The sequence below is a fragment of the Uloborus diversus genome, unplaced genomic scaffold (genome assembly GCF_026930045.1).
Source record: "Uloborus diversus isolate 005 unplaced genomic scaffold, Udiv.v.3.1 scaffold_422, whole genome shotgun sequence".
In the NCBI taxonomy this organism is placed as follows: domain Eukaryota; kingdom Metazoa; phylum Arthropoda; class Arachnida; order Araneae; family Uloboridae; genus Uloborus; species Uloborus diversus.
In genome coordinates, this window is record NW_026558596.1 from 20,890 (window position 1) to 92,978 (window position 72,089).

Genomic DNA, 72,089 nt, shown 5'->3' on the forward strand with positions numbered 1-72,089 from the left:
TAGTACTGGGAGAAAAGTAGAAGAAAGGACACTAATATATTCTAAGATATGGTTCATAGAAATTGAAAAGAGGATAAAGAGATTTAAAAGTGGGGAAACCTCTAATTAAAATTAAAAGGTAGGGATGTCTGACGACAACTACCCCACTGAATAAACATGATTTGAGATTTTACATAATAATTCTAAATGTTTTCAAAAAAGACTGTTCAAAAAGATGATGAAAAAATTGATGTTCAGCACTGTATTTATAATAATAAAAACGATTTTATGATAATATTTTACTAAAAAATTAAGTTAAAAATCATTTTAAAAATAAATAATTGATTGAAAAATGTTGTTTTTGGCATGATTTTTAGATTTATAACATCAAATTGTATAGGAGAAAATTCATTGAATTAAAATGTAAGCAAATTATTCTCTACTATCTATCACTAGAAAATCGACCATCAAAATATGATGGGTGAAATATGCTTCTACATTTGAACGAAGCCATTGCCTGTTTGGTGATATTTTGATTGTTAAAATTTTAAGCCTAACTCCAGTGGATGAGCCCTAAACTCCAGTAGATAGCTTTCATTGTTGACCACTTTTTTGTTTCTTCATTCCCCTTAAATGACACAGTCTTACCAGTAAAACAGTTAAGTGACCAGATCCAGTTCAGCCTTGTCACAATAAAGCTTTTCCCTGCATTTTAAATATTACCAAAACATATTATCAAATTATCATGCCGTGGCGTGAGTTTCATTGTTGATGATGTCAGGAGCGTTACTCAATCATTGGCTATACATATGTCGATTCTAGTCCCACAAAATAATCAGTCAAAAGCACTGTGTATTAGAAAGAGTTGACTTGACTGCATATTTATTAGTTAATCAAGCTGGATTAGATGGATAAGATTTCTCAAGGAAGCATTTACATACTGCAGTGAGATGTTTCATTTGCTGGAAATTTTGAGTTTTAGTTTTATTTTTGAAGGAGTTAAATTAGTGCCATCTGAACTACACACACAAACTGGCGCAGCCTACTAAAGAGAAACTCTAACGCAACATGGTAATCAAAACTCAAAGTACAACTTTAGCACATTTTTAAAGTTTAACGGTTCAATGTGCATCCTTTCATAACAGCATCAGAATTGTATGCTCCACTGCTGATTACACACTGAATACATAGAGGGACATTCTCTTTTATTCCTTACCTAGAACAAATCAAAAACTACTACCCTCACTTTCAGGGTTGGCTTTCTGCCGGCAGAAACTAGTTTTTGCTGTGCCAGTGGCAGAAACTGGTTATAACCGGTTAAAACCGGCAGAAACTGGCAAAAACTTAAAATCGTTTTAAAAAACTAAAGTAATTACTAAAAGATATTTGTTTAAACTAAAAAATCAAACTTCATTTCATCATTGTAAAAAATAAAATGTTATGCTAGTGCCCTTGATTTAGTTCAGAAAGGGAACTTTTCAATTGCTGATGCTCGTAATATTTGGATAAATCTAACAAATTACGAAAATCATATGGGTTCTTAGGAAAGAAGAATGAGATACAGAATTTAACTGGCATTACTGTTTGTAATTTGCTCGCAAATAAGCTTCATCTAAGTTGCATGTGATTGAAATTATCATGTGCTTCAAAAAGAAAGTGTCAAATTTTACTTGCCAATATTAATCTAGATTTTGTACCTAATATCACAGCTTTGCAAAACAAATTGGCCCCACTTCTCGAAACTCATTTTTCCAGTCGAATTTTTACAACTACCCTAATTACTACATGATGTACCAGTTTTAAAAAATATACGATTTGAAAATTTTATGAATATTGCTTGTTCCTTGATGCATTGCCTGCTAGCTCTTCTGTTGCAAGAATATTCTCAAGTTTCTCATTTGTGCATATTAAATTGAGAAACTATTTACATTTTTGGAACCACTTTTTCCAAGAAGCAACTGCAGGGTCCAAACAATGTAACATTTGATTCTGAATTGTTATAATATTGTAAATTAAACTGTGCTTTGGTTAACAATTAATTATTTTTTCCATGCATTTTCTACTGTCTGTCAATAGTTTTTTTTTTTTTTTTTGGTCATTTTGAGAGTTTTTGCCAGTTTCTGCCGAAAATGTGGCAGAAAGTGGTTTTTGCCATGCCGGTTTTAACCGGTTTCTACCAGTGGTTTTAACCACTCTGGCAGAATCTTGCCAGCCCTGCTCACCTTATTAAACACTGTACTTATTTTCAACAGAGTTCTGTAGCAATACCATTGTATAGCAGTAATGCCATTGATTACTCAACAGTTATCCGTCAATTAAATTTTTTCGATAATAGTATTAATAAAGTTTTGTAATAAATTAGAAAGAATTCATAGGGATTATAGAAGAAACATTTTATCTTTACAGTAGTAATAACTGATCCTTTGCTGTTACAGCCATATTAGTTAGTCAGCAATAGTTTGGTTAGTTAAGCACATATTGTTTTTTGTTCATATTGTACCCAAAAGTCAGCACATTTTTTTATAAACAATTGTTTGTTCAAATTAATCTCATTAACTCAAATCTGGAGCCAAACTGTTTCAAGTTATATATTTATGATTTTTTTTTTTTTTTTTAATTTTTAGTTATGGCATCTTTACTTAGATGAATCTTGTTTCATTTACCTCAAAACTAATTTATTAGCTTGTCATTCAGTACTTTACTGGAATACTAAAAAAATAACAATCAATTGAATAGTGTGAACTAAAAAAAGATAAAACTCGTGACAAACCAACAGAATGCCATGGAAAAATATTTTACCTGAGGAGCATTCGAGAAAATAAGAAAAAGACCGGTTTGAGATGCTCGATTATGATAAAAAACAACAAGGTTTTATAAAATTATTATTAAACAATTTTTTGAAGGTTCTTTTAATATTCTACTGCTGTTAAAAATTACAGCAGAAAGTTGTTAAAATATTATTTTTTTTAAGTATGTTTCTTAAATACACTTCAAAGCTTTATTCTACATAAATTACGTGCCAATTATTTTCAGCAAAACAAATCTTGCATAATTTTCATGTCAGAGTAACATTTAAAAACTGATTTGTCATAATTTCAGATGTTTCACTTCATTTCAGAGCTCTATTTTGAAGTGACTGGTGAAATGCTCTTTTGGTAGCAGGTTGCAGTTTTACCTGGGGGCAATGTATTTTCAAAAAACAATGTCACATGTTTTATAGCATTAAAAAGCTTTTTTGAAAAGCACATAAAAAGTGCAACTTAAAAGTTCATATAAAACATGTATTTGTTCCTCATACAAAATGTACAGAATTCTCATTGTTTGTTTTTTTATATTGAATAAAATAGGGCATGCTGCTTTATTTCATGACAAAAAAGAAAACGTGTTGTTTGTTTGTTTTGAAACAGTAAATGTATTATAAATAAATAATTTTATTTTCAATTGTAGTTTCATGTTTGAAATTTTGTGCAATTTCTTATATTTTTATTAGAGAAAACATCAGTTCTACATTAACTTATTTTTATCTGGAGAGAAGAGCAGCCATTCCCTATTCATATGGATTTATAACGCCTAACAATTTAAAATAAAATATTTAAAAAAAAATTTAAATCTAAAGACTTTTTTATCAGCTTGATTCGCACTAAAAAGTAAGAAATAAAAGAAGTATTTAATTTCTTGATTATAATGCTCAAAAATTACAGTTCATCTTAATATACTTATATTTACAATAATGCTAAAGCATTCAAGAAAATAATGATAGTAGAAACAGGCGGTATATTGTTTAGTATGAACAGCTTTTACTATACCGCCTATTTCTTCTATCATATTTTTAATTTAAACTTTACTGGCTGCTTTAGCATTAACGTAAATATAAATATATTAAGATGAACTGAAATTTTTTGGCCATTATTATCTAGAAATCAATTACTTTTTTTCTTGGATGCTTTAGAATTATCGTAAATATAGGTATATTAAGATGAACTGTAATTTTTGAGCATTATTATCAAGAAATTAATTACTTATTTTATTTCATAACTTTTAGTGCGAATCAAGCTGATGAAAAAGTCTTTAGATTTTAAATCTTTTTTTAATATTCTATTTCAAAGTTTATTTTTTTTTAAAAATTGGTTTGAAGCTTTTAAAACGAAAAACCTTTTTGTTGCCTTGCTTTTTTATGTTTCCATTTTGGTAAAGCAAGTACGTTTTAAATATTTGACTAACAAACTAATGCTATCTTTCTTTTTAAAGACTTTTTCTGTACTTGCTTTCTCCTTCTATCGTCCTGTTGCCACACGTCTCATCCAAAAGTCTATTCCAAACTCCTTTTCAGTGGAGCGGTCTAACGCTTTGTTCCGTTAGCACACGAGGATCCTCACATAAGTAAAAAACATTTGTATTAAAGGCTTATATTCAGCTTATATAATAATTTAATGACCAAAATCCACAACGCACTCCCCTTTCTTCCGCTGGGCACTCCCATTATCTTCGTCTCTCGCCCTGTTACTACACGTCCCTTCCAAAAGTCCATTCTAAACTTCTTTTCAGCAGAGCGGCCTGACGCATTGTGCCGTTAGCATATGCGGAATCTCACATAAGTAAAAATATTTATTTTAAAGGCTTATATTTAGCTTATATAATAATTTAATTGCCAGAATCCACAAATGTATGCTTGCTTAGGTTTAGCCTTGAAACTTATGCGCGAAATTTATTAACAAAACTTTAGTTTTATGATTACTATTATTTCACTGTTTCTGGCAACAATTGAAAAGCGGAAGTGTGTTAAGTTTCACTGAGCTAAATTTAACCCGGCAACTAGAAGCAAAGTGTGAAAATTATGATGGAGAAAGCAAGTACAGAAAGTCTTTAAAAATACAACTCAATACAGACCTTTTTTTTTTCCTTTTAAGTACTGACTTGGGAACCCGATCGGTAGAGTGTCGGATTCGGGGCCGGAGGGTCCTGAGTTCGAACCTCGATGGTCGAAGATCCACCGTCGTCATTAAAGGGGACTGGGCGACGTTAAATATGCTCGTGGTCTCAATGTCCTCCAAGTGAAACGATACCTCTGGGGGTGCTAGCACCAGGTAGCTATTAGCTCCTGGACTAGTTCAAAATTCTCATTAACTGTTCGATCCGGTGATGGTGCTGTCATCTATCGGTATATAAAATAATGGAGGCAAGGCACTTAGTATGCAGTCCTCGACATAATACAGTTGTAGTCAGTTGTGACTCTGAATAGGAATAGGAAGTACTGACTTGTAATATTGGAATTTCAGACAAAATAGCTCAGAAGAATGCAGGGTAAATTAGCTGGTCTAACCAAATCTTGTTCTGCACGCAAACCTGTCATTTCTGTCAGCTTCAGTATTGTTAGCACTTGGCGAACTACCAAAACCAATTTTTTTAATATACACTGCTTACAAAATTAAACAACAAACGGGTCATTCCACAAAAAATAGCAACTTTGACCCGCACGAAACGGTTTATGTATTTCATTAAAAAGAAATAATTTCAAAAATCAATGACGAAAAAAATTGCTTAAAAAATCACACATACGTTTGTAATTTGTTAGGCAACAAAAATTTGTTCATTTCCATATTAAAGTGTATTTTTAATAAAATATATGAGGTGTCATGTGTGGGACAAAATCACCGTTTTCTGTGGAATGGCCCAAGCAATGTTTCACAAAGAAAACTTCTTTCGCTAACGCTTGATTTTATCAAACCTGGCTTCTCTTGTTTTCAATGGGCTTTGGTATAAAGGCGTCCAAAGACAAATGCCAACAATGGTTAGACTATACATATCAAGCCCATCATAACAAATTTATAAAACAAAATTCAAATAATTCTGGGTAGGACCCACCCACCTTAGCATGTCAGTGATGGACACCACCCGATTTGCTATAACATGGGCCACAAGTTGAAAAGAGAAGCTGTCCCAAACTTACCTGGAGGCAAATACCTATTAAAGAAAGGAATTTTTGAGAATAGTCGTATAGAGGGTAATGTACAGACAGCACTTGAATGATGGGGATGATCTGCAAGAATTGTGGTCTCATGCATAAAAAGAATCAAGTCAGAAACGCGACAACAAAAATATTTCAATAGAAAATACAATGATGTATATTAAATTCAAACTTAACAAAACTATATACAAATGTACATTAATTATGCTTGCATAACTGCTTTGAAATGATCAGCTTTTGTCATTTGAATGACTTCTTTTATGCTTAAGAGTTTCTGCTATGGTAAAAGAAAATTCTTCTTGACAAACTGCACAAAAATATGGCTTTTGAAGAGGGTTTCTTACATTAGTCTCAGTGCTTTCAGGATTCTTTTCTTTATCTAAATATTACAAAAAAATTGGCATTAGTTCCTTTAAATTACTAAGCTATAAAAAAGAAATATTTAAAGATTAACTCAGAGCATGATTTCTCAAACGTTTTACTGAACCTCAAACTAGTAAAGATAGTGAAAAAAAATTGAGGACTTTTGTTAGGGCAAATCTAACCTTGCAGCTTCTTAAAGCTGTGATTGGGATCTGTGTAGCCTTCACAATGCTTCCAGGTTAGGTTTGCCCAACTAGTAATGTTTTTCACAAATAAAACCCTCAAATAGGAATTTAAAAAAAAAAAAAACAGACCCCTCAACTGGTTCTTTCTTTTCCTAAAAGTCCTTTCTTTTTTTAGCTTCAAACTCCTAAAAGTAAGTTTTTAAAAATCTGGTACCTCCTTCCCCAATTTCCTTTAAAATTTCAGTTTCATTTTGAATGTTCAATGTAACTTCTTTTATCTATTAGTATTTTTATTCTGAAAAAAAAAATGAATATGTTGTTCAATCCCCTACTATGATAATTTGCAAATTTGGAATCAAATGGGAGCACAACAGATAGAGTTTGAAACTATTAGTTTAGTGTAACAAATCCAGTCGAGGCAATTTCTTGTTCCAAGGCAAAAGAAATTATAATAAAAAATTAATTTTTCAGCCGATTAATCGGTTCAAATTGGTTGATTATAAATAATCAGCAAAAGGCTGATCATTAAATACTGCAAATTAATTGGTGCACCCCTAACTTGAAATTTAAGATTAAGGTCCCTTTTCTCCCTAGGAGCAAACTAAAAATCTGTTGAGAGCCATCAAAGCTATTGTATCAGTTAATTTTTGCATTCATATATTTTCAGAACTATTTAAATTGAAAGACAAGCAGTTTTATTAATTATCTGTAAATTAAAGCGTCTTTGAAAACAAATACAAAATATTATAAAAACTTACAAAATCCAGTTTTTAAAAAAAGTAAAATTTTATAAGTATCAAACGTGAATCCACTTGAGTTTTACCAACTTTCAAAGGCAAAATTTTAGATTTTTAGTTTTTAGAATTATGGCACTAATGCAAATACTACACATTTTTTTAAAATTATTTTATTTATTTATTTTGAATCAAAAAATATTTTAAATGTGGACAGGTAAAAATTTGAGAACTGGTCAAAGTTTTCTGTGGACTAGTGGTAGAAAATCCCTGGCTTAAAGTATTATAAAGATTCAACATTTTAAAACTTTCATCAAAGATATATTTGGCCTTCTTTTTTCAAGTACAAACATTTTTAGCTATAAAAATAACACTAAATCAAGTAGTGTATTTGATTATTTGAAATCAAAAGCTACTCAAATGTTTAAAAATCAAATAATAATACTACTAATAATAATAATAAATAAATAAAATAAATAAATAAACAAAAATAAACAAATAAAAGTAATTTTAACAAAGACAGAGATGACAGGTGTCTTTTACGAAATTTCAAACAATAAAATGAACTTACAAGAAACTGCTATCAATGATGTTTGTTTTGAAAATAAAAGGGGGAAATTTTTTAATGATAGGAGTTTGCTTGTTCTTGATTGTATTACTCTGTTTGCAATAATTCTTTCAGTACACTATGGTTAAATAGGCTTTTCTTACACTAATACATTTGTCCAGAATTTTACTTACATCTCAAATTTATCAGATTTTTGTAACTCAATTTTACGGATTGATTAAAAAAAAAAGTCCCTTGCGAACCCTCAAACAGTTGTATGAAAATTTGTTGCACTGATTTCATTGATTTTTCATTCAATATTTGTAAAACAATGAATGCTTTTTAGTTCCCAGATGTTTTAAATATAAAACTGTCTTTAATTTTATTTTTCCAGTTTATCATTTGGGGGGGGGGGGGACTTGCAAAAGAGACACTCGCATCGTTCAAAATTTCCTAGACATGGAAGGGAGAGGCAAATGGTATACACTGACTATATACTACATAAAAACCAAAGAAAGCATGCACACGTTTATACATTATACTGTTTGACCGCGAATTGTATGTAATTTGGCAATCTGCCAAGCAAAAACTATTCCATCTGAATGAATCTAGCAGAGGAGAAGGGAGAATAACAATGGAATATTAATGAACGCGTTTTATAATGTCACTAGTGCCTTGATCATTTATTGCATTCTTTAAAATAAAATAAGGGAAGACAAAAATAGTTACCATTGAAACAACAAAAAGAAAATATATATTTTCATTTCGTTCAGGAACCTAAAAGTAAAATGGTAAGCTCAAAACTTTGTTGTGAATAAATAAATTATTTAATTTTTGCCGTGAGAATATAGATAGAATAGACTTCAGATTAAAAAAAATGTTGCTGAGAGCAAATTTTCATTTTTATAAAAGTAAGGCTAAATAATAGAGAGGCAAAAGTGCACATCTGTAACAAACCAACACCCCTATAAACTAATAGATATGTCCATTTCCGCCTATAAACCGGATATTAGCCTTTCCATGTAATCGATGGTCAGACAGTACTCGTATTTCTCAAAATCAAAGCAAGGCAACTTCTCCCGCCTGACTAGAAATGCATAGACATATTTAAAGCACATCAAAAACTTTTGTATAGGAAATGGATGTATAGATTGCAAAAAATACAAAAATAAATAAGAATAAGATAAAATATACTTACTAAGCTCTTCACATTGCTCCTTATGTCGCACTTGATCTAACACAGTTGCAACAAATTCTTTGTCACAAACAGGGCAAGTCCAATGCTTTTGTATGTATTGCAAGTGGGTATCATTCTTGTCTACAAGACTAAAATGAAGAAAAATTGTTAATTAACTGATATCATTATCAGTGTAAATAAAATTTATTGAGTTCTGAAAGCTTATACTGATTGAAATTTTTCTTATTCAAACAATACGCAAAAATAATTCTAAAGATTTGCCCCAAAAGCTAACTATGAAGAGTTAAGGTCAGAGAGAACATAAATTGAATCTTCTTCATCAGTGGCTATAAAAAATTCAAAAAAAAACTGTTAAAAGTTAAACAAATGAAAAGCTGTTAGTGATATACAGTTTTAAAAAATTCTTATGTATTCACTTTTGTTTATTTACACTCTTCTACACTAATAGAATTGAAAAGTTTTTAACAATACAAAATTAAATATTTGCCTTCTCAAAATAAAAAGACAACATGAGAAATTTAAATAAAAACGTTTGTAGTTATGCTGCATTGAATGGGAAATTCTATGAATAATACTGACTTCTTGATAGTTTCAAACTTTTTTTTAAAATCATGCTTTATTTTTTGAAATTTTTTGAAAAAAAAAAAAAAAAAAAACGAGCTTTAGACAAGCTGCAACCACTGGTTTAACTAATGAGGAGAAACAGTGAATCTTACAATACAATGTCGATTTCTCACCCAGTAACCTTATAAGAGTTTTCTGTTTTCTTTTTACACAATACAGAAATATAAGGCAGCCACCTGTAGAAGTATTATAGGAAAGAAATTTCCTTCCCAATGTGCTCTACACACAAAAAAAAAAAAAATAAATAAATAAATAGATAAATAAAATTATGAAGAAATTTGTCTGGTATAGCCAGTAACCAGTGCATTAAATGCAAAAAGAAACAAACAAATCACTTAGAAGTCCACCCACTGCCCCCAGTTTTGCTACAGTCCTACATTTGGCATTTTCTCCTTAAATTTAATATTCAAATTTAAAATATTATGCATAAAATATACCTAAAATACTATAAATTATAATATTATGTTTAATCATGGGTGGATACAAGAGAGGGAGCATGGGGCAATCACCCCTCCCTTGCGGGACTATGCACATAAGCAATATTTAAGAATTGAAGTGCTAAAACCGCAAGTATAGACCATCTTTGATGATGTTGGGGGGTGACCAATTTACTTTGCATTTTTTAAAGAGAGGGAAGAGGATATTTCAAGTAGTAAGCACAAAGTCAATAATATCTTGATGTAGCAATGTTTCACATAAAAAGTCACAAAGTCATTGGATAATACAGTCAAAACCCGTTAACACAAACTTGCTTAACGCGAAATTTTGCTTAGCGAGAAATAAATTCCATTCCCCATCAGATAAAGCTACAAATTAGTGTTAAATCAATCACTCAACATGAAGAAGACTTAGACAAAATCTCGCATAAGAAGAAGAAAATTTTATGGTCTAAACAAGGGAAAAAAAAAAAATGAAAACAAAAAAGAAAATCCCCATACTTTTACATGAAATTACATTCAAAAGTCCAAAGATCTGCACCTGAATGCAAGCGACATGGATGGCAGCAAGAAAATTCCTCACCTTGCGTAGTAAAATCGGGAAAACCACGTTGCTTCAAGAAAGTACAAACTTTAGCTGTAGACTATGCTTACAGTAAAAAAGCTTGAATGAACTATGAAATCTTCATCCCTCATATGTATGATCTCATATTAAACATTTTTTTCAATAGTGTTATATTTCTAATCATAGATGGCAGGACATACATCCAAATATAACAGTTACAATTTTTTAAGCTAAAAATATTAAAAATTACTTAAAGAAACAATCAAAACATAATTACCAATTGTAGGTCAAATAGTTTTTTATTTTAAGACCACCCTTCACTGGATCTTCAACAGCATCACTCGATTCAGACAAAAGGCCCACAGCAACAGCTACATTTCCTAAGGGGAGAAAAAGATATTTAAAAAATAGATAGAGAATTGCATACACTAAAACTCATTAGTATTAACAGCATAAAATTAAAAAATAATGAACAATTGTGAATGAAAAAGTTAACACGAATTTTTGTGAGAAAACTAATATGCTTTACCGTACATCAAACTATCTCACCAAAGTCTAAGCCAACAAGTTCGAGTTTGATACAGACCATAATTTAAAAACATATATATTAAGAACTTTAGAACACTTTTTGTTATAATGATTACTTTAGAAATATTCTTAACAAAAAAACTCATATCAACTTTTGGCATTAGGGTCTTTTGCATAGGGAGACAGAAATTTCTGCCCTAACAGTCAGAAATCTTCTGCTAGATACATTTTGAATACACAGAATTTTTAAATTGTTATTGAAAAGGTAACTTAGAGGTAAGGTTTTCAAAAATATTATTGAACTGATAATTTGCCGCATCAAATAAAATGTTTTATTTATTTGAAAATTTTTAGGTTGAAATATTCTGTAGCATGAATGCTGAACAAGTTTTGAAAGTTACATCATGGAAATAGGATAAACTTCAAGAGATTAAATATTTCAAGTGCAAAAAAGAAATGAGCAAACAACAAGAATACTGATAAGCTAAGCGTACTTAATATAATGTGAGTTTGGAATAAAAATTGCATCCCTGTCTTAATGGTACATATATATTGCATACATGTCTTAAATGTCCTTCATAAAAAGAACAATTTCGCCAGCAAGAGAAAATGGAGCTCTATAACAAAAAAAAAGTTTTCCTTATAATAATAAACTCCCATATTTCTATCTAACTGTATTAGTTTTTACCAAGCAAAAGACTATATAGAACAGATAAAACAAAGTTAGCATTAAATAAGCAAATTGAAAATTCACAAAAAATAAATTAAACTACTGAAAGAGCACTTATTTTCAGGAGCTGTAATTTTCGCAAAAAATAAAGGTATCAGTGATTTTGCAAATTTTATTTGAACAGAATTGAAAGTTGAAGGAAAAAAGATTTCATAAGGCTTCAATTTTCGCGATAAGGATGGACTCGCAAAAAGTCTTTTTACAGTAATCATTATTGACCAATTTTGACATATTTACCATCTTGAGGTCCTACATATATGTTTTTGACATCAGCAGCAAGCAATCTTCGAACAGAAAAAATTACTTCTGTGTGAAAAAAATCAGCAATAAGATTGTAAATTTTCTGCCCCATTTTTTGAATTTCAGCACTCTTTTCTTCTTTATCCATAGTGTATTCTGAAAGAAAGAAAGAATGAAATCCTATGCACCTTAAATGATTCAAATACACTACAATGCAGAAATATTTTCTATTGCAATAATATTATGAAAAAAAAATAGTCAAATATCTTGAAGAGAAAGCAAAAAAAAAAAAAAAAACATTTTAATGTGATATGCTTTTTTATTAGCATAGTAATCCTAAATTTTTGCAAAGATAAGATTTACCAAGAAAAAAGGCTAAAAATTATGTTTGCAAAAATATTTTGATCCAAAATATTCAGGCAGAAAGGGAACAATTTTTGCAGTTAAAAAGTAAAAGCATTCAATTAAACAAAATGCCTTAAAATCAATCAAAAGATCCATGAAAATATTTCATTTTGATAAAATGTGCATGCACATTTTGTTTTGATTTATAGTGAATGAAAAAAAAAACATTTTTAACAATTAAAATACTCATTAACAATGATGATAAAGAGACAAACAAAAACTTTTTTTTTTACAGTGGGACATCTATAAACTCTAGTCATACCCATAATATGATGCACAAGTCAGAAACCTCTTATAGCAAACCCAATATGCTCGGAGAGACAATTTTGTTCTCAAAAAGAGTTTTGAGCAACTTATCTTCCATGTAGTGCTGTTAAGCAACAAAGTCTAAGCGTCTAATGTTTTCAAATATAAACAAAGGTAACGCTAATTTTAAAAAGTTAAGTCTCATACAGTATTATTTAGAATACTAAATCATTTTTCAAAAAAATATGTCTCAAAATTATAGCTATAACTTTCATATAAATCTATGGATAGTTCAAACTGAAATAATGCTAATTTCAATCTTACATAAAAGTACATTAAGTGTTTTGCTACCTTCAAAAGCTTTCTGTAATAATTTCTGCCAAGAATCTCTTATATTAAATGCTTTGCCAATGAAGCCTTGTATTGATTCAGGCTGTGGGAAGCATAATTCAATCCATCCATCACAGATAATTCTAAAAGAGAATAAGAATCAATAGAAAGCTATAAAGAGATTCAATACAAATAAATTCAAAAATTAAATGATAATGCAGTTGTTTTAAACAAAAAGTTTAACATGTTCAAAATTTGAACATTTCTTTAATAATTTAAATGTGACTTAAATCAGGGGCGGCGATTCGTGGGGGAGGCAAGGAGGCAACCCCCCCCCCCCCATTATAGTTTATTTATTTTATTTTTCAATTTATAACCCACAACTAGAAATTATTTTTAAAAAAAGCAGAACTGTCAAAATTTTCAGAACATAATTATTTGTTTTACTTAGTATATCTGTTTTCGAAACATTTAGCACAAGCAGTAACTTTTAGTTTATGTATTCATTGTTTAGATATTAGTAAATCAATTGTTTTACTTAAACAAGCCATACTTGTTCAATGAAATTATGCCAACTGTTTGTGACATCACAAAATACTTTGAGCTAAATAATGTAAGTCTTAATTCATGTCTAAGTGTTTCCTACAGGGAAAGTTATTGTATACAAAATTCATCAAAATCTGAATAAAAATGTGAGTTAAGTTGTTAGATATTTACATTAATTACCACTTATTTGCTCTCAAAACCAACCCTATTAAAATTTTGTACTATTTTTTTCCCCTCTCTTTTTTTTTTCTTTTTCTTTTCTTTTCTTTTTTTTTTTTTTTTTTTTTTTTTGCAGTCACTAAAAGTCTTATGGCTTGTAGTTTTTTTTTTTTTCCTATGAGAAAGCTTGACTCCCCCCCCCCTGTAAAAACTCTTCAAATATACATACAAAATCATTAAAATCATTAATAAAAATCATTTTAAAAGTTTTTTTTTCTAATATATTTTTTTAGAAAAAAAAATCTGTTGCGTTTAGCATATGTTGTCAGCCAAAAAGTTTTGGAAATGGCAAAACAAAATTTTCGAATTACATACACCTCTGGATCTTCCTTTTGCAATATGTAAAGAACACTTTTAAGTATTTGGTATATTTAGATTTTCTCACTTGCAGCAAGGTTTAATTAACATAAAGCGAACTATTTGAACAAAATAACGGATGTTTGAACCATTGAAAACTTAATCTAAGTATTGATAAAAAGTAAATAAAATAGGAATTTACCTTGTAAAATCCTGATTGGTATCCAAGATTTGAGACAAAAGTAAGAGAGAGTGAGCAGCAGGTATTCTCAAACAATTCACTAAGAAAGGCTTTGTAGTTTCCAATAAAGACCTAAACATATGAATATTTTATTCAGAAAAAATATATAGAGAGAGAAAATAGTTACAAAAATTCATGAGCTCATGCACTGATGAAGCCTTACTTTATAACAATCACTTGATTATGCATATATACTACTAGCTGTACCCACACAGCGATGCCTGTGCTAAGAATTTAAAGGAAGTCCGTTGAATAAAAAAATCCATGCACTTCCCCCCTGTTTGTACGCCAAGTTCACGGCCTATGGTGGTTGTTTAAATAAATTTGGCAGCGATATTAATTAATCAATATCTATCTTTTTCGCATTTTCTATACCAATTTCCAGTTGCGTTTTGTGTCATTCAACTTTTTACGTCAAAATTGCCACCTTCGGCTACTATCTGCCTATATAAGATCTATCTCTATTTTTTTTATGTGTCTCTATTTATTTTAACCTCTTTGCCCATTTCCTAATTTGATCAAAGATCATTCAAAAAACTGTGCTTTATTCATTTAATTAAATAGTGCAAAAAAAAAAGCTCTCTCCTTGTTTCCCATAGTTAGCAAAAAGTAGCATTTGCAAAAAAAAAAAAAAAAAAACACCTCACTATTTTAATTAATTTAAGCATGCAAATATGTAACATAAAATAGATACAGAGAAACGTCTGGCGGAAATGACCGCGTGAGAGTAACCCACCCAATTAGTGCGCAAAACGAACTCGGGCCGATAAGCAACTGCGATTAAAAAGCACGGTACATCTAGGACGAAAAGGAAATACCGTATCCCGTACGAAAAAGGATTCAACTCTCTAGTAGAAAAATAACACAATTAAAAAACACAGTACATCTAGGACAAAAAGGAAATCCTGCACCTGATTATTTGACATCAGAAGAGGCGGGGGGCATTTTTTTTTAATTCTAGAGGGTTTTTTTTTCCTTTTCTCAAGCAATAGCTTTTCTATAGCTAAATTTTTCATACAGGGTTTTTCCAATAACATATAATATTAGGGGATGAGGGGATTTTTTACCCAGTAATTAGGCGAAAAAAGTGAAATTTTAGCTTAATTAGTTAATTATGAAAAAATTAATTAGATATTTAGAATTTCGGGTTCGAGGTGCACCCCCGTGGGGTACGTTCAAATTTTGTGCCAAGTTTCAGGGCTGTAGGTGCTATGGGGTCTTGAAACAAAGAAGCACCGTCACTCTTATATATGTAGAAGAACAGTTTATAAATTTTTGCTTTAGTCAGCTATGAACATGATGACACCAGATGTCTACCAAATATTACTTGCAAAGGGCATAAATGTAATACCAAGTGAGATTTATATTGAAAAGAACTTTACATGATTTTGGACAACATGTATCTAATTTTCTAAAACTATAAGATTTGGTAGACATTTAAAATATCTCTTAGTTTAAAAATACTTTTTTAAGCATTTGGGAATGCTAGTTTCAAAGGAAACAGACTAATTCAAAGAGCTTTAATGTTTGATATGTAACAAAAACAAATCAATGAATATCTTTATAGTTAATGTCTTTAGCTTTACATTTCAAAATTTAGAAGGAAAAAAACATAACTTGAATCACTCATATAAGCAATAAACTATGCTGGACAAATATTCAAGTTTTTTTTTTTTTTAATGCTTTATTAAACGGAAATTTAAGAGCAGGTTTAAAATAAGATGAAAACGTAATAAAGTGATACAAAGGTTTTATTTTAGATATAACAAGCTAAGCAACTATACACTTACAAAAAACTAAGAATCTGGTGTTTTTTACTTAATGGTGTGGCTGATTTGAAATGTTTCATCTCAATGATATCAGTCTCTTTCAGTTGTAGCAAATCTGGCTCAAGTGCTAATGAGCCATTTGGGTGGAGAACCACAAAAGGCTTGCCCTGAAAAGAAAATGATAAAATATGTATCAAACAAATTATTAACAAACATTTATAGATGGATATAACAAATAAAATAGATGATTGTTGTATTTTTTTGCTAAAATACTGATGAAACATCAAGTAGATGTTTTCTTTCTTATTTATTAGGACTCGACCGATGCATGGTCAGGCCGATGCATCGGCGCCGATGGTTCAACAATTTAGCCATCGGCATCGGCATCGGCGACCAATGCTAACTTGCAGGAAACGTCGGCCCATCGGCCTTAAAAAACATCGAAAAGCCGATGGAATTGGCCGATGTTTTTGAAAAAAAAAATGACCTTTGTTGTTTTACTTTTTAATACAAAGTAACGGGAGTTATTGTTTTCATATAAAATTGTTTACTTAAATTTCAGTATAAATTTCTATTTTAGTCACCCCTGAAAGAGTTTTTTATACAGCATTCAGGTACCAAATAAGTTAATTGTTGCGTTGTTTCTTGCGGCTGGATGTACGTATCTCTCATAATTCATAACTCAAAAATGGTAAACTGTAGAAGGCTAAATTTTCGCATGTGGGGTGTGCGTACGTTCCAGTTGTGAACTTCACTTTTTGTTTTCGATCGGATGTTCTAAAAAGCCTATTTACTCATTTTTTGTGGCTATTAATTACTTATTTCAATGCTAAAGTAATACAGCGTCTCATACTGACGATCATTCGGTGATATATTGCCGAATCGGAGACTATGGAAACAAATATGATATGGCGAAACCGTTTTTTTTTTTAATTTTTAACCGACTTCAAAAAGGAGGCGATTATCAGTTCATACCGTATGTATGTTTTTTTTTTTTTTTGTCCACTCACAGCGTCTCACCTAGTGAACCGATTTTGATGATTATTTTTTTAATGGATAGGGGATGGCTCAACTTAGGTCCCATTACTTTGTTTGACCATATTTGTCCTTTAGAAAAAAAGTTATGGGCAAAAAACAATAAATTTCATATAATTTCCCTATTAGATTAAAATATGAAACCCATTGTTATGAAAGTTTGGTGCCATACAGCAGTAACATTAATAGTAATTGTAATGATAATTTTGAATGAAGGCTTGTCTGAAGCAAGCATCAAATTTCTTCAAGGAAAATTTCGATAATAGGGAATCTGGCGCTGTCGTCTCGTTTTTGGCGCAAATAATTTTATTTTAGTAAACCTGCTGATTTATAGTAACCCTATGTGAAATATCAAAATCTTCCTTTCTTCAGTGCTTTTGCTCCATAGTAGGGGTAAACCTAACCTGGAAGTGAGGTAATGCAGTGATTAGGATCTGCTTAGCCTTCACAATGCTACCATTAGGTTTGCATCAACTACTCTGTAGTATTTTTATCGTTATCATCTATGCCGATAACAGATGATCGGGGCTAAGTAAGAAAATAGAGGCTTGCATCATGAGCAACTTTGATGATGCTGTGAAATGTAAATTAGTTCCAGAGAGGAACAAAGATAAGTTTTTAGTGTCAATCGCTTAAAGTTTAACGCGTGTCAATAGTTTTTTTTTTTTTTTTTTTTCAGTATGGAGCATTTTTAAGAAAAAAATGTGAAGTTTCGTGATGGTAACTTCTTACTATTTCTGAAATACCTACATTTACACTAAAAAGAATGAAATAAAAAAAATTTGAAAAAAAAAATAGAACATACTTCAAAATTGCTCTAAAAAGTGAAAAATAATTTTTTTCTTTAAACACCATCGATAATGCTTTTAAATTTAATTTTTGAAGTTGGCGCAAAAACGATAGATAAAATCATTCACAGCCATAACTCAAATACAACTATAAATTTAACCAGGCCCAGTTTCTTCACTATCACATACATTATGCATTGATGACAGCATATTTGAATAACGATATATATGTTTCGTTCGTAACTTTGGATGCTTTTCTTTGGATGCCCCATGAACGAAGCATGGTTACACAGGATTTTACGTTTTGTTTTTGCGCCAACTTCAAAAATTATGTTTAAAAGCATTATCGATGGTGTTTAAAGAATAAAATTATTTTTAACTTTTTAGAGCAATTTTGAAGTCAGTTCTATTTTTTTTTTCAAAATTTTTTTGCTAGATTACAGTTGAAACGACAGTAATTTTTAATTTTTCGATACAGTCGACTCCCGCTACAACGCGATTCGACTTACGCGAAATGGCTGCAACGCGAATTTTTTGTCGACAACACGAATTTTTTGGAAGGAAGTATCAGCTTTATATTAGCAACTAAATATTGATTTTGTGAATGTTATTACATTCCTTTAAGCATCACTGACAGCGAAAGTTCCCATATCAAACGAGTCTACGTGTCGCGTTAGTGTATCTAATAACCATTCAGCATCTTTCATTTATTTATTTATTTATTGTTTTCATTTTACATATTAAAGTTGATGAAATATAATGGTATCTTTATCTAAAGTTCGTGAAGATGGGAAGAGAAAGAAAGTTTCTGATAAAAAAAAGCTAAGATTCTCGATATGCTTGAACAACTACAAAACGTCGACGGTAACGCGACAATAAGTATGAGTGAATCTTCCATACGTATACAATTAAAATTCAAAACAAAAAGATATCCGTAAAAGTTCAGAACTTAGTTTCAATATCGAAGCTTGCAGAGCAGTTTAGCAAAGTAAATGTTATGAAAATGGAAGCTGATCTTGTACTGTGGATTAGAGAAATGAGGAAGAGGGCCTGTGTTGCTACAAATTGAAACGTTATAAAAGAAAAGGCAAAGCAACCGTATTTAAAAATGTATTAGATCTGAACAAGGATCTGATAATGAAGCATAAATCATCATTATCTTTATTTTTTAACTTATATTGTTACTGTATCTACTGTTAGAATACTATTATAGTACAACATTTTATTATTACTAAATACTGTGTGTACTATGTTTTATTTTATGTCTTTCCCTCCCATTGATCATTTATTTTGTGCATCTTACGTATTTCAAGTTGAATAACAATTTTTTATTTTTTAAATACAGTATAAGTTCAGTTCCTTACCTAAGAAACTGTACCGTACAGTTGAGGAATGCTACAAAGCAGTTTTAGGAGTGTTTATAAGTATCTAAAAGAATTTGATATGCTTCTTAAAAAATTGTATACATATATTTTTTCACAACGCGAAATTTCGACTTACGCGAGGAGTCTTGGAACGCATCCCTCGCGTAAGTCGGGACTCGACTGTATTTGTAATATGAATCACAGTAATGCAGTCTTTTCTGTATTGCTTCGGCGGAGCTACAAGTTTGAGGCCCGTCAAAATACATTTTGGGGCCCTATTTCTCTAGCACAGAAGTTGTAAAACATTTATCATAAGCATTTTTGTAACTCCTACGGTTCCCGTATTGTTATGGGGCCTCTCGCGCAATTGCAACATTTGCTATATTTTAAATCCGCCACTGCACGTCAAAACAAACTCGGGTGCAAGTTTTAAAAGGGTTTTCCTGGCTCAATGTTTATGATTATTTTGAATTCTATTTTTTACGATTATTTTTTGTATTTCCGAGAACACTTGCGTGCCCCTCCTCCAAATCGAACAGTTTCTGAAATTAAACTCTAGTTGTACTTCTGAGTTGTTCAAAATTAACACCATTCATAAAATTAGAGATTTTTTTTTTCAAGCTTTATCTATTGTTGTCAGAAATTGATTAAAGACGTTTTGAATGGAAACGATTCGGAAACCAAAGGGACTTTTGAATTTTTTCTTCGAAAGTGCTGAAGTGGATTCAGAAACTCTTCCGAGGCGTTGGTGGTAGCGGTTCTGTACTAAAAAAATGAGGTCGAAGTTTAAAGTTGTGAGTCACTCCAAAACCAGAGGGTGACCCTCCTAACCTACCCTCGTCGTTTCAAGCACTTCTTAAATATTTAGCGATTATTTATTTTGGTCAAGAAATATCATCTTGCGTATTTCTTATACTTGTTTCACCTATATTTCGTAATAATGCGCCATCTTTTTTGCATCATTAATAGCGATCGATTTTTTTTCTGTTGGGAGTAACTATTTATATATATATATATATATATATATATATATATATATATATATATATATATATATATATATATATATATAAATAAATGAGTAAGTTATTTTTGTTTTCATCATATTTTTAATAATATGTTATAGAAAAGTTTCTTAGGATTTTCTATTATGAAATTTTTTAAATTTCAGAAAATTATTGTTAAACTTCAAAATTTAATTTGAATTTGTTTGTAGTGCTTCATAAAAGATTAAACAATCAAATTGTTCAATATTACGTGTGAAAACATCAGATCAAGTAGTATATGTATTCAGTTATTAACTTGATGTAAATATTGAGTTTGTTTATTGTGGCTGCGTTTTAAGAACCTCGCTCTTTTCGTGGCTATTTCTTTTTTTTTTTGCAAAATTTATGTCACGGTTATAGCTTTTATGAAAAATGCAAACTTTTCCTTTCATAAATTTTAAATAAGTATAAAAATATTTCTATTATGATTTAATATTGTAATTTATCTGTTCCCTTTTTTGTTTAATTTAATGACTAAAAAATGTCTACGTGCAATCTTTCCACTTTAATTGCGCAATTTGTTGACGGTTTCATAGTTTTATTCTTATTATTATTATTATTATTATTATTATTGAATGAATAAACAACATAATTTAATGTTTTTTAACGATGTTTAGTGTACCTAAATCCATACATTATTACAATATTACTGAAATCTTAGTTATTTATTCAATTTAAAAAAAGAAACAATTGGTTATTAACACCGCCTGTCTCTTAATAATAACAGTCTCTTTGTTTTTCTTCCTTTATTTTTATTTTATTTATATATATATATATATATATATTTTATTTTTTGCTGTTGTTCTTTCTCTTCCTTCATACAGCAGTCAAAAAAGGAGAAGCATAACTACACCCTATACAGATTGTACATAGTACGATCCAAAAGTTCGGGGGACAAGCTGTATAAAACCTTACCCAAAATAGTTCACATTACCTAAGCACATCCATCTTCAAAAGGGCACCTTGAGAGACTATATACTTCTGCCAGTTTTCATATAACTCTTGGAAACACTCCTGGAAGCCATTTTTCGCTACCTTCTGTGATGCAGCTTTATCTTCTCCTGACGGAAGACAGCGGCACGGCGTCCATGCAAATGTTTTTTTTTTGCTGGGAACAGGTAAAAGTCACACGGAGCTAAGTTCAACGAAACGTTATGTTATTTCTTTGTCACATCAACGTTGCCAGAAGTGCATAGTCGTTCAAGGTGAGTATTTTGTAGATAGATGTACTTCGGTAATGTGAACTATTCAGGGTAAGGTTTTAAACAACTTGTCCTCGAACTTTTAGATGACACTACGTACGTATGAGTTTTCAACTTACTATTTCATAACGTTTTTGAGTGACGCAAGTTTACGCGCATGAAGTCATCACAAGAGACTTTGCGATAATTAACTAAAGAGGCGTTCAAAATAGATATTTCGGTCATCTATATGTTCTTAGGTACATATGCATGTGCAGATGTGCTGAAAAAACTTGTGAAGTTTAAATTGGGTGATCGTAAAATAAAAATTTAGGTCGAAATCTGATTTTTTCCCTTTTTTTTGTGATTACAATTCCTTATTCGTAGAAAGAAAGTAAAGTGAAATGAATCAATGATCCCTTAAATCCCTGACAAACTTATCAATTTATTTCTGTTATATATATATATATATATATATATATATATTTTTTTTTTTTGCCATCGGCCAACGGCATCGGACATCGGCCATCGGCAATCGGCCATTTGGAGGAAAACAATCGGCATCGGCCCATCGGCCAAAAAATGCCATCGGTCGAGCCCTATTATTTATCACTATCTATGTCATATTTTTCTTACTTGTAATTGGTTTAAATTTTTCTTGTGTAACGTAGTCTTTTGTTCCTTCAACTTGTAATTTTTTTTTTCTTTTCTTTCTTTTTTTTTCTTTTTTTTTTTTTTTTTTGCATTTATTTACTTATTTTCTATTTTCATTTATTTGTTTATTTTATTTTGTTTATTTATTTTATTTATTTTTTTCCTTTTTTTTACATTTTTAATTGATTTTATTTATTTATTTATTTATTGTAAAACTTGTGATTTATTCAAAACCACAGGCCCTCAATTTGAAAAAAGCATGTAAGATAGAATAATGATGTTTTCTGGACATTAAATGAATAACCAAGAATCAAATTTAAAAACTGCTTAAAATAATCTTTTTTCTTCTATTTATTCTAACTGTATTTAAAAAATAATAAAAATTAATTATTTGTAAACATTTTATCATGATAAATTTTAATAAATTATAATGGTTTATTGTAACAATTTACTTATTTACCTTTGTATGAAAATGCTGCTCAGTAGAGTTTTTATATGAGTTATGTACATCAGCTATTGCTAAGCGAGGATAAAGAGCACTGCAAACAATAAATTTTAGACAGACAACATCACGATGGCTCGTGACTTGACTTTTTGAAGACAACATCTAAAAAATATTTAAATATAGTTGCCTGAAAATTTCATACATATAATTCAAATCTTTATTAAATAATAAACATTTAAGTAATAATCAAAATCTAAATGCTATAAAATAACAGAAAAGTCAAACATTAGAAACAAAAACTGAATGAAGATGGTTTTATCTGCCCAGGAGTTTTTAGTATCTGTACTTTTCTCTTTTTCTTTCTTTCTTTTTGTGAATTTTTATCCTTATTATTTTGGCTCATTGAACATGCATAATACACTATGTGGCAGACCTTTTGAAGACGCCATCAAAATAACCAATTTTTTTCTTATGAAACATACAGAGTCTTTCTGAAGGGAGACATTTAAAGTAGTTTGAATCTGGAGAGGTTGGTTTTTTTGAGCATTAAGTAAAATTACTGCAATTAAGTTTTTTAAAAAAAGTGCACACACATCCTCAGTCTGCCTGTTGATTTTGAAAAATTTATTAAACTTTTTCCAGTTCCACCGGGTGTGCCGATAAACATTAATTTGTGTTCTGGTATCATAGACGAGTCGCTGATCGGTTACTAATTTGGTTGTGTGATTGGAAATGTACTCATTCAGTAGGTTGCAATCATGTTTTAATCTTGTCCGGAACATATAAAGATACAAAAAAATCCCTTTTTTTTATATTAGTATAGATTAAAAGCCTCAAAGGGTAGCCCGAAATGCATGCAAAACTTTTAGAATCATGGATTAATATCATCTATCTGCACTACTTGAATTCAAAAATTAATTTACTCGAATCGAATTCCAGTTATAATTCATTTGAATAAATTTTGATGCATTAGCATTCTGTGACTCTAAAGGTTTTGCAATGTCCAAGGCTAATAGAATGCTATGTATTCTATCTTTTGCTGCCCGAAATACTGCAAAGCTTTTAGCAATTCTTATACTGAAGCCGCGATTTTTTCCCCCTCACTTGATCCTATTCATGATCTTTTATTCCGATGAGAACCTTTACCAATTCTGTCTTTGCAGATGTGAGACAATCGTAGACTGTTTTTACGTATATAAGAACAAAACCGCACAAAACATAACCAGGTAATTAATACAAACTATCCTCTCCAGACTCAAATACATGTATAGGTTTTGGCGGTTCTTATGCCACTATCGTGATTTATTATTCACTTGTTTCTATTCCTTAGCCTTCAGTTCAAAGGAAACCTTCAACTGTTTTGTCATTGCAAGTGTGGGACAATCAGCGTTAGGGTTTACGTATATAAAAATAGATCAGTACAAAAGATGAACTGGTAGCAAAGACAAACTATTTGTTTAAAAAATTAGTATTGGTACATATATGCATAATTTATAGTCAATGTCACTCAGTAAGAATGTACCTTTCACACAAAAAATGTACTTTTCACACATTTGAAAAAAAAATTCAAATAGTTGCAATGGTTCCAGAGACTACCTCGTACATATAAACACACAAAAATCCGCCCTCTCTTTATAATATTAGTATAGATTTTAATGTTCAAAAGAAGTTGCGATATGAATAAAGTTTTTTTTTTCTTTTAACTATGTGTTCCCTACACTGTAAAAAAATTCCGAAACGTTACTGAGTATTTTCATATAACGTTTTGGGATTTCAATGGTTTTTATCCCCTTCCTGGAAATATCAAGTATCATTGTCAAAAAGTTTCCTGAATCGCGACAAGCTGTCCGAAAGCAAATACCTCTCTGTTGTAAAAAATATTTTTAGCTCCCAGTTTAAAGATTAACTGAGCGTATTTATAAGGTGTATCAGCTTCAGATCAACTAAGGCTTGTCCATGCTGCTTAAACTCCCAAAGGGAGTGAATAAGTATGGACTACGTAGCTTTGCAAGAATTGCAAGCAAGTGAGATGCCTGATACTTACTTGCAGTTCTGGCTTAGCTTTGGCCATGTTTGCACTACTGCTTTTGGAAATGTCTTGATAAATCAGGATGTTGCCAAGCTGTTATACTATCCCTACTTAAGATTAATCATGTTCCAGAGACACGACTGGCTTTAAACGGGAAGATTTCAGGATTTTTTCAGGAAGGTTACTGAATTTTAGCAGGAAAAGTTCCTGGTTTTTGAGAGATATGTTACTGGCAGAAATTAGGCACATCAGCTGCCTATTATTTTCCAGGAACGTTTCTGAATCGTTTTTACAGTGTATTTAACATCTTTCATAGAACATAATTGAATGCCGATCATTAAATGAAATTCAATGATTGGCTATCATAAGCTGAGTGAGATTTTTGGAGCAGTTTTTTTTCATGAAAAGTGGTTCTTAATGTGGCTTTTCAACGATTGGCAATTCGGAGCTTGAAGAAACTTTTGGCGTGGTTCTTTTCTAGGATTTTGGAGTAAGCTGGGCACAATTTGGCCGAAATTTGTACTTTTGGAGTAAAATGGTGCAAAGATTCCATTTTGGTGCATTTGCGCCAGTTGACGCTGCTGTCCCACCCTTTTATACAAAGCTTTCAATTATGAGATTCTACACTTAACATAAAAGTGAAAAAATATTAAATAACTTACATGAACTTGCCATTTGTCATTAGATATTCTAAAATCAACATCACGAATATCTATTCTCCCATCGTCATCATCACTCTCTGCTTCATTCATAGCAATGAACTCACTGTCTAACTTTAAAACTTTACGTTGTCTAGGAGCTCGATGATATTGTCTTTTCATGTCACGTAATTGTGAGAGCTCCCCATGCCTATTCAAACGATCCCTACTGTTGGTAAAACTATCTGCTTCAGGCATAAGTCCACTGTCCTATAAGGAACAAATTTGTTTTAGTTAAATAACACAAGTACATAACAGAAAAAAGAAAAATATTTGTTTTGTTTACAGCAACAGACAAATATTACTAGATAAAATACAAATATAAAAATCAAAAAAGATCAAAACAAAACAAAGTTTAGCATTTGCTAATGATGTGTCTCTCATTTTTACTATTTATTGAAAAATTAAAAGTTAAACTTTTTTACTGTTCAAAAATACATCAAAAAAGATGAATCATATAAGCAAAGTTCCTATCAATGATTTTTTACATGAAAAAACTCTGGTATTTTTCTGGTTAAAAGTTTCTAAAAAGCTGGTGAAAAAAAAAGACTTCAAATGCAAAGGACCGGCCTGCACACATTAATCTGTCTGCATCAACAGCTGCCTAACACATATTTGACGGAGCCGAATGTCAAATAACAGATTTTTTGTTTGTCAATTCTATTTATAACTTCATTTTTTTAATTAACTTTATTTTGTACAACTGTTTTATCCCAAAAAATGGTTAAAGTACAAAATGATTGAAATAATTTCAACTTACTTTTAAGAGATCTTTGAACTGTCTCCTGAGTTTGGTCATTTCATAGAATCGTTGCTCCTCTAATCCTTTCCTTTTGCACCATTTGCGTGAGTTGCCACGTCTGTCTGATTTAACTTCAAGCCATTTATGAAATGCATTCAATAATGTAAATGGATCACCATGATCTGATTCAAGAGATTGTCTAGATGCCTGTGTAAATACATTCAGATTACATAAGATTTCACAAGAGCGGTAATACTGATTTGATGTTTCATGCATAAATGCACATACAATGAGCTGAACAACATGACTTCCTTTTACTCCAATTTAGTGTCATTTCCCCATTAATGACAATTTTAACGTGATTCAATAGTTTACTCTCTAAATATCACCAACAGTGGCCAAATTGAAAGATTAAAAAAAAAATCGCCAAATTTGTCACCAAGTTGGCGACAAAACTTGGCGACCAAAAGACTGGCGATATATCGCCAAGTGTCCGCCAAATTATAATACCACTTGAGTTTACATCGAAATTAACATTGATTTTCCCCAAAAAAGGGACAAAAGACCCCTTTAGAAACATCCGAATGCAACTAAAAGGGGAGGTGCACAACTAGACCCCACTAGGAGTCTACGTTACAAATTTCAACTTTCTAGGACTTACCATTCTTGAGGTATGCAACTTACAAAGGCACATATTCACATACATACATACATACATACATACAGACGTCACCAGAAAATTCATTGTAATTAACTTGGGAATTGTCATTATGGATATTTCACGTGTCTATACATTCTTAGGCACTTATCTACGTGTGATCGAGTCGAAAAAAAGCTCAGTATTCATTCGGGGGTGAGTAAAATGGAAATTAATGTTGATTTTTGAGTGAAAATTTTTTCGCGAATACAAAACTTTCTTTTTTGTAAAAGGAAGTAAAAAAATGATAAACTTAACTCGGTTTCAACTGCTCAGTCCAAAGAAATTGTACTATATATATTCAATGTTTCACTATGTGAGGGACACACAAACTCAGAATAAAGTTCCAGGCCAGCAAAAAGGAGGTAGTTCAAAATTTAAATTTTCAAAAATACTGTATTAAAGCACCTAACATAAAGCTCTAGACTAGCAGTCAGTCACCATTTCATTGAAAATGGCTACCAAAAAATTAAGTCTTAGTCTTCAAAAGTGGCGACAATGCGTTTCTTTATCTGATAAAAATCGTGCTACGACAACACACTTCCAATCCTGAGACATCCAGTGCATCAGTCAGCTCCACCCTAGCAATGTAATTTGGAGCAAACTCCCTTAAGGTTTATTTTAATACCCCCTGAGTATGTATTTTCTTAAAAAATGGCTATCAACAGTCAAAAGTGACAACCATTTTTTGCTAGTCTGGTAGCCAGTGGCTACTATTCAGAATTCCCAATGCTTCATTCTAACAACAAACTTTTTTTTACTTTCTTTTTATTTTCATAACTTCCCTTGTATGCTTTTCAGTAGTTATACTAAAGGAGTTATAATGTTAAAATACAAAAAATCAAATTAGATGCTTCAAGCTTTAATGCAGACTATTTGAACTTTGGAGTTACCTCCAAGTTGCTGCAAGCCCTTCAATTGCACACATGTATTTTTTCAACAAACATACTCTTTAACAATGCATAAAATCAGGAGCTTCTTGAAATAAATGATTGACGTAGTATAACTTGGATTATTTCTTTCTTAACTCTCTCTCTCTAAAAGTTGTTTAAATATTAAAGTTAAACTTAATTCAACAATTTGAGCATTGTTGTATTCTCTAGAAAACACGTGAGTTATATTTGGACTGTAGAAAGGATATCACTACTGATAAAGAGAGTGTACTGATAAGGTTAGGAGATACATATGCAAAGATTAACGCAAAATCTGATACCTTGAAACATTTTGTTCAATGAATTATGCTTTTGATATTGTGCATTCTTGGAAATTTGTTGAAATAAATTTGTTAAGCTTAGAAATTAATTGTGTTACATGCTTACAATAACACAATTAAATGCAAACATTTAAACTGCTAGCTTTAAATTGTTATTTTTGAAATTTATTGAATGAAAATTTATTTCAAAACATCTTAGCTGACAGTTTTTCCCGAGTTTCTTCAAACAACTGAGTTTCTCCAAACTCAGTAGTATACACCTCTTGTGTAGTATTTTATTATTTTTTTAAATGATTTTTCAAACTCTGGAGCATTATTTTCATATTTCAGATGAAAAAAGTTTTTCCTCTCCTCAAAATCCTTCAGCTGATGAATACTTATACATTAATTTAAAAAACAATAATAATATGAATAATGAGGATAAGTTAACGAAAGCAAGCAATATTTATTATTAAGAGGGAATTTTTTTTACCTTACATTGTATTTTTGTGATTTCAGGAAAAGGGATTACTTCCACTAACAATATCTGCTCCATCGTTTGACGTTTCAGTTTCTTTCCACTATTATTGTGATTGGAATCAAGTTACATAAGAAAGAGTATTTGGCACATTGGCAAAATGTTTACCCACATTTTCTATCATCAGTGTCTTAGTATCCTATAAATTATCTTTCCTTTTCTACAAAGTAAAATCTTAGCTTTGCTTTCAATACTAAATTTTTCTAATGCAAAGAAATTGAATAGACTTAATTTGAAACAAGCTCAAACCTATAAATTTCTTAAAAGAGCATCTTATAGCATTTAGGGCTTCTAAAAAAAATTGGAAAGAAGTAGAAAATAAATTTGCTGTTTCAATAATGTTTTGAAACAGAAATTGTTTAGTGATGAATAAATCTACTAAATAAAGATGAAAATATCAGACAAATATTAGATCACCTGCTAAGCAAATTGCATTGTTACTAAATTTGTTTCTTTGCTTAAATATCTTCATTCTGAATAAATTTAAAAATCAGCTACCTTCATGTCTGGATCTCTCATTGATCGATTTGTGAATGGTGTCTGCACACTCAATGCAGCAGAAAGAGACAAAACAGGATCAACAACTGAAAATACACATCCATGGATTAGCATTTTCCCAATGGTCACATCCACTGGCAGCTTAGAGAGCATTTGGCCCATAGGAGTGAGAGTTTCATCATCAGTCAGAGCACCCTATTCAAAATAAATATTTCTATCATTATAAAAGTAAGTCTCATCCAACGATAAATTTTGAGACATCATACCATCATGAACACAGTTTTAGTTATCATGGGATCGCTTGAAAAAAAATTATAAGATTATGCTACTACAACACTTTTTTAGCATGTTCACATCTGATGGTGAACTTCTATTGGCTATTGGACAACATAAATTGTTGTCACAAACAGAAAAAGTTCAAAAAATTTTAGCTCTGCCACGTTTACGCCTACAGTAAATAGTACTTAAAACAGAAAAACTGGAATGTAGGTAAAATTTTTCGATTTTGTTTTCAGTTTCAGCAGTTTAACTGTCAAATCTGCATGGAAAGAATTAGTGTTTTTAACGCACAATCAGAATTTTTTTGAATTTCATAACAACATCAGAGATGACTAAACTAAAGAGATGAAATATGCTGTCATGTCATTTGAAAACTGAAATCTAATTAATTAAATCTTGCTTATCTTAATTTTAAGCTACTATTTCTTTTATGTTCAACTATGCTTAAAGTCACATTGCAGTTTATGCAAGATTGAATTGAAAGGGATAAAGGAGAAACATTTGCAGGCTTCTCTTTCTCAAGAGACCTTGTTTATGTATATATTACTAGCATTCCCACAGTGGTATCTGGTCAGTTTAGGAGAAGAAAAAAATCATCAAAATGCCTTCTTTGCATTAAAGTTGCAGCTGATCTTTCTCTCAGTAATTACTGCAGCGCTTATCAGCAAGATAAATATCACTTTTAAAATCAAAATTATTGAGCAGATTGCTTTTCTCACCAGTAACCATAACGGCTATAACTGTTTCAGAATCAGTCATTTCTAAATAAAACTCATTGAAACAAATTCAGTCGTTTCAGAAGATTTTTTTTTTTTTGTTTAAACAGATAGTGCATGGATTCAACTGTTTCAGAATCAATCATTTTTTTTATAAAACTCATTCAAAATATCAATAGCTAACAATTATTTTGCATCATAATTTTATTTGCATAATTATGCATAATACCCCTGTTGTGTAATAGATTTTCCTCGCACAACAGATACAGCAATAGGTTTGCCTTAAAAATTAGAAGAAAAAATGCTGTTATTACACTAGTAAACATGGTATTATTTCAATTTAAATCAACAAAACTTACCAAAACCAATGTAACAAAATTTATAAAACCAATATAACAAATTAACAATATAAAGAAAAATGCAATAAATGACAAATGGTCAAGCATCATTTTCTCTCCCTCCCTCTCTAAGCAAAGCCTTCAAGTTTCCAATGAAACATTAAAAGTTAATAGAACCTATTGTGTGTTTAGCGTTAAGGGAAGTTCCGCTGCTTAAGTTTAGCCTAGCTCTGAATTGAATAATAACGCAGACGATTTTTATCTGCAGATGAGTTTTATTTTGGCATGCATTTTTCTTTCTGTTTTTGTTTTTAAGTCGCAATAAATGGTGGAACAAGGATGATGTGTGGTCAGTTGTCTTATTTTATTCATTATATCGCATAAATTTCATCACATCGCATAAATATGAACAACCCCGCATCTACCAGCACCTTTCCGCATAAAAATACAGTACGCTATTGCAGCTATCGTACAAATTGGTCCGTCGAACCAGAGAACATTGATTATTTGCATCGCATTACAGAACTACAAAACAGTTGTTCTCAGTAGAAAATGGCGAAAATAACTGCCTTAAACCGCCAAAAGGGCGCACTAAAAACGCAAGTAACTAAATTAGGACTATTCTTCGAGGACAAAGAATGGACATTTTCAAAAATTGAACTGGATATTGAACTTAAAGCCTTGAAAAGAATTCAAGAAAGTGCTTCAGAATTGCGTTCTCAGTATTATCAGCTAATTGAAAAAGATGAAGATTTGCCTCCAATTGAAAAGGATCTCGATGAATTAGAATCGAAAACTGAAGAATTAGAGGTAAGAATTTATACATTCCTTTCAACGCATGAAGAAAATAATTCTACCAATGAAAGTAAAAACAATGCATTAGTTAGATTACCGGAACTTTCGATTTCAAAGTTCGCAGGTAAAATTGAAGAATGGAACAATTTTAAAATGCAATTCAATAGTATAATTAATAGTAACAACCAATTATCAGATGTACACAAACTTCAATATTTACAATCTTGCTTAGTTGGTGAAGCAAAACATTTAATGTCAGCAGAAGACACTTACGACTCATTATTTAAAGCTTTAGAAGAAAGATATGAAAACGAAAGAATAATTGTAGAAACACACGTAAATTCTATTCTTAAGTATTCTAAAATTCAGCAACAATCTACTAAAGAACTTAGACATCTAATTGACACTATTAATAAAAATATTCGTGCCCTTAAAGTCCTCAAATATGAGAGAAATAATTTAAGTGATATTTTATTGATAAATATCATCTTAGAAAAACTAGACATAGAATCTCGCAAGCAATTTGAGCTAAACGCAAGCTCCAAAGAAGTTCCGAAATTGGAAGAGCTTCTATCATTTTTAGAAAAAAGGTGTCAAGTTTTGGACAATGTACTGAAGAATGTTTATCATAAAACCTCAAAAAATGTGTCAGAACAAAAATTTAACTCAAAATCATTAATGATAAATAGTGATAAAAATTTGTGCATTTTATGTTCATCTCCCGATCATGCAATATTTAAATGTAAACAGTTTTTACAGCTTAATGTTCAAGAAAGATGGAACACAGTAAAGAGACATAATTTATGTACTAACTGTCTAAGCTATCAGCATCAACTTAATTCATGTAAATCCAAACATTTCTGTTTTACTTGTGGGAAAAGGCATAACAGCTTATTGCACAAAGTCAGAGAGACTACGAAACCCACACCCCCTCTCCAGTCTTTGGATACAATTGAAAAATTGCAGTTCCCAGACAATGCCCCTGACAATGGTTCTCCCACTGTCCAAGACGTTAGGATTTTCGCTGGCTACACTCCCTCAGCAGAGCGAGATGTGATTTTGTCAACTGCACTTGTTTCAGTTTTAGATGCTTCTGGAAATCCAGTTATTGGACGTGCTCTCCTAGATTGTGGTTCCCAAAGCAGCTTCACTACAGCTGCATTCGCTGATTTATTGAATTTAAGGAAAGAAAGGTTTCACGCATCCGTTTAGGGCATCAATGGTAGTTCAGTGAAACTATTTTCAAAAATAAAAGCAGTAATTTCGAATGAAAATCGCACTTTTAATAGAAAATTAGATTTATTAATTCTTTCAAGAATTACTGATGTCATCCCATCCTATGTCATAAGTACAAAAAATATGACATTGCCTCCAGGTGTAATTAATCCTAGCAGACCCGGGTTTTGGCACTCCACATAAAATTGATTTATTAATTGGCGCAGAGTGTTTTGGGAAATCATAAAAACTGGACAATTTCGAACCCCTTCACCGGATTTAAGATTTCAAGAGACAGTTTTTGACTATATAGCTACTGGAACAAGCACAAGTGCATCCGAATTTAAATTTTGTGGTTTTGTTAAAGGTTTGGACTCTCTTGAACAAAGTATTCAGAAATTTTCGAACATTGAAAACGTGGAAGACGATAAACGCATCATTAGCGAAGAAGCGAAATTTTGCGCAGAATATTTTATGTCAACGTATAATCGAGATAATGAGGGTAGATTCATTGTTTCTATGCCTCTTAAAGAAGAACCTTCCTGCTTAGGAGATTCCAGAGCAAATGCAGAACGAAGACTTGAAAGCCTTTGGAAGCAATTGTAAAACAAACCAACAATGATGCAATTATATCAAAACTTCATGCAAGAATACGAAGATCTAAATCACATGGAAGTTATCTCAGATGAAGATATCTAAGAAAAATCTTATTATCTGCCGCATCACGGAGTATATAAACCAGAAAATCAGACAACTCCATTACGTGCTTGTCTTCAACGCATCGGCCGCAACAACTTCTGGAAAATCCCTCAACGATATTTTATTGAAAGGTGACGTCCGAGAAGATATTTTTGACATAATGGTCAGATTTCGCAAACATAAATACGCATTCATAGCCGATATTAAGAAGATGTACAGGCAAATTGGAATTCATCCATCTCAGCAAAATCTCCAAAGAACTTTGGAAAAAGACGGCAGAACACCCTGTTCTCACATTTAAGTTAAAGACTGTAACATACGGAACATCAAGTGCCCCTTATTTAGCTATTAGAACACTTCAACAACTTGCATATGATGAAGCATCAAAATTTCCTCTTGCGTCTGCTGTAACTCTAAGTGATTTCTATATGGATGATGTGGTATCAGGAGCCTCAAACATTAAGGAATTTGAAGAGGTCCAAAAACAACTTTTGGAAATGTTTAAAACCAGTGGCATGTTTTTTCATAAATGGAGCTCAAATGTCAGCAATTCCATTTTTAATTCGGCTGGAGAAAATCATAGTTTTGATGAGAAATCGGAAAATGAGAAAAAAGCTTTAGGGATAAATTGGAACCCAACAGAAGACAAATTTTCCTTCAAGGTTTCCTTGAAACCCAGGATAAGTTACACCAAACGAGACGTTCTATCTGACATTGCAAAATTGTATGATCCTCTTGGCTTAATTGGCCCCATAATATGCAAGGCAAAAATCTTTATGCAAAGACTGTGGCTACTTAGACTAAAATGGGAAGACAAGTTACCAGATTCAATCGCAACCGAATGGCGTAATTTTGTGATATCCTTAATGGAGATAGAAAATATTAAAGTGCAGCATTACCTAGAAAATGAAGACAGTGACACATTAAAATTACACGGTTTCGCAGATGCTTCAGAAGCTGCGTATGGAGCAACTATTTATCTTCAGAGCATTTCTGAATCTCATGAAGTGTCCTCGCATATAATATGTAGCAAATCTCGGGTAGCTCCACTGAAGAAAATGTCAATTGCCCGCTTAGAACTCTCCGCTTGTCATCTACTCGCAGAATTAACACAAAAAACCTTAAAATCTTTGAAAATGAATATCAAGGAAGTCATCTTGTGGTCAGATTCCACCATTGCACTTGCGTGGATCAAAACTCCTTCGCATCAATTAAAGACCTACGTTGGCAACAGAGTTTCTACCATTCGACAACTTACTGAAGCCTACCAATGGAAACATGTAGCATCCGAACAGAACCCTTCAGACTTGATCTCACGTGGAGCAAGCAGCTCTCAACTCTCATCTTTGTGGTTTAAGGGTCCAGAATTTCTACAAGACATGTCAGAAGAGAAAATGACAGAAACCTCTACAAATTATCTAGACTCTAACACCTATGAAATTGAACTCAAAAAGAATATTTGTTTGACATTAACGAAAGACACTTCGTTTATTGAGACAGTCCTAAATATTTCTAACAGTTTTTCTAAAATTATTCGCACATTATGTTTTATTTTCAGATTTGCTACGGGCCGAAACAGCTCTAAGGGTCAGATAAGTATCCAAGAGTTGGAGCAATCCACTAAATTCTTGATTAAATCTGTTCAAGAAGTGGAATTCGCAGAAGAAATAGGACTGCTGAAGAAAAACGAATCAGTAGCTCGAAAAAGTAAACTTAAATTTTTAAATCCATTTCTAGATAAGGACTCAATTCTAAAAAGTACTGCACGAAAGATAGTTCATGGATGCATTACGTGTTTCAAAAATAAACCTGTTACTGCACAACAAATTATGGGTAATCTTCCATCTGAAAGGACCAACCCTAATTTTACATTTAATGTTGCAGGAGTTGACTTTTGTGGTCCGTTTGAAATTAAATACAAGAACCAAAGAAAGGGAATCTATTCCAAAATTTACTTAGCTTTATTTATTTGTTTGGCTACAAAAGCTATTCACATTGAATTAGTCACAGAGCTGACTTCAGAAGCTTTCATAGCTGCTCTAAAGCGTTTTTTTTGCTCGCAGAGGGAAAAGTTCAACCATTATGTCAGATAATGCCACTAATTTTAAAGGTGCAGATTCGGAGTTAAAACGATTGTTATCACTTGTTACTAAGCAAAATAGCAGTTTTTCTAATTATTTAACTTCTGAATCAGTAATTTGGAAATTCATTCCTCCCAATTCCCCAAATTTTGGAGGTTTGTCGGAAGCTGGTGTTAAGTCGGTTAAATACCATTTGAAAAGAAATTTAAACAATGTTAGACTTACAATAGAAGAATTTTTGACTATCGTTATTCAAATAGAAGGCACATTAAATTCGCGTCCTTTAACTCCCTTGCCATCAGATTCTAATGAATACGAAGTTCTCACTCCAGGCCATTTCTTAATCGGTCGTCCAATTAACGCAATTCCAGAGCCACAATTAATTGATACTAATGAAAATCACTTGTCAAGATGGCAAAAACTTACAAGGTACTCGCAATTGATATGGAAAAGTTGGCAAAGAGATTATCTAAATCATCTCCAAAACCGTACTAAGTGGTGTTTCAAACAAGGTAATATTCCTATTGGTACTATGGTTCTTCTTAAAGATGATAACTTACCCACAGGTAAATGGACCTTGGGCAGAATTATACAGACTACACCTGGTTCAGATGGGAATATTAGGGTGGTCAAAGTAAAAACCTCATCAAATATTTATACAAGAGGAATATCTAAGATATGTGTCCTGCCAGGACAAAAATTGTGTTAATAATTTCTTTTGTGAAAAAACTCATCTCACATTATGTGACAATTATTGAAAATTCTTTCAATGCCGGGCGGAATGTTGTGTGTTCCGTGTTGTGCGTTAAGGGAAGTTCCGCTGCTTAAGTTTAGCCTAGCTCTGAATTGAATAATAACGCAGACGATTTTTATCTGCAGACGAGTTTTATTTTGGCATGCATTTTTCTTTCTGTTTTTGTTTTTAAGTCGCAATAAATGGAGGAACAAGGATGATGTGTGGTCAGTTGTCTTATTTTATTCATTATATCGCATAAATTTCATCACATCGCATAAATATGAACAACCCCACATCTACCAGCACCTTTCTGCATAAAAATACAGTCCACTATCGCAGCTATCGTACAGAGCCAATAATTTAGTACAGTTGATATGGCAGGTTCAAGTTCCAAACTAGCTATGGGCATAATTTTCAAGTTGTATCTTATCTTGTGTAGGGCCGTTTGAAGAGGGGGGCAAGTGGGACGATCGCCCCGGGCACCAAGATATGAAGGAGTGTCATAAACTAAGCTTTCTGTGCATTTCCATTTTTTTCAGTTTTTTTAACAATTTTTAAAATTTAACACAAAAGATTTCAGATTACAGGTATCCCTTGTATAATAAGGTTAATTCGTACTGTGTTAATATCGAAACCGTGTTATGCGATACTTTTACATTTACTTACTTAAATTTTTATTTCAATTTTTTTTTTTATTACATAGCTTAAATTAGGGCAACATTTAGTATGCTGTATTGAAATCTCGAACCTACGTACATCATAATTGTGCAATAAAAAACTTTGAAATAATGTAAATCAATGCAATGTCTACCGTGTTATATCAAAGTCAGAGTAAAATTTGATGATAACTGAAATTTTGTTTCCATAAAACCTACAAAACACTCTATTAACTTTTACGAAAATAAATACAGTGAAACCTGTGTAAGTTGACCACTCGCGGTGCAGTACTTTGGCAGTCAACTTAGACAGGTGGTCAACTTATAAAGGGCCGTAATACTTTTTTATTTTATTTTTTGTCATTTCTTGCACTATGTATTCATTTTTTTGAGGAATTCACCCTTAATCTTTCTGTTCAACTCATTTTCATTGTTTAATATTATTGAAAGTGAAACAATAATTAAAAATACTATTCAAATAATTTATTAGTTTTTCCTTGTTTTTAACTATATTAGACACTCTTTAGTTTTAGAAATTCCTTATATGCCAGCTAATATTCTCTGGCTTTTTCCATTTTCAGTTAATTTTAATATTTCATACTTTTTATTAATCTCAAGTTCAGCTAATTTTCTTTTTGAAGCCTTTTTATGTAAAACTTATAGCACAAAGAGCAACAAGCTTGACTCTCCCAGTTCATAAAGGCAAAATCAAAATGTCCTATCTCTTAATCCCTTGCACCAGAAACATGTAACTTTACTCATTAGCAAGCCCAGATCTGCATACCCGCAGTGCGAGAGGCCCACGTCCTTAAAGGAGCTAACGGCCCTAGAAATTGAAGAAAAAAATAGGGGAAAAAAAACTAGTACTAAGACTTTTTCACTTTACTAAGAGACACTGCTGGCCTGTAGGTATGGGCAATACATATTTTGTTGCAGGGGAATCAAAATGTATAGATCCGGGCCTTCTCTTTTCAGCACAGTTCCTGTGTTGTCACAACAATTGCAACTGAAAGAAAAGACTTTGAACTTTACTACTGACACCTATTTTTATTGAACAGAGTACAAAAAGCTATCTCAAATAGAACAACAAATGAAAAACAAGTTTGGAGAATAATGAGCAGCGTTAAGATTTATGCTTCTGTTTAGTTAGTAAAATGCTGTTCCGTCATCAAAGCATTAAAAACATTCTTAGAAAGCTATGAATAATAATAATAATAATAATAAATAAATAATAAAATAAAATAATTTGCTGAAGAAAGTTAAAAAAAAATAAATAAACCAAGTGGTCAACTTACAAAGGGTTTTTTACAATACTCCTAACCAAATTTGGCAAACATTAGTGGTCAAGATAGACAGGTGGTCAAGATAGAGAGGTGGTCAAGTTACAGAGGTTTTCCTTCATTATATGAGATAGGACTAATTCCGTTCCTGACAAAAGCGGTCAACATAGACAGGTGGTCAACTTATAAGGGTGGTCAACTTTACAGGTTTCACTGTACGTATAAAAATAAAAAAACAAAAGAAGACAAGAAGGAAAAAAATATTTACTAACTTCATTTACAAAGATCAAAATCGCATAGGTACTATCAAAAAGGAAATCAGAGAACTTCTGCATCAACAAAGTTTGCCTGAGCAACAAAACCAAAAAATAAACTTAACATAATTATTCTATTGCTACATTATTTTTGTTTCATTTGACATATTTCAATTTTTTTAGATCGTGATGCACCAAAACCGTTTAACATTAAATTTATCTTTTATGCCATGTAAAATTGAATCAGTGTTATGATAATCGCAAATTTTGTTCTGTGTAATATCAAAACTGTGTTAATAACACGGTTACCGTTACACGTACAGTGTTATATGAGGGTCACTTGTATATGCATAATTATGTATTAATTAATATAAAAATGTTCCATACTTTTCCATTGTACGGCCACTATTCTGGGGGGGGGGGGCAGAAAATATTCGCCCCGGGCGCTGTCTTCTCTTGGGACTGCCCTGGTCTTGTGCTGTCGAAAAAAAAGAACATTTTTTCCCCCCTTTCTCAATGGTGCAGTACAGCCCATTAACTATATCTCGTCTCTGACTCTTTTTAAAAGTAATACATTTGACCATATTTTTTAATTATTGCATTTTTTAATGAATTTTTGTGACTTTACTAAGTGGTTGTCAAAAGTAACTGAAGGGCTTGCTGCAAAAAGGAGGTAGCTCCGATTTCCACGTTTCTGAAAGGTCTGCATTAGAGATCAAAACACCATTCCACTTTTTTATATTTTAATAACTCCTCCAGTATGCATCTCAATACAGTTATACGTGAGAAGTCTTTTTTTTTTTTAATTTAGAATGTGATCTGCTGTTTTAAAATGTAATACAGATTTTGAAAATTGAAATTTAAAAATACCCCCTTTTTGCAGCAAGCCATTCAATTAGCAAATGTATAAAAACTACTGAAAGGAGAAACCTGGCTTTTTAGATTTTGAAGAGATTCCTCAATACTGGATAATTCTGGTGGTTCAAGAAATGGAAATTTTCTAGCATCTGGTAGACCCATTGATAGCAACTGCAAAAGTAATGAATCCAAAGGAACTCTTTGTATTTCAGGTTTCGTATAAGCAGCTAAGCCGTCATAATCTTTTTGAGCATATAGTCGAAAACAAACACCAGGGCCAGTTCTTCCTATAAAAAAATCATATCCATATCAAACAATTTTATTTTAGTTGAATTTCTGCACACAATTTTAAACTTTTACAATTAATATTTTAATGCAATTCTGAGTGAAAAATACAGAAATGAACATTGTAAAAAACATACATGCAAAATATTTAACGAGATACAAATGACTGATAATGCATAGGCAGCTTTTCAAGGGACATCTGCCCTTTCACACCCAAAAGTAAAGGGTCCTTTGCATCCTCTCTTTCTAAAGTTCAAAATCAACAACAGATAGAAAAAAGGTTTTTTATTAGTCATCTTTAATGGAAATTAAGAAAAAAAATCTTGCTGAAATCAAACTTGATGATATGTTTCCATACTTGACAAAACTAATCCAAAGTCTGCCAGTGGCATTTGTTTCAACTATTTTATGCGGAAAAAAAAATTCAAACTTAAAATTTTTTAAATCACACCTTAGAAATAGTTTGTATCAAGAGAGGCTTGCTGTTCTGAAGACTGAAAATGTTACAGATATTAACTTAAGGTATCAGAACAATTAAAAAAAATATATACATATCACAAGCTATATTTCTTCTCATTTTTAATATGGATGTACAGTAAAAACCCTCTAATGCAGATACTAACGGGACACATTTTTTTATCCACAAAAGAGAGGGAAGAAACCCCTCTGGACAGGGGTTTAATAATGTTATTTGCATGGAATCGGGGAATTAAAAATTGTTCGCATAAGAGGGGTGTCCGCATTTGAGGGGTGTGTGTTAGGAGGGGTTTTACTATATATTGTCAAAACATTAACACCAGACAAATTTACTACTGACAATCTGTTTCTCCATGTTTTAGAATACATTGTTTTGTGAGAACATCATTGATTGCTTAACGAGTTTAAAAGAAAAAAACTCATTCAATCTGTAACAGGGGAGGTCAAAAGTAGGACATAAAAGGGGACGTGAGGCCTCAGAGACCGCTCTATTTTCAATTTTTTTAAAAATTGTGTAATTAAGATACTCTTCTGTAATTTTTTTTAGATAATCTTTAAACTTTTGTTAGGGCAGATTTTTTTCTTTTTGAATTTGAATTGAAATGTACCTTTTCCGAAGGAATTTAACTAGAGCATTAAGATTTTTTGAGAGAAATCATGTGCTGTAATGAATAATTGTAATAAAAATGAATCTATTATCTATTAATGATTTTAATTTAAATGTTTAATATATATAGAACATTTTAAGACCAGAAAATTGATTTTATCACCTTGCCGGAAAATTTTGACAGCACCTTAACTATTAGTATATAGCATCGTATTTTCAGGAATAAATTTGCCCTCATTGTCCCTAGAAGAACATTGAAGTACTTTTGTAAACATTTCACTCAACTCTCAACTTCATTTAGAATATTTTGCATCTCTTCCGCATAACGGGGATGAGACAAATGAACCTCTCTCCGCAGTCCTAACGTTAAGAGCTATGTCAACTACTGTCAAAAACTAAGACTGAACCTGAGATGCAGTCTCATAGACTGCTTCTAAAGAATGCAATTTAATTTAAACTAGATGCACTTGCCAAAAGCTACTGATAAGCAAGGGAGGTGTTCAAGGTAAAAAAAACAAGAAGCTATTGGGAAAAAACATTCAATCGGACTAAAAATAAAATAGTGGTGGTGGGTTTGAACTTTTGAGCAGTCTGTGAGACCACACCTCCCTGTTAAGGGTTAATAAAAGCATTGTATTTCACAAATGTAATAATTCTATAAGAACTGAAATGTAACTTCAAATTGGAAAGAAGTTTACAATAATTTTTGAGATCACACACTGAATATTTTGGAGAAGTCCATTCAATCAATAATGACATTAAAATCCAATAATATAGCCAAACTTCAAAAAAAAATGAAATCATCTTCAGACAAAGAGAAAATGTACCTTATTAAATTTTGAAAGTGTCTTATGTTTCTATTCTACATTGAAAATAGCAACAAACAAACCATGTTAAAAATCTAGCACACATATGCGTAGTGACCTTTTAAAACTCGCTACATACATTTTAACAAATATGCATTAGAAGAGTTTTACAAACACAAATACAAAAGTGACGACCAGCAACAGGCTCTGGGCCCAGCTAGGCTGGTCCTAGTCAATTTACAATCCCCAGTGGAAATCAATGGCCCTCTTAAAACTATCTACTCCCTTGCTCATTACCACCTCTTACGGTAAGCTGTTACTAGAGTTCGGCTTCCCAGTTTACTCCTGTGCTTCAGAGACCAATCTCAATAAACTTGAAAGAGTACAGCTTAGCGCAGCTAGAATTATTGCCGGACTTAGACATAGTTGTCGAAATGATATAGTGCTCTTTGAGAGCAACTTGCCTGCCCTTGCAAAAAGAAGACAGTGTGGCCTTACAAGGTATTTTAGCAAATTATATAGTTATAGAGAACAACACCGGACTTCAGCCTACCTTCTTGCATGGAATGATAATACTCGTTTGAAGAAACATAGCCCCTTCTCCTATGCAAGGTCATTGAACTTACCTCCCTCCGATGTGGAAACACATTTCCTGGGTTACGCAGGAGCTGGTTTGGAGCTTGAGGGAATTTATTTCCATGACGAGCTCCTGACTAGTGTGATCAAGAGTTCAGATCCACCGGACCTAGTTAAACAAATGGCCCTGGAAACTATACATAATATACCACATTTCTCCTTGAAAATCTATACAGATGGAAGCAGGGGAGAAGATGGCGTTTCGGGCAGTGGAGTATTCATTCCTACTCCCTCTGGGGCCTTGGAATTTAAAATCAGAAACCCGAATTTATGTTCAGTATTTAGATCAGAACTGATTGCTATCAGGAAGGGTCTGCAGTGTGCAGTTCAGCGGGAGGAGTGTTTCCAGGAAATCTGGATTTTGACTGACAGTCGTGCCTCAATTCAGCACCTCGCTAATTGGAGTAATGTGGGCGACAAGACCAGCCTGGACATTCTGAGTCTACTACATACTCTTTCATCAGGACATACAATTCACTTTCAATGGATCCCTTCCCACGTTGGAGTTGAGGGTAACGAAAGGGCTGACTTTTTGGCTAGATCTGCTGCTGCGGAGGGTGTGAGCCCTTGTGGAGATCTTACTTTCAGTGAGATCTCCACAATTTCAAAAATGGAGCTCAATCGCCAATTTAAAACACCTCCCAGACACGCCTGGTATTTTGCAAAATGTCCTGGTGAGTCCTTTAGACTCAAGGGTAGACTCCTCCAGACAACATATTCGAGATTCCTGAGTGGCCACACAAAAGCTCTTAGATTCTCTGGGAATATCAAGACTTTTCCGGAGTGTCACTGATGCTCTGCTGGAGAGGTTTCACCTGAGCACATTCTATCTTGTTTGGGTTTTACGAAGGATGAGGTCCCTTAGTGACCCGTTGCTGTTCTTGGATTTTTTGCAGATATTTGGATTCATGGGGGTTGTTTAGCATTGCTAAACATGCCCGAGATAAGTCAAAAAAAAAAAACGGTAAGCTGTTCCAAGGCTCCTCTACCCTGCTAAAATAATATTTTTTTCTAATATCCATGTTAGCCTGAGACTTAAATAACTTAAAACAATGACCCCTTGTCCTGTTTCCAGTGCTTAACTTTAGCCCCGTAACATCTTTTATTTTAATAAATTTAAACAACTGAATCATGTCCCCTCGGTTTCTTCTTTGCTCAAGACTGTACATTTTTAGCATTAATTTTTTTCTGAGTCTGAATATTATATAGACATTTTTGTATCATCAATCAGTTCACTATGTATATTTTCTGATACTTAGATCAAGTTTTTAACTGAATGGGTAGCATATTTTAAAAGAATGTGTTGAAAGCTTTGAAGTACATTGCTTAAGTTAAATTTAGTAAAATATGGATTAACAAGTTTTTTAAAACGTTACCAATCATACAAGAACACACAAATATCCTTGCAATTGAGATCTGAAATACATACCAGCACGACCTTTACGCTGTTCTGCACTAGCTCTGCTGATCCAAAATTCCTGTAAGCGTTGCATATGACATATGGGATGATAGCTCATTTCCTTCACTTTTCCAGAATCAACCACAAATCTAACACCATCTATTGTAACTGATGTTTCAGCAATGTTTGTAGATATGATACATTTTCTAACTCCTTCAGGTGGTATATCAAAAACCTATTATAATTTTAAAATGTAAATATGTTAAAAGGGCTGCATTAACTTTAATGTATAAAAATTAAAATATTTTTAAAAAACATTAATTGTGTGTGTGTGTGCAATTTCAAAACATTAAACAGTGCTGATTGCACTTTTCAAATTTAAGAAACTGTATAAGGTATATTTTATTATTGAATTAAAGTGACCTATGTATGTTTTTTCTAAAAATGTCTGCTAAAAAAGTTATTCTATGTAATGATGCCTGGTTATGTAATAATGGAATAAAGATTTGATAGCAAAATTTCCTGATAATTTTTCTGAAGTAATTGAAAAATATGTTTTATAACGCCCAGACTTAAATGGCTAAAAAGCTTTTTTTTTTTTTTGTATTTTTTGGTTTGTTTCTTTAAATAAATCCAATTCTTTGTATCTGAAAAAAGGAAGCCAGTACTCCTCCTTGCAATTATGTCAATTGCAGTTTCTAAATTCTGCCTTACTAAAATGTGTGTGATCATCACAAAATCTATTCCTACCAAAAACACCAATGCAAAGGATAAGGAGGGGGGAGGCACTTTATTTGCCTTCTATGAATTTTTAAAAATTATTTAAAAAAAAAAACTTTGAAAGTTAGTTATTTAAATTAAAAAATTTATTTTTTTAACTATTTTTTTTTCTCTCTCTTTAAGAAAATTCTCTTCTTTCTGTTTAAACTTCCACAAGTGCACCACAATTCCTTGTATTATTATTACAATTTAGTTAAACAGTAATTGAGTAATTGTCCAGAAGATGGGCACATGTTCTATGTTTAAAAGCCTGACATATGCCCGTCTTCTATATAACCTATTCAATCATTTAAAATATTTTGTATTTAATATAAATAACCCAATTCTTAAGATATTTGTTTCAGTTAACATAAAAAGAACACATTAAAAAAACTACTACTACAGTGAACGCTGGTTCATTGAATCAGTGGTTAATTGAACCAACCGCTTTAATGCATCAAATCGTTAAAAACAGAACAAAATCAAGCTTTATTTAATTAGACGCTTTTATTGAATCAGTCTCTTTATGCAATCTAATGAAAATTGTTTAGGGCAAACGTTATTCATATAAGTGGCGGCCACTGTACTACAAAAAAAAAAAAAAAAAAAAAAACACCTTATCTTGTTCTTCAAGGGATAATGTACTATGCAGTGGCAAAATAATCCACTTGTTGTTCTTCTCTGCATATTGCTTAGCAGCTTCTTCCACAATAGATATTTCAGTCATTCCACTCAAGAAGATCAGTAAATCACCCCTTTCATCTTCAGGGTATTTATGATCAATGAGGCTCAGTATGCGAATGTAAGGAGCAGGGTTGAGCTTCCCAGTCAAAGACTTTTGTTCTTCTGGAGTGACAGGACAGTACTGAACTTGAATAGGAAACAGTCGCCCAGGAACCTGAAATTTTGTTTTAAAAATGGAAAATACTGAAATGTACATGATTAAATATCTATACATCAAATAAATCAAAATTAGTTTAAATCAAAGCACAATCATACTGCACTTTAATTACAATGATGTCATGAAATATTGTAAAATTATTAAAAAATTTCATCTCCAAGACTGGTTGCCATCAAAATCAGATAAAAATGCCATCATAATGTTCAAGGACGGAATGGTAACTAATATCATTGAAATTCTTGCAGGGTACACTGATTTACTTTTTAGGGAAATACACAAGTGAAATTAGTAGTACAGAGAGAACAGAAACAAAATAGTAAATTGTTACATTGTTTCAGTTTTGGTTTGATACTTTTAAATTTTAAGGTGGTGCGCAAAAAAAAAAAAAAAAAAAGACAGCTGCAAACTCTAACCTTCTATATTGATTCAGACAATTTGTTTTTCTAAATACAATGATATGAAAAAGTGGCTAGATAAAACTCTTTGATGAGCTGGTGTTGTGAAGGGAGGATGGGGAGTGTATAAGAGGAAAAAGTGGGTTGCACAGAACTCAAACTATCCAAACTTCAATCACACAAACTCCTGATTATCCAAATCTCTTTCAGGATCTCAGAAGAAAACAAAGATGGAAACATACTGCAATTCAGAAAATAATGATTCTATCCAGTGGATTCCCTCCATTAAGTTCGTCAAAAAGTTAAAGCTTTTAACAAGATATTCAGCAAGCAATGACTTTCGCTTAAAGTACAGCATGTTCACACTAGGCTAATGTGAGAAGAAACACAGAGAAGAACCAGAAGACACATTTTTCATTGATTTCAGGACTCAGGAAGAACCGAAGGAAAAACCGGTTTCGATGACGAGACGAAACAACAAGGCGAAGCCCCCGACCTCCGACGGCTCGGCCGAAGGAACATCGCAGCGACCGCCGACTACGTACGAAAGGTCAACGGAAGAGATTCTGCGGATCTTGCTTGATGAAGATTGAAAACCTAGTCAGCCACATCCCAGAGCAGACTCCAAGTACTACGCCAACAATCGAACTCTGGATCTTGAACTCTACATCAAGTCGAAGCCCTTTCCATTTGACAAAACGACTATAGAAGAATTCCAATCAGCGAACTCCATACTGCCAATAATAATCGAAAAGGAGGAAATGCTCCCCTTCAAGGAATACCGTGATATAAGTCAAGAAATGCACAAAATGGACTATACCCAAACCAATAAAGCCAAGGACGCATAATAAGAACAATTGCCAAATTTATCTCCGTCATCGACGAAACTAGAAGGGAAAACATAGCCAGAGAGGACGTTGATATCCTCAACTACCTGTGGCAAAAATACTCCGAAGCGGTTGACAGATCCAGCGACCTCTACTACGAAGACGATTTTGAAAAAGCTAAACAACACATCGAAAAACTGGAAAAAGAGCTCCAACTTACCAAATCTGAGATTGAAAAACAACATAAAATCCTAGAAGCAAAGAAAAAAGAATTTCGTGCCCGCATCATACTCTCCAATATCACAGACAGCCTCAAGACGATTGACGACCTAAGAGCAGAAACTGGAATAGAACTAATGGCCAAAATACAAAGAGACGACCTTGCTATCTACCCTCCAGACAAAGAATCCTACCAAGTCGTAAGCAACCTCATAAAGGAAAGAGGACTTGAATTCCACACTGCTCCCCACCCTGAAGACAAGCCTGTAAAGGTGATCATCAAAGGACTACCGATAGACTACAAAATTGACTATATCCAAGCTAGACTGGAAGATTTGAACCTAACAGTAAATTCCATTAAACAATTCACCAAAAGACCCGATAACTCGAAAATCCCAATATTCCTGGCGAACCTCAAGAGAAGTCCTGAAAGCTCAACCATATACGACAAGGACATCACTTTTGGACCATTTATAGCACACACGGAGCACCTCAAGAAAGGAAGAGGCCCCTCCAGTGCTACCGATGTCAAGAGTTCGGGCATATGAGCCTGAACTGCCACAGGAAAGAGAGATGCGTCATCTGTGCTAAAGAACACCGAGCAAGAGACTGCCCCCTCAAGCAACAAGGAATTCTCACCTGCGGAGGCATAGGCGGATTTAGGAATGAGTTCCTGGGGGGGGGGGCAGGATGATTTTTTAAGCAACATTTTTATTGCCTCCCCCCCCCCCCACTCCCATGTTTTTGTCTGTTTCCTGTGATGCCTAAGTCCATGCTTTACTTTTTCGTGTGTCGTTTTCATTAATGTGTGTTTTCATGCTGTCCTTTTTAAATTGACTTTAAGAGAGGGAGCTGGTATCAAAAGAGTGACACAGGGCTCCCTTTTAAGTGGGAAATAGAATATCTCCAATTTTAGGAGGCCGGGGGCTTCTCCCCCAGAAGAAATTTTGTAAAATGGATATAAAATTCTTCATTTTGAAGCCTTATAAAGGTTAACTGGATAGCCATAGAAATTGATAACTAGATTATACAGTTGTACAGTATTGTTCAAAGTTTGTAAGAAACAGCCATTTTGAGTTTGGAAAAAAAAATATATAGATTTCTCATTCCAACAACCTTTTTTTTAGTGCAGAAAACGAAAAGGAATAGAGGTAGTGTATCATTTTTTTTCCTGGGTAAACAGAAAAACAATATGCAGTAGAAGTAATTGGAGCCCACTTTGCTTAGGATTTTCAAAGACTTATCTAATTATTTTCAAGGACTCTAGAATGAATAAAAAATTTTAATGCACTTCATTTGTACTTTCCAGTCTCTGATATTTTAGTACTTGATTGTAAATTTTTACAGTCCTGTTCTAACTTTGTGAGAAATAGCTATTTTAAATTTAAAAGAAAAAAGAAACCATAGATTTCTCATGACCACAAATTTTCTTCAGTTGCAAGTGGGGCAGAAAACGAATAGAAATTAATAGAAGTAGTGTGTATTTTTTTCCGTGCTAAACAGATAGACAATATGCAGAAGAAGTAAGATAAAAGCAATCAATACAAAAGAATTTCCAAAATACTGCATTCGGGATTGAATAAATAGCAAGATATGAAATATGTGATTCACAAAAATTTATTTCAAATAATATGTTACCAACGTGAGAACCCTGATTTTTACATTTTTAATACAGGATGTGGCAATGAGCTGAATTTGACATATGTTGGCATTCCTCCCCCTCTACCATTTGTTAGAAATATTTGAAATTTAAGGTTTGTAGCCACACGTTTCCAAATATTCAAGGTTTTCAAGCACTTAAAAATGAAATTAGTTTTTTCAAGCAATTTCCATTTTTTAAGGAACGAATCATGAATTTTTTTGGGAGTTAGGGACCCACTTCAAAGCAGGGGCCCTAAGCAATAGCTTGTTTATCTTATAGGCAAATTCGGCCCCATTTGTAATTCATTCTTACCTACAAACTTTTGCTTGGTTTTTTTTTTGTAATTTTTATGAAAATTTGTCAGTTTTTACGGTTAAAAGATTTTTACGATTTTACCAATCTTTGTTAAGCTTTTATAGACTTTTATAAAATTTCAGCAAAATTTTCCAAAACTTTTGATGACTCAATTATTTAGATTTCAATAATGACAAGGACTGACTCACTTAGACTTTGATGATTATGACTTTTTAAACAGTCTTTTTATAAAGTAATTAAAATTGTACTCTTCCTCTAAGTAAAAAGATTCATTGAATCAAAACACTCAGATAACTGAAATTTATTCAGTTTGCGATAGAATTTATTTTCTCTCTTTTTTTAAGAGAGAGAGAGAGAGAGAGAGAAGGAAAAAAAACTATGTTTTTTAGAATTTCTCAAAAGGCCAATTAATCTACTAAGAACATAAATATTATGCACAAATATACTTGAAATGTGGACACAAATCATAATGAGTAGATCGTTCTGTCAGCGCAAATGGGGGGGGGGAGTTTTTCCCCCTTTGCTTTAGGTTCTAATTTGTTAAAACAATTGTCAATTATTATAAGTGTTGCAGCTTAATGTATAGCTCGTTTAGCCTATATTTTCATTCATATACTTGCCCAAATGGTTTTCAGTCCAAAATAGTGAATTAAGACACATTTTCAGCACCCCAGTGACAGCTGTACTATTTATTTAATGTTCGTTTTTTTTTCTCTTTTCTTTTTTCCCATCAGAAAAGGACATTCGCTTTTCTCTTCATTTTCATTGAACTATTCAAAAAAAAAAAGTCATGATTTTTTTGTTTTAAGATTTTGGAAGATGTGTTGTTAATATATAAAGTCCTCCCAAAACTGGGGGGCATTGCCCCCTATGCCCCCCTAAAAATTCACCCATGCCCTTCTAAACTATTTAAAAGAGAAAAAAGAATATTTTTTTTTTTAATTTTTGGAAAATGTGTTGTTACTACATGAAGTCCTCCCAAAACTGGGGGGGGGGCATTGCCCCCCTCTGCCCCCCCATAAATCCGCCTATGTGCGGAGGACCGCATGTTGCCAGCGACAGAACCTGCCCTCGACGACCCGACAGCAACCGCCGGCCGACGCAACAGTGGACCCACTCCAGAACCTACGGCCCGCCAACTAACAGCACTCACCGGCCAACTCAACAGCGGACCCACCCCAGATCACACGGTCCGCCCCCCTAAAGATGTCTACACCACAGGGAAATTCCATCAGCCCTGGCATCCTGCTTCAATTAAAGACTGCCCTGCAAACCATCGAAGCACTCCTACCCTGCGCCTAACTCGCTCCTCCAATTCTCCAGTACGCGACCCGAGCCTGGCCCAGCGACCAGCGAGCCCTGTGCTCACACCTCCGCCCCCAGGTCCCCTGGGGGGACCTAATGATCTTTTTTAGGCTCCTTGCCACTACGTCACCAACTTCGCCAAAGATTCAGGAAAAAGGGAGTTAATTCTCCCTACCCTGCTGCACATTGGATCAGATCAGATCTAGGCTAATGTAAAGTACATGTAAGTAGGTATAACGTGTAAAAGTGTTGCATTTTCATTTGACTAATTTAAAGCTCTTTTTTTGTCAAAAATAGTTCTTTTCTATTATTTTCAGCATACATACATTAATTAATTAACATAGAAAAATTTAATGATCTGAATTTTTGATAATCCAAATGAGGTGGGGGGTTAGCCCCAATTGATTTGGACAATCGGTATGTGTATTTGTGAGCCAGGTTCCCCAGTGTGTACTTAAAAAAGCAACTACATTCATGCTAACGCGATAATATGAAAGTCAAAAATGAAAACAAAATTATTAAGAGAGAACATGAACTTCAGCTGCATAAAGTTAATGCTAACAAGACACTACTTTATGCTAACATGATAACACTACTTTTATACTAACATGATAAGATGAAAGTCAAAAATGAAAACAAAATTATTAAGAGAGAATATAAATTTCAGCTGCATTTAAAGTTTTGGAGTTTCGAAAGAATTTCTTAATTAAAACTTACCTGAATAACAGGGCAGCCATTGAAATATTCGGAAAATAGATCAATATTGATAGTTGCAGACATCAACAATATTTTAAGATCAGGCCGTTGTATAGTTAAACACTTCATGATTCCTAAAAGAAAATCACATGACAGATGCCGTTCGTGGACTTCGTCTAAGATTACAACACTATACCCAGAGAGCATAGGATCAGATGAAACTTGACGTAGCAATAAACCTTCAGTCAGAAATAAAATTTTTGTATGTGAAGTTTTACTTTTTTCAAATCGTATTTGATAGCCGATTTCTGACCCATACTCATTCTGCGTTTCATATGCAACTCTCTTGCATAAAGAAATACAAGCAATTCTACGAGGCTGAGTGCAAGCTATGCTGCTGTAGCCAGCAGCCATCAAATACTGAGGAACTTGTGTCGATTTACCACAACCAGTATCACCAGCAACAAGAACGACTGAATTGCTCTCGACAGCTTTTAATATCGCATTCCTGTACTTGAAAATAGGCAAGTTTTCTTGTGATTCTTTCAATTTTCTCAATTTTTCTTCCTTTTGCTTTTTGAGACAGTTTAAGTAAAGCTCAATAATGTAGGCAAATTCAATGAGGTGATGACTTGTCAAAGAGGATGAATCATCATCATTGAATAAGTAGCCACGCATCATCATATTCTTCAATTCTTCTGAATCAATACCAAAGTCAGAATTGGCTTTTGACTTATCACAGATATTACCAAGATGACCTGAAAGAAAATATTTCATTCAATTAGTGTAATCAGCGTTGACTAGCAAAAGTTATTTTTATTACTTATTAATTAAAAACTAAATTAAATTAACAGGACATTAAAATTATTTCTAAAACAAATAAATTAGGCAACATTAACATCAGGAACTCCCTGCAGTAATAGGACAACATTGCACAGTTGTCTCAAGAAGATGAGACACTTCCCTCAATTTCTACAGATTAATCAACCTCTGCCCCAAAATTCAGTTTGTGCACTGAACTTGCTCTTTACCAAGTGCAGGTACTTATTGTTTGAATTATGTTTTTCTTGATTCATTGCAAACAAAATAAAATTCAAGCTAGAATGCGAGACCCAGGCTATTTTCCAAAATCCCACTCAACAGAAATCTGCAAGCAACACTCATAAAAGTCCAACTTAACATTTGAGATCAATGTTGATAGTTGCAAACATCAACAAGATCTTAAGATCAAGTTACACATGCCCATAGTCCACATATGCCTTATGGCTTATGTGGACTTCATCTAAGATTACAACCTTATATCCAGAAAGCATGACATTAAATGACACTTGATGCAGCAATTATCTTTCAGTCTAAAATAAAATTTTGGCAGCATATACCATCTTAGACTTTTCAATAGTAAAAACTATTAAAGTATACTCATAAAAGGATTCAGCAGCAGTGGGTAGTAAACAACAAAAATATAATTTATTTTCTTTCTACAAAAGAACAGCTTGCAATTCGCTCAATGAAAAACCATAACATCCAAAACTTTAAGTATGTAGTAAACTTTAAACCATTTCAGATTCATGATAAATTTATTTCATGTCATTTTTAAATACACAAAAAGAGCAAATTTTCAAAGTTTCAAAAAACCTAAAACTATGGGTGCCAAGTTATTTTTTAGTTTTTGTTTGATTTGACATGAAATGTATTAACAACAAAAATAAGGTTAAGAAATAAGTACATAATTAAAAGAAGGAATAGCATAAGCTAATTTAAGGTAGCATTATGTTAAATTCCTTTCAAACTTTACAAATAATTAAAACAATTATAGGATGCAAGAAGATTGATATCTTAAACCAAGCATGAATTTTTGAGAAATTTTACTTTTTGTCTCCCGGTTTTTTTTACATATCTTAAAACTGATAGATGTTTCAGTTATTTCTCTACTAGCACTAAATTACAAGAAAACATCGTTTTGCTCACGAGTATATGGAGAAAGTGGGGAGTTCAAAGCATAAATCATGAGTTTTGAGGGCCATGAGGAGAAAAAAGTAAATTTCACGAGTTTTTTCAGGATGCTTATGAACCCTCATACAACATATAAAGCATAAAAATGATTGGGCTAGCCCTTAAAAATATTGAAATAAAGTTTTAAAAATATAAGCGAATATGAAGCAAGAGCAATGGAGGATTCTCCTTAGCTTGATAATGTTGCTCAACACAATGGAAAAGGAAAAGAAAAAAAATGTATAGAAAAAATAAGCACGAATTACACATTAGTGTCAGTTCAATGCAATGCTATTAAATCAACCTATATGATGATATACAAGTTCAATATCAAAATAGTATGGACTTATGTAATAAACTATGGGCTAGGTACTCAGAGTTCTATGAGTTTCAAACAGTATTTAAATACTTACTACTTTCGGCGGCTCCCTCTCTTTTCATATACGCTTTTAGCTGAACTTTTTGATACTTCTCAAGAAATATCCAAAAATCATCATACTCAGAGGTATTTCTAAAACAAAATTATTATCTTAAACTTTGGAATGACAAACACTTTTATGAATTCAAATGACAGTAAATGCAAATATATTGAAAACAATATTAATACTATAATTGAGATACAAAGAATTAAATGACACAAAAAATATAAAACATGAATTCAATAGCAAAGATTCAACACATAAGAAAGTTTCTCAAACAAAATCTCCACGCTATAGTATGAGTTAAAGAATGAAGCATCATTTTCAATGAATATCTTTTATATTGGAACTTTCCATGGAACGTTTTTAAATAGAACTTTTCCATTTAAAAACCTTCCAATATTCATGCTTAATATCCAAAGACAATATAATACAATAAAGTAATACCCTTTTCAGACAAATAACATTTAAAAGTAACATTTGACATTTATAAAAACTGAATTGAAGATGAGCCAAATATAAAAGCATTTGTGAACTAATAAATATATAAAAAAGAGTAGCTCATATAGATAAAAATAATAAAACAAATTACAAATTCAATTAACCTGAGACACATAAAATTCTTAAGTCAAACTTGCAAGTAAAATGCCTTTAGTCCAATCTCCTGTTGAACATAAATATTTCTTTTAAAATATTGGAGATTTTTTTTACATAGAACAAAATGTCAAGAGAGTTTTGTATGGGAACAGCATGCAAATGAAGCTTTTTAAGTGGGATTTTGAAAAATGCTGCGGGAATCATTCAATCCTATGTTCTTCTGTGAATTCTGTGTAATATCGATTATTTTTAGGCATATATAACAATTTACGAGGGTAAGTCGCATAATAATATAATAAAAATACACTTTGCCATACATTACTTAGCTACAATTTTTTATTTTCCACATAATCTCTAGCATTGTTTCCATCGCTTTATCAGAGCTCCAATTCCAGCTGCATAAAGTAATTTGAGTTGCAGTCTCATTCACAGTAGGACGTCATGTTAATTGTCATTTGCAAATTGTTTACCTCTAAGATGTTATTTCAGCAGACTAAAAAGATGGATATTGCTTGGGCCAAGTTTGGGCTGTAAAGTGCAATGTTCCATTTGTTTGTGGCACTGAAACAGCTTGGACGGAAACAGTTTGCAATCAACATTCAACATGAAATTCAGACCCAGATAATACAAACACCTGAATGCTGTTTGCAGAAAAATCTTCGAAAAAGCGCCAACAGTTTTGACATTTTTAACATGGTTCTTTATTTATTGTAGTTCCCCCCTCCCCCCAGTATATCAGCTTCAGTGAACAGCTTCAGTTAAATACTATGAAACTGACACATTTTTTATTAATCACGATGTTTTTAGCACTTCACTTGCATAGAATTTAAAAAATTTCTGTTGGGCAATACAGTACGGCAGGTGTACAGCATTTCTTTCCTTCTTCTTCTCTTTTTTTCCTTTTTTTGGCAGAAAATTTTAAAGGATTTATTTGAGTTTGTAGACAGTTTTACATATTTTATCTAGGTTTGATGAAGTCCTGCTGTGGATAAGACAGCAGCCCAAAGAATTTTTTGTATGTGGAATCGGGCTCTGATAAAATGATAGGATAAGTTCATCAAGGTTGCAAGAGATTATGTGGAAAAATAAAAGCTACTTTGAAGTGATTTTTGGGGTTAAAATATATTTTTATTATCTTTTGTGACTTACCTAATGATTTACCCTCGTAGTTTTCAGAGTATTAAATTCAAAAAATACACAAAAGCTAACAAAAAATAAGAACCTCCTAAAATATATAATATGTAGTTATTTTAATATGTCATGTTAAAGAAATTCTAGACCTAAAGACAATTCAAACAAAATTGTTTAAAGCATCACATTACATGGCTCAGTTGAATGTTTAAAAATTATTTGAGTGATGTTTATCTGCTTTCTTTGATGAAACATAAAACCTTTCGTTTTTCAAAATGTATTTTAACTAACTATATTCAAAATGTAAACCTTTAAATGGTTTTATAAAAAAAACTGTTGTATTATATTTAGTATGCTAAAAGCTTTTTCAAAAGTTACATTTTGAAAAGCTTTATCTTTCTTGTCTACTTTTGTCCCAGCATTAGCTTCTGCTATAATGCATCAATGCTTAGAATTTTCATTTTGATTTCTTCAATCAATACTTGGTTGTATGTAGTGCTGGAAGAGAGGAACGTGGTTTCCCAAAATACTTGATTTATTGTTGTAAAAATAATGCAAATTTAAAGTAAGGTGGTTTCAAATCAACTTTTTTAAAGATAATGAATGACTACATTTTGAATAAATGCAGGCATAAGAAACCTAAATTGACTTTTTTTGGTCTAACAAAAATTCATCGACCTTGACATTAACCCTACAAAAAGGTGTGTACCCTTTAATGTTTTTCCATAATACAGCTCTAGTTTTATATGTTCCCATTTGTACTAGGCAGCATATTTTTTAAACCTCTATCTATCTATATATATAAATGGATGTATGTTTGTGGGTGTGTGGGTATGTGTGTATGTTCCTTATACAAATCCATAGTGTTCATCGGATTTCTTCCAAATTTGGCACAAAGGTAAATTGTTGCTCAGGAATTCATACAGGCGGGTTTTTAGAATTTTAAAAACACCCAAATTGGTCTATTTTCATATTTTGAGTCATAAAATTGCTCTTTTCTGCATGAACTAATTTTTGTATAGTTATGAATTTAATCCAAATGAAAAGCCCGTAAAAAACTGCCCTAGATGAAGTTTCTTCAAAGTTTCATTTTAATCGTTAAATTTGTGAATCTTGATTCAAAAGCAAATGAAAACGGTTATCAACATATAACCACCAGGAGCTATTTTAAATGCAATCAACACAAAACGTATCCTAAACGATGGCCATCAATGCCTTTAGCGATGAGCGTTGAAGCATGTTTGGCGAAAAAGCCGTAGATATAATAAATGATGCTGTAACATCGTTTATTAAACTGCGACCTACGAGGCCTCATGGGGTCCATCGATGCTACTTATGGTGCTACTTAATTTGAATGCTACCGTTTAATTATAATTTTTAAATATTGTTCAATTATAAAATCCACAACAGTAAGGCTTCGTGTAATTTTTGATCAGTGTTTATCCCGTTAATAGCAGGAAAATACAAACATGAGTAAGGTAATAGTATTGCATTCAATATTGACGTACAATCTTCGACTGCTTCAACATTAGACTACTTTTATTAAAACCACATCTCATTTCATCCTTGCAACAGAAATTTTATTTAATGTTCTATGATCCTTATCAAACCAATTTGCAATTTGTAAATTTTCTTTATACTATTGCTTGATTTACGTCGAATCTTTAAGTAATTCGGATCAACTATTTCGGTATTTGTGAACCTTGGTTCAAAGCAAATGAAAATAGTTAACAACATGTAACCACCACCTAATTCAGTTCACCTAAATTTCACAGAAATCTCTCCAGGTTATCAGAGACCAGGGGTAAAAATACTAATATGGGTAATGAATTGCAAAATCATTTTTGTGCATAGTAGCGTAGATTGAATTTATCTTTCAAGGGGGAGGGGGATAGTCATGGGGTTCATTACATGTACATAAACTATCATACTAGGATTGCTAATGTGCAGTAGAGTAAAAGACTATGCACCTTTAGACTCGAAACCACACGAAAATTTAATACGGCGGAATTCATAGTTTTAGAAGGGTAAAAGTTTCAAGTTTGAAAAATGTAAATAAATATTAATTTACATTTAAACTTTTAAAATGCATAAAATGTCTCTATTTTTTACGTAAACAAATTTCTTAATCGTTTAAAATTTTATATTACTTTAACGCTCGAAGCAATAGTACACCTGAAGGAGCATCTTCGTTGACTAGCAATAATTTTAAACCAGTTAGCGGGTATGAGGCAACTTTTGACACGAAGAGATTGCTACTGAAATGGGCATGATGAAATATTATGCCACATTATAAAGTTTTTTCGTTTTAGTCTTCATCGGGAAATTAGTTGAGCAAAGCTCCATTTCCAGTTACAAGTTCAGTTCGAAAACTTTTATTGTAAACAATCGAAAAATATTACTGTTTGTAACTACCACTAAGTAATTCAACCGTCATTGAAAAAATGCTGTAAGATAAAAATGGATACGTATCAGTGTTATAGAAGCAACTCTGTTCACAGTGGAGGGATAAGGTGAAACAATTTGTATCTCACGTATATCCGCTAATCGCAATACATCATTCTTTAAACTTCAAGAAATTAAAATCTCCAGAAAGACTTAAGTTCTGTATCACGATCAATAAGTGAGAAGGGCAGGCGATTAAGTACTTTAAATGCATGTGAAATTTACCTATTTCCCATATAGATAATTTTATGTTGCATGCTTAAAGGTTGGGTTCATTCAAAAATGTATTTTATTTTGCTGCTGAAAGGGGGACTAAGAATTGTATTTAGGAGCAAGATTTGAGTTAAATTTAAGAATTGGAAAATTTTGAATAATTTAACTTTTTAGTACTTGGATTAGGTTTCTAAACGTGGAAATACATTTCCTTTGTTTTGAAGCTGCGGATATGGGGAACAGAATGTGCAACAAGCTTTTGTAAAACATAAACAAAAGAATTGTCTATTATATAGTTGTAAGTAGACAAAACAGTGTTTTTCTTTCTTTCAATTTCTTGGCCTGCAAATAATTAAAAAAAAAAAAAACCGACGTGGAACGTGGATAGTGACCAAAATGTGCACGCCTATTTCTTTTTCTATAAGGCAGTTTAATTGACGGGTTTTATATAGTTCGCTTCATAAGTTCGCGTCTACATACTCCATTTTTAATGCTTTATGTATCTTAAAATAAAACTGTAACTGTTTTTATGGCAACTATTATTCAGTGGAACCATTCCTACCTTTAATGACAACTGCGCCTCTGCAAATTAAAATTTCGATATTCTCAAAGGAATACTTCAGAGCAGCAAACTTAAATAAGTGATCTTACTGCCTGCATCAGTTTGAGTTATCATGTACAACATTTACGGCAAGTGTGAGGTTTTAAAAATTTGAAATGAAATTTTCATCTAGACAAATTTTGAATCGTTGCAAGACACCAATATTAATATCTAACTGTCATTTTTACCTACGAAAATAGAAATTTGACATAAATATAGGAAAAAAAATGTAGTTGACGTATGTCTTTTTATGCAAGTTACACTTATCTAATATTACTCCATGGCATGCTACTAAATCACCACGGAAAGGGCTAACAGACACATTTTGTGAAGTAATTTATACTAAGTGAACGTTTTCTACGGAATGTGCTTACATTCCTGATTACTTACAAAAAATTATAAAATGAGTCTATCTAACACAAGAAACCTTGAAAGTAAAAACACCGCCAATTATCCGTAAAACGAAATGTTAACGGCTATTAATAACAATGACCGAATTCCTTATTTTCTGTACAGTGGACTATCTGTTAAAGTTTTTGGGCCATTGAGGATGATTTTCATATCTGAAAATATTGTAAGGGTGGCATATTTTGCATATATTTGTAACTGATAAAAGCCATTGAATTTATTAACGACTGTTTCTAGGAAAACACTCCAAGATATTTTTTTGCAGAATAAAATGTATGTGAAGAGTACTATAGCATGCTTTAATGTCTTGAGGTATACAAAACCGTCTAAGGCAGCACAATGATTTTCGTATTCGAAGCACCACGCAAAAGGTTGTCCCACAAGATATGCAAGACAATCATTTGTCTTTGCATTAAGACATTGGATGTACCGCCCGTCTGATTCAACCGCAGACAACGTGCCAGTGGACACGGCAGAACCAAAGAATATCGTTGACAGAACCCCGATAACATGTCTCATTGCTTTTTCGTTTTTACTTGATGCTATTTTTCCTGCAAATGCTCAACTATCTGTGCTATTTACAGTCTTTCAAAAATTTGAGCCTAGAGTGGTGTGAATGCAGTTTTTAACTGTCATTTAGATAGAATTCATCCATTTAATTATCTAAATGATATGTTGCATTGAGAAGCACCCGGGCAACGCCGGGTAATAAGCTAGTAAATAATAAATAACTACCAAGTTTGATTTACCATCTTATCACTAAATTCTACTTCAATATATATATATATATATATATATATATATATATATATATATATATATATATATATATATATATATATATATATATATATATATATATATATATATATATATATATTTAAAAATAATTATTACAGCAATAAAGAGAAAGAACTAAAGATATGTGATTAATATCATATTTTATTGCATTTTTATTTGATTGCATTATTAATCTAGAGACAAAAAGAATTATATGCATTATGTTTGCAAAAATTTTCCTAGTTTAAACAAACCTAAAAGAGCATGAAGTAAAAAATTGCAAATTCAATAGCATAAGAAATTACCTTTTAACTTTTCCTTTGTAGTCAAAGAATATTTTATTCAGAGTAGAGCGATAATTTTTCCATTGAAAACCAGGATGAGTGCATTTTAAATGCACTATCTTTTTGGATATTTCCCCTGAATGATGATCATCTTCAGTAAAATGACTTTTGCCTTCTTTCTCTTTCTGTTTCTTACAATTTCTTTCATATTTATCATGGTGTTGCTCAGTTCTAGCTCGTGAGATGTACTCCTTGTCATTTTGATGCTTGTGTTTAGACATAGTACCAACCTAGAAAACAATAAGGAAAAAAAAGATAATTAACTGAAACTTTACAACTGCATTTATCTTCCAGGCAAAATCAAACCTTACATTTATCATGTTCTGTAAATTATAAAAAAGAGAAATATCGAATTCATATGAATTATTACATGGTTATATCATGTGGGTATGCAGAGGGCAGGGGATCATAAGGTCTTGGCCCTCTCCTTAAGTAACTAAATATGACCTACAACAGCATTTTTGGGCATTCATGTGTCAAAATATTTACCTTTAAGCCACCATTGTAGAGAGAAAATTGTACTTTGCACAACCCCCCTCCCCCTCCTTTCTAATATTGACCCTCTCTGAAACTAGAAGCTGGATCTACCATTGCATTAAAACGCATTCCACAGGACTGTGTCCAGAATTTGATAACTACGCTCCTCTTAGATATACCTATATGACCAACTTTGTATGTATGTTCAATGTTCTATTTAATCAAGCAGTCCCCGAGACTTTATTGGTATCCAGCCATCATGTTTTTCCAAAAATACTGATTTATCATTTATTGAGAAGGACGAGATAAATAACCCATATTAGCCACGTTCACAACACACTTTTCGACCCGGTAAATCCCCGCTCTGGCTCCACAAAAGACTGATTGAAAAGTTCCCCCATTTCCATATAAAAAGAGGTTTTCCATTGTGTCACAGAAAGCAATTTTTACCCAACATCCTTAGTGGCTAATAGATGAACTTGTTTTGCGTAATGCAGTCTGGGTAAAATTCCGCTTTCCTCCCAGAAGCAGGGCTGGCAAGTTTCTGCCGGGGCAGTTAAAACCACTGGTAGGAACCGGTTAAAACCGGCATGGCAAAAACCACTTTCTGCCACATTTTTGGCAGAAACTGGCAAAAACTCTCAAAATGACAAAAAAAAAAAACTATTGAGAGACAGTAGAAAATGCATGGAAAAAATAATTAATTGTTAACCAAAGCACAGTTTAATTTACAATATTATAACAATTCAGACTCAAATGTTATATTGTTTAGACCCTGCAGTTGCTTCTTGGAAAAGGTGGTTCCAAAAATCTAAATAGTTTCTCAATTTGCACGATTGAGAAACTTTAGAATATTCTTGCAACAGAAGAGATAGCACGCAATGCATCAAGGAACAAGCAATATTCATAAAACTTTTAAATTGTATATTTTTTTAAACTGGTCCATCATGTAGTAACTAGGGTAATGGTAAAAATTCGACTGGGAAAAATAAGTTGTGAAGTGGGGGCCAATTTGTTTTGCAAAGCTGTCATATTAAGTACAAAATCTAGATTAATATTGGGAAGTAAAATTTGACTTTCTTCTTGAAGCACATGATAATTTCAATCACAAGCAACTTAGATCAGGGCTGGGAAGTTTCTGCCGAAGTGGTGAAAAACACTGGGAGAAACCGGTTAAAACTGGCAAGACAAAAACCACTTTCTGCCTCATTTTCGGCAGAAACTGGCAAAAACTCTCAAAATGACAAAAAAAAAATGACAGACAGTAGAAAATGCATGGAAAAAATAATTAATTGTTAACCAAAGCACAGTTTAATTTACAATATCATCATAATTCAGAATCAAATGTTACATTGTTTGGACCCTGCAATTGCTTCTCAGAAAAGGTGGTTCCAAAAATCTATATAGTCTCTCAATTTAATATGCACGAATGAGAAACTTTAGAATATTCTTGCAACAGAATAGCTAGCAGGTAATGCATCAAGGAACAAGCAATATTCATCAACTTTCAAATTATATATATTTTTTAACTGGTCCATGTAGTAACTAGGGTAGTGGTAAACATTCGACTGGAAAAATGAGTTTCGAGAAGTGGGGCCAATTTGTTTTGCAAAGCTGTGATATTAAGTACAAAATCTAGATTAATATTGGGAAGTAAAATTTGACACTTTCTTCTTGAAGCACATGATAATTTCAATCACAAGCAACTTAGATGAAGCTTATTTGCGAGCAAACTACAAACAGTAATACCAGTCTAATTCTGTATGCCATTCCTCTATCCTAAGAACCCATATGATTTCCGTCCTTTGTTAGATTAATCCAAATATTACAAGCATCAGTAATTAAAAAGTTCCCTTTCTGAACTAAATCAGGGGGCACTAGCAATACATTTCATTTTTTTACAATGATGAAATGAAGTTTAACTTTTTAGTTTAAACAATTTGCTTTAGTTTTTTAAAGACGATTTTAAGTTTTTGCCAGTTTCTGCCGGTTTTAACCGGTTATAACCAGTTTCTGCCACTGGCACGGCAAAAACTAGTTTCTGCCGGCAGAAAGCCAACCCTGCGCAGAAGTGAACAGGAGGAGAAAAAAATCCACATATACTCCGCAAAGAACCGGAATGCGGTGGAAAGTTGGTTTTTTCCGGGATCAAAAGTGTCCATGGAAACGGCCCTATTGATAAATTGGAACTGATGTGATATACCCCACCCTTGGCGACTTTTTCCTGTTGGCGCCAAGAAAGCGTCGCCAAGAAAACGATGTATGACGACATATGTCATACATCGTTCTTAGCGATGTTTTTTAGCGCCAACAGGAAACAATCAGATAAGAAAACATGATCAAAGCACTTCAGAACACAATATATATAAAAACAACATAAAAGCACAACAAAAAACATCACGAATATATGCTTCAAAAATGTACAGGGCCGGGGTTTTTTGTAAACATATTAAAATACAATGAAATAAATTATTGTATTAATTACAAGTTGAAATTAATGCATTAATTTTTTTTCATCATTTCTCCGGGATACGAGCCCTCGGTCTCATAGTACTTTCGTAATGAGACCTCGGCTCGCCGGCCCTGCCTCGGTCTCATCACAAAAGTACTATGAGACCTCTGGCTCGCCAGGACCTCGCTCCGCTCGGTCCGTTATCCCTCCGACTGTTAATATATATTACAGTCGGAGTATGATCACAGTTATGTATACTACAAGATTCCCTCAAGGATTTGTAAAAACAAAGAATTTTGGAAGTGAGAGGTTTTTTTTGAATTCTAAAATAAAGAATTTACCTTTTTATATGGTATAAATATTCACACTCAGTCTAAAACAATACATCATATGACAATGGCACGTTACAGATACACACCACGTTGGAGTTAACTTTTAATTAACCTTCAAGTTTGAAGAAACTGACATTTTCTAATGTTTTTACTTCAAAACACAACTACTGAATTTAAACTAACACAAAATAAGCATTCCTGTAAGGTATATTGCACGAAACAACACCACGTCGTAAAATCCCCCTAAGAGCGGAACATATGTGCACCTACCTCCACGGACACACGTGCTAAAAGAATTAGTTCACATCTGTACTTCCCAGGTATATTCTGCAGGGTTACTAGGGCTAGTGTTCCCGCTAGACCGTTTTTGAAGGGCGCAGCGCCCTGCCCTTTTCCATATCAGCAGAATGCGCCCTGCCCTTCTTTTAGATCGCGAAATGCACCCAGGCCTTTTTAAAAATAAGAAATTGCACCTTTTGTTTCTAAAAAGATGCCTCAACCATCGTTTCGACCTGCCACGATATCGGGGCAATTTTATTTGTCCAGCGATTGTCTGCAAAAACGCCCATGTCTTATCCTTGTTCCCAGAATTTCACCTTGAAAACGGCCCCATAAACAAAAGGGGAAGCAAATACCTAGGGGAAGAAGGGATGAGATTCTCAGAATTCAAAGAGGTTTATCAGTAGGAAACAAAGGCATGTTCTTCCCCTCTACTGAAGGTTGGTTTTTGAAAGGTTGTGGGAAGGAGTGGGGGTCTTCTGGGAAGGGAGAGATCTTTGCTTCATTCCTTCCCATCCTTGATCTTCTGAGAATCAACAATGAGAGAAGGAATAGGACAATTTCCTAACATTTCAGTCCTTTGTGTCCGTTTTTCGTCTGCACGTGGAAATTAGGCTTAGCTAATTATAGCGCATTGCTAGTGATTGTGTAGCAATCTTTTCACATCTGTTTCTGGAAAGTTAACTTTCTGATTGTTTCCTAAGAAGAACATAGTACAAAGCTTACTGGGCTAAAATGCAAAGGTATTTTTTAAATATCTTGGATTTTTAACCCCCATCCCCAGCCCCCTCTAAAAAGCCGTTCGAAACATCGCATTGACAGGGCGTTCATTCAATTCTTTCCTTTTTGCTAAGTATTTTTATTATCTTTGTATATATGTGTGTGTGTGTGTGACTCATATAACAGATTATTTAAAACACTTATTGACATAATAAAAAGCATACTTTTGACTTACGTGTGCATTTTTTCTAACTGAAATAATCTTGCACTGTTTCTTTTTCATTCATAAATATTATACAATTGATTTTTAAAAAAATCATAAAATTAAAATGGCGAAATATTAAATTTTCACAAAAATTGTCTGAGATAAAAATCTTAGCTTGGCCCAAGCTGCTTATGCATTGCATTTAGAAGCGCATACATCTGCGAACACATTTGTGTTATGAATTTGAACAACTCCAAGACTAGGAAATAGAACTCAAATAAAATCTTTTTAGTTTTGCAACTTGCTACCACTGCATTTTTGAAGAACTGCACACAGTATTTTAAATTAATTATTCTATTTGAAGTGTACTATATTTAAAAAAGGAGAATTTACACTCATCACAATTTTGATGTCTACTAAAATACTTAATTGCACAATGCACATTACTAGGCAGTTTCTTTGGTAGGAAGGGGGGATCAGTTATTAAATACTGTTCTTCTTAAATTAAAATTCAAAGGGTTTTGAAATGCCTAGAACTTTTTTTTTACTCTTATAGGTAGTTAAAATTATGGCCTGAAAAGTGTTGAAAAACACCCAAAGCCAAGTTATAGCATTAGCTAAATGTTCCTATGGAGTGTGGAAAATGTGCTTAGCTTAGTTGGCATTTGTGTGTGAGGGGGGAGCTAACCCTATTCTGAACACAAGTGCGTTTTCAGGATCAAATCATATTTAATACTAAAGTCAGTGGTGACGGCGATAAAGGGAGGGGGGAGGTCATGGTGCAGACTAGACTGTTTGAATTTTTGCAACGTGTTTTAAGTGTTATTTCTTCTCTTAATTTTTTTTGGGGGGGAGGGGCGCTCAGTACTTTTTGAGTGGCGCATCATTTGTCTTGGATGGGGGGGGGGGAGACGCCGCGTTGAAATTGTGCCCTTTTTTAAAAAAGTGCCCCTTTCAAAGGCCAGCACCCTGCCCTTTTTTTTCCTAGAGTGAACACTAATAGAGTAAGAGCCCATGGGTGCCAGACATACGTCATAGTATAAAGGCCCAAAATTTTACTAAGTAAGCGCACTGGAGCAGGTATGAAGGGTTCGCTATTAGTTAAGCTGACTCGCGCTGGCTTTGGCGGGCAAGAGGTAGCAAAGGCGCGAAAAAATGGTGAACAAAAACATCATAGTATAACGCGTGATTTTTTAATATTTTATTAGGGGTACTATTACGAGTTAAACCTTACAAAGCCAGACACTTAGTACGCTGGCTTTGCGCAGCCAGACACTTCAAAGCAGGGAAAAAATGGTGCACAAAAACATCATAGTATAAAGCGCGATTTTTTTATATATTGTAAGGGGTGCTACTAGGAGTTACGCCTTACAATGCCAGACACTTCGCACGCTGGCCTTGCGCAGCCAGACACTTCAAAGTTGGGAAAAATCGTGTCCAAAAACATCATAGTATAAAGCGTGATTTTTTTATATTTTGTGAGGGGTGCTACTAGGATTTACGCCTTACAATGCCAGACACTTCGCACGCTGGCCTTGCGCAGCCAGACACTTCAAAGTTGGGAAAAATCGTGTCCAAAAACATCATAGTATAAAGCGTGATTTTTTTATATTTTGTAAGGGGTGCTACTAGGAGTTACGCCTTACAATGCCAGACACTTCGCACGCTGGCCTTGCGCAGCCAGACACTTCAAAGTTGGGAAAAATCGTGTCCAAAAACATCATAGTATAAAGCGTGATTTTTTTATATTTTGTAAGGGGTGCTACTAGGAGTTACGCCTTACAATGCCAGACACTTCGCACGCTGGCCTTGCGCAGCCAGACACTTCAAAGTTGGGAAAAATCGTGTCCAAAAACATCATAGTATAAAGCGTGATTTTTTTTATATTTTGTAAGGGGTGCTACTAGGAGTTACGCCTTATAATGCCAGACACTTCGCACGCTGGCCTTGCACAGCCAGACACTTCAAAGTAAATGGTGTCTAAAAACATCATAGTATAAAGCGTGAATTTTTTATTTTTTGTAAAGAGTGCTACTATTAGTTACGCCTTACAATGCCAGACACTTCGCACGCTGGCTTTTGCAGCCAGATGCTTCAAAGTGGGGGAAAATAGCGTCCAAAACATAATAGTATAAAGCGTGATTTTTTTTTATATTTTGTAAGGGGTGCTACTAGGAGTTACACCTTACAATGTCAGACACTTCGCTCGCTGACCTTGCGCAGCCAGACACTTCAAAGTTGGGAAAAAAGTGAGCAACTTTATGTATTTTTATGAAATGTTATAATAACACCTTTTATTTCTTGGCACTAATACATTACATATTTAATCCTGTTCTAACTTGCGGGAAGAGTGCAATTACTGAGTATCTTTTTTAGTTGTATAGGTACGACTTCTGCCGTACAGGGTAGTTCCTCAATTTGTCGCACTTTTATTTAGACCTACATAGACTCTTTATCACATTTACGAGGAGCGACTCAGACATGAAAAATCGTATTACTGGTCAACCTTTTCGTCAGTGGCGGATACAAGGGGGGGGGGGTCATAACCCCCCCCCCCCCCTCCCGAACCCATGAGTTTTTGAATGTTTGCTTGAAAAAATAAAATAATTAATCGAAATAAAAAATTTCGAATTCAATTTTTTTGGGCAGAACAATGAAGGGAAGTGGATACTAGGAGCGGGGGGGGGGGGGGTCATGACGGTCGCGACCCTTTCCCTTAATCTGCGACAATACTTTGCAATCATTACAAGGTTCATTGAATTTGAGTAGTGAAAATGACTGCTTGAAAAAAAAAAAAAAAAACCAGAACGAAACCATAAATAAAATTTTTGAATTCCTTTTTTTGTGGCATCATAAGTCATTTTTCTATTGATATATAGCTGCACTTGAGACAGTTTTTCTACAGCGCTGTTCATCAGGCGCCGAAAAATGAAAAGTAACAAAGAAGTGTCTGCCACCCGATCGCTATGATAGTTATTGTAAAACTGCAGGCAATTTATTGATAAAACATTTAAGTTTGTAAATATTTTTATGTAAAGTATCTGTAAATTATTATTCCTTTCTGTTGTGATCTTTAGACAGTTTCGTTTTTGTTCGTGCTGAGTTATTTGTAAATGTGCTGTAAATAGTTAATTCAAAAAGTTTAAATCAGGGTTTTGGATTTTGTGTCGTGCAAGAAATGTAAAATTTTAGTTTCGCGTTTGCGCGAAACTTCCCGTAAGTTAACCCCTTTTATTAGACGGAAACTGTGCAGAAAAAAGCCGCGTTTTGTAAGAAAAGGAATTCCTATGACAAAACCAATGAAGCTTCGGGTGACAAAATATTGTTGTCTTTTTTTGCAAAGTTAAAAAAAAAAAAAACTTCTGTATCAGAGTCTGAGACTGCGACGCCTTCGTCCACCTCCGATTTTTCTGCAACTGAAAAGAATCAATCGGTGTCAACCGAATTATTCAGAAAATGTTTAATTTTTAATTAGATTTTCGCCGCATTTTTAAGTGAAGTTGTAATAGTATATTACTGCATACAAGATGGATGTGTCATTCTCAGATATATGAATAAAATGAACCTTCTTCACAGAGAAATCAGTACATAAAATATAATAAAGAGCAGTGACCGTCATAAGAAGCTATTATCTTAATGTTTATTTTATTATGTGCACCTCGAAGCCCAAATTCTAAACTTTTGATTATTTTTTTCCTCAATTAAATGTTTTATGTTTTTTTTTTTTTTTTTTGTTACAGACCCCCCACCAATCGCGCCTGGAAAATAATTTTTTAACATTAGTGCAGGGAATTTAATTTCAAATATGAGGGCCGAAAAAATTTGAAGATTTTGGTTTTTTTTTACGAACTTTTGAAATAACCCTTTATTTTGCGTTTTTTCCTGTGTTTAATTTTTTCTAAACCCATCCCGCAAAAAGTATGGGAATTTCTTTCTGAAAATTTAGTATGTAGTAGTCAAAACATTTATCCCTCTTCAGAAGAAGAAAGTTTTCAAATATATGCGATAGTTTTTTTTTTTTTTTTTTTTTTCAATTTTTTAATGAAACTTCGAAAAAAAACCTTTATTTTTCGCTTTTTTTTTTGCGTTTAAATCTTTCTAAACCCATCCCACAAAAGATGCGAGATTTCTTTCAGACAATTTAATATGTAGTAGTAAAAACATTTCACCTTCTTAAGAATTTTTTCCCAAAAATATGCAATTGCTCATTTTTTACAATTTTTTAAAACACATCGTATCTTCCAGCAATGGCCCACGGGGAATCAACTTTCTTCCTTTCACAACCTAGCTGTGACGTCATAATAGTGCGAAAAGGTTCCTTCCAATTGCTGTGACGTCCTGCCTAGATTTCGATTCGATATTGAGTAATTGAATCTAATTCGCTGCAACGTTTCTTTTTTTTTTTTTTCTTTTTGCTTTTGCTAACGGTAGCTCTTGCTTTTTTATTTACTTTTTTAAACTTAGGAATGCCTTCTTTTTTGAATCATCCCACCCCCGCCGGACGTTTCGCTGTATCATTTTACGTTACATATTTGCGTAATTAATGTAATTAAAATATTGAGGGATATTTTTTTTTTTTTTGGCAAACGCTACTTCTTGCACGCTACGGGAAACAAGGAGGGGTTTTTTTGCGCTATTTAATTAAATGAATTAAGCTCCTAATAGCACCATTTACAAAATATAAAAAAAATCACGCTTTATACTATGATGTTTTTGGACACCATTTTTCCCCAACTTTGAAGTGTCTGGCTGCGCAAGGCCAGCGTGCGAAGTGTCTGGCATTGTAAGTCGTAACTCCTAGTAGCACCCCTTACAAAATATAAAAAAATCACGCTTTATACTATGATGTTTTTGGACACGATTTTTCCCAACTTTGAAGTGTCTGGCTGCGCAAGGCCAGCGTGCGAAGTGTCTGGCATTGTAAGGCGTAACTCCTAGTAGCACCCCTTACAAAATATAAAAAAAACACGCTTTATACTATGATGTTTTTGGACACGATTTTTCCCAACTTTGAAGTGTCTGGCTGCGTAAGGCCAGCGTGCGAAGTGTCTGGCATTGTAAGGCGTAACTCCTAGTAGCACGCCTTACAATATATAAAAAAATCACGCTTTATACTATGATGTTTTTGGACACGATTTTTCCCAACTTTGAAGTGTCTGGCTGCGCAAGGCCAGCGTGCGAATTGTCTGGCATTGTAAGGCGTAACTCCTAGTAGCACCCCTTACAAAATATAAAAAAATCACGCTTTATACTATGATGTTTTTGGACACGATTTTTCCCAACTTTGAAGTGTCTGGCTGCGCAAGGCCAGCGTGCGAAGTGTCTGGCATTGTAAGGCATAACTCCTAGTAGCACCCCTTACAAAATATAAAAAAATCACGCTTTATACTATGATGTTTTTGGACACGATTTTTCCCAACTTTGAAGTGTCTGGCTGCGCAAGGCCAGCATGCGAAGTGTCTGGCATTGTAAGGCATAACTCCTAGTAGCACCCCTTACAAAATATAAAAAAATCACGCTTTATACTATGATGTTTTTGGACACGATTTTTCCCAACTTTGAAGTGTCTGGCTGCGCAAGGCCAGCATGCGAAGTGTCTGGCATTGTAAGGCGTAACTCCTAGTAGCACCCCTTACAATATATAAAAAAATCGCGCTTTACACTATGATGTTTTTGTGCACCATTTTTTCCCTGCTTTGAAGTGTCTGGCTGCGCAAAGCCAGCGTGCTAAGTGTCTGGCTTTGTAAGGTTTAACTCGTAATAGTACCCCTAATAAAATATTAAAAAATCACGCGTTATACTATGATGTTTTTGGTCACCATTTTTTCGCGCCTTTGCTACCTCTTGCCCGCCAAAGCCAGCGCGAGTCAGCTTAACTAATAGCGAACCCTTCATACCTGCTCCAGTGCGCTTACGCAGGAAAATTTTGGGCCTTTATACTATGACGTATGTCTGGCTATCATGGGCTCTTGGACTATAACTAGGGCTACCGGAAAAAGTTTTATCGCCAACGTTGGTGATTTTCGAAATGAGCTAAAAATTCTATCCTCGCCAAGGGGGGGGGGGGGTATATCACATCTGTACCGATAAATTAACAAGCTAACATTGTGAATACATTGAAAATAACAAAAATCTGGAGGGGGAAAAAATTTAAGTTTGAATTTTTTTTTTGTTCTTCTGAAATTTATACAAAAAAAAAGAAGAAATGTTGCTTGAGAACTTTCTGCTGCATTTCTTTGTATTTTGTATTGTTTAAAATACACATACATTTTAAATTTGGCTCCCCCCCTCCATCCTTAAGTGCTAACTAAGCTAAATTTTATGGATGAACTGAACGAAGTTATCAAATCAACAGCTTCATTAGAATGTGAAATTCGTTGTTTACACTATTGGTACACTTCAGGAACCTCAGAATGAGAAAATTTATGAAAGAATTTTCACACATTTATATGGTACATCCAAAGAATAACTGGCATTTTCATGACTATAATCTGTGGGTTATTCATCAAAAAGTTTTAAAAGCTTTTGGAGGTGCGGATAATACAACCCCATAAATATTATAGTTATTATATGAAATACATTCGTTTTCAGATTCTTTTTATGAAAAGATGGATATCAAAATATTTGAAGCGTCATAATGCTTACAAATTGATATCTCATGAAATTTTTTTGTTAAGGTTTCCAACAACATTTGAAAAGCCAATTTTTATTTTTGAAGAATAAAATTTTTTTGTTATTATTATTTTTGGGCAGGTGGAGCAACTTCCAATCCAAATGTTTTATCAATTCAAGTTTCATTATTATTATTAATGTTAGAAAATTGCCCGTCAAGGGGGCTTATTACGAGCTCTTCGGCTTCGACTTCGGGAAGCTAGAAATCTCACCTTTCTCATTCCGAACGAAGTCGTTAGGCGTATTACGAACTGCAAGTGAGAAGCATACTCACAGTGGGAAAGACTTGCCGTTCGGGAAAAAAATATGACGTCGTTTTGTAGGCGTGGTGTAAGATGAACCAATAAGAGATTGCAGTGTGAAAATTTGAAATGGTGTTGTTTCTATGCGTTCTCGTTTCATATGGGTTTTGTGAATTTTACTAGTGGCTTTGTTTTATTTTCTTTTTTGTTTGTTTTTTTTTCACCACATGTTTAACATTTTTTTATAACTAATGAAATTTCAAAAATAATTAGAGATACAAAATTTCCGAAAATTTTGCGGCGGTGGGGGAAAAAAAAAACAAGCTTTTGAATTAAAATGGAAAAATTGATTTTTTTAAATTTAAAATGTATTAATTGATTATTTTATCAGAAAGCGTTTAAAATTTTCAATATTTGAAGGTGTATGCAATCCATGGTATTTTTTTCTTTCAAACAGATGTATACATAAAACTTTTGCTATTAAACTAAATTCGCCACTAGCTTTCTTCGTTCTAAGTATCAGAGATTTTCCTAATTACAGTATAACAAAAAAAAAAAAAAAAAAAAAAAATCAAAATGCTCCTGACATAATTCTCGCTGCTTCTTATGTAAAATGAGCCCCGGAATTCAAATATGACCACCGTTTTCTCCCTACATGTCCCATTTTTTTTAGAAATGGTGCCTCCGCCCCCCCCCCCCCTCTTCCATTTTTTCCCCGTTTTCGACAGTTTAAGAGCCATTATTTTTATTTGGAGGGAAAGGAAGCATAAAAATAGCCAGCCATTGATACTCTTCTGAAGGTCTAGAGAGGTGCAAGGTTCCAAAGTATGAACATTTAGACTAAGTCAAGAGACTCACAGTGGTACTCCCCCTAAAATATTTTAAAAATCATCAGAACCCATATTTTTTGTATAGGGGGTTTGTTTTACAATTGTTTCACTTATTTTGCGACCTAAAACTAGAGTGTAGAGCTTACTCCTGTAAGCTCCATGTCCGAAAAAATTTTTACGAAGTCAAAAAATTAAACAAAAAGAAAAAAAAAGGAAGATTCGCATTTTTTTCAGAGTCGCATCGAAGATCTTCAGTAATAACCTTCCTGTATTATTCAACTTGCATTCCCAGATATAAGTATGACTAAAAATGAACTTAGGATATGCTTATAAAGTTGCATTAATGTATAGGTATTTATAGTTAATCATGAGAGACATTTAGTAAAATATCTCTCATGATTTAATTTATTTCATGTGAAAGTTACGGCTTTGTTTTGAAATGCAATGAACAAGACTTTAAATTCATTTCATTTTAAATTTAGCGTACAATAGTTTTAAAAAATGTCGAAACCACATTGATATCTACACTAAAATGTAATATATTTTGCAGTATGTTTCCGTATTCTGTTTCTGCTCGATGGAAAAGCCAGTAATTTTGATGAATTTTCCCTCCCCTCTTGCATACACTATTTGATTTTTTTTTTTTTTAATCAAGATTGCTTGTTGATTTCCCTTTGCTAGGGCTTAATGTTTTCAATTTATTGTCCTTGTGACTGGCA

The 72,089-nt window shown here is 32.9% G+C and overlaps 1 protein-coding gene across 1 annotated transcript; it reads right to left on the minus strand.

Annotated features, from left to right (window-relative positions):
* Positions 1-6,075: 6,075 nt before the first annotated feature.
* LOC129233448 (probable ATP-dependent RNA helicase DHX34) lies at positions 6,076-59,481 on the minus strand. The gene is made up of 20 exons (XM_054867474.1): positions 59,473-59,481; positions 59,123-59,391; positions 52,637-52,734; positions 52,399-52,412; positions 51,125-51,142; positions 50,253-50,963; positions 44,548-44,829; positions 43,203-43,407; positions 39,035-39,249; positions 29,056-29,250; positions 26,149-26,337; positions 25,353-25,598; positions 22,677-22,823; positions 16,170-16,315; positions 14,341-14,451; positions 13,098-13,219; positions 12,093-12,251; positions 10,875-10,977; positions 8,972-9,099; positions 6,076-6,323 (listed from the first exon to the last, which is right to left on the minus strand). The coding sequence occupies exons 1-20, from the start codon at positions 59,479-59,481 to the stop codon at positions 6,175-6,177; spliced, it is 3,516 nt and encodes a 1,171-aa protein (XP_054723449.1). The 3' UTR covers positions 6,076-6,174.
* Positions 59,482-72,089: the final 12,608 nt, after the last annotated feature.

Excerpts from the sequence above, each read along its gene's own strand:
- LOC129233448 (XM_054867474.1), bottom strand. Across the intron at positions 13,220-14,340 it reads ACCAATCAGGATTTTACAAG|AATTATCTGTGATGGATGGA; the intron begins GTAAATTCCTAT and ends ATTCTCTTTTAG. Across the intron at positions 10,978-12,092 it reads ATATGTAGGACCTCAAGATG|GAAATGTAGCTGTTGCTGTG; the intron begins GTAAATATGTCA and ends TTCTCCCCTTAG.